At 40.5% G+C, this 72089-nt stretch overlaps 4 protein-coding genes across 6 annotated transcripts in view; all 4 read right to left on the bottom strand.

Moving 5' to 3' along the window:
* The window catches only part of LOC141653039 (protein SPIRRIG-like), an 18316-nt gene extending 10359 nt beyond the window's left edge, over positions 1–7957 (bottom strand). Inside the window, exons 1-11 of the mRNA XM_074460676.1 lie at positions 7442–7957; positions 6263–6332; positions 6071–6144; positions 5586–5721; positions 5408–5464; positions 4145–4321; positions 3722–3913; positions 3562–3627; positions 2164–2278; positions 880–2009; positions 1–562 (exon numbers count right to left, since the gene is read on the bottom strand). The exon at positions 1–562 is cut by the window's left edge and continues 129 nt beyond it. Coding sequence (XP_074316777.1) covers positions 1–562; positions 880–2009; positions 2164–2278; positions 3562–3627; positions 3722–3913; positions 4145–4321; positions 5408–5464; positions 5586–5721; positions 6071–6144; positions 6263–6332; positions 7442–7635 — 2773 coding nt within the window. The 5' untranslated portion in view covers positions 7636–7957. The remainder of the gene's footprint in view (positions 563–879; positions 2010–2163; positions 2279–3561; positions 3628–3721; positions 3914–4144; positions 4322–5407; positions 5465–5585; positions 5722–6070; positions 6145–6262; positions 6333–7441) is intronic.
* Positions 7958–14595: 6638 nt separating this feature from the next.
* On the bottom strand, positions 14596–19127 carry LOC141653038 (heat stress transcription factor A-7a-like). The gene is made up of 4 exons (XM_074460675.1): positions 18038–19127; positions 15287–16558; positions 15121–15193; positions 14596–15036 (listed from the first exon to the last, which is right to left on the bottom strand). The coding sequence occupies exons 1-2, from the start codon at positions 18338–18340 to the stop codon at positions 15761–15763; spliced, it is 1101 nt and encodes a 366-aa protein (XP_074316776.1). The 5' UTR covers positions 18341–19127; the 3' UTR covers positions 14596–15036; positions 15121–15193; positions 15287–15760.
* A 4255-nt stretch (positions 19128–23382) lies between these two features.
* Positions 23383–26780, bottom strand: LOC141653037 (F-box protein SKIP19-like). Of its 2 annotated transcripts, XR_012547323.1 has the most exons (3): positions 26255–26780; positions 23617–24464; positions 23383–23492 (listed from the first exon to the last, which is right to left on the bottom strand). XR_012547323.1 is itself a non-coding variant. In XM_074460674.1 (2 exons), the coding sequence occupies exons 1-2, from the start codon at positions 26707–26709 to the stop codon at positions 23816–23818; spliced, it is 1104 nt and encodes a 367-aa protein (XP_074316775.1). In that variant the 5' UTR covers positions 26710–26780; the 3' UTR covers positions 23383–23815. The 2 variants fall into 2 exon arrangements, 1 of the variants encoding a protein (XP_074316775.1); XM_074460674.1 differs by having other exon boundaries at positions 23383–24464.
* Positions 26781–37836: 11056 nt separating this feature from the next.
* LOC141653036 (serine/threonine-protein kinase Nek2-like) lies at positions 37837–44748 on the bottom strand. Of its 2 annotated transcripts, none has more exons than XM_074460672.1 (15): positions 44431–44748; positions 43121–43255; positions 42951–43017; positions 42534–42599; positions 42326–42372; positions 42149–42194; positions 41983–42063; positions 41491–41533; positions 41347–41396; positions 41119–41200; positions 40962–41011; positions 40391–40464; positions 40159–40210; positions 38922–39386; positions 37837–38776 (listed from the first exon to the last, which is right to left on the bottom strand). In XM_074460672.1, exons 2-15 carry the CDS (start codon positions 43204–43206, stop codon positions 38165–38167), a joined length of 1821 nt encoding a protein of 606 aa, XP_074316773.1. In that variant the 5' UTR covers positions 43207–43255; positions 44431–44748; the 3' UTR covers positions 37837–38164. The 2 variants fall into 2 exon arrangements, with proteins under 2 accessions (XP_074316773.1, XP_074316774.1); XM_074460673.1 differs by lacking the exon at positions 44431–44748 and adding an exon at positions 43353–43634.
* Positions 44749–72089: the final 27341 nt, after the last annotated feature.

Below are 72089 nucleotides of genomic sequence, written 5' to 3'. Positions count from 1 at the left end.
CATTGTATACCCTTTCTGTGTCAAGATTCACAACCCCAGAGGGAGTAGAAAGAAAAAAACTAGATGATTCAATTTTATCACATAGATCACTTTCAGAAGCCGAAAACGGGGGAATAACTATTTCAAGAGCAAGCTCCAGCAACAAATGTACAACTTGCCTCTCAGATTCTACACAAAGTAATCCTGACTCACATAAGAGATCATAAAATGTGTGTGATGCTATAGTTGACTGCAATTTGGTTCTATTAATGGGGTTCTCAAAAACGGCAGCTGTTACAACACGAAACAAGTATGTAAGAACCTTAATATAAACAATCAATTGAGATTTATCTATTTGTTCTCCTTGACTCTGAAAATTATGTAGCGTAGTCAATAGAAGAGAGAACCCAGTTGCTTCACCAAACACTTTCTGAGCAGAGCTATTTACCCCTAAAATGCGCCATAAGGCCCCAAACATGTCACATTTAGCATCATCGTGCAACTTATATTGAGACCCTGAAACACTAGTTACCATACTAGTCTTCATAACCTCAAGTAGTGCACCCAGTTCTTCAGCATGTACCTGATACAGCAGCATCTATTTTGTTACAAACTGCTAAATAACTTGATATAAGCAAACTGAAACTTCCTTTCGTGTATAAGATCTGAAATGAACGAAGCCCTTATAGAAAGAAAGTTTACCATAAACTCCCTATCCCCAGAGTACACATTCAGTTTTAATCTGTCATGGCCCATAGTTTACGTTTCTTTTTAAGGCATGTTTTACGTGGTGGGAAATGAATGTCCCACTTGCATGTGCTTACAAAAAAAACGACCCCAAAAGCAAGCGTAAGTATCTGGGGGGGATAGTGGGAGTATCATACCACGACTTTTACAAACCTGATTTACGTCCTCGATAATTAAGCATGACAATGCCCGAAGCACGCCAGCACGATGAACATCGGAAAGCAAAAGGGGAAGAACAGCAGCAACACCATTTACTGACCGGAAAGATGATTGATTGGCCTCTGCTTTCTTTAACAGTGAAACAATACAATCCCAAGCAATATTGATGGTACCCTCAACTTCGAATAGTGGGAACCTCCCTGAACCAGAATCCACGACTCTAGGAGAAGTTATAATGGCATCCATACTGTCCAAATGTTTCTGGAAGCTCCTTGAGCTATACTCCCTCTCCATATGGTTTCTTTTGCCATTTAGTCCCTGGGGTCCTGACTGAAAGTTATGGTGCTTCAGATCATCTAACAAAACCTCAAGCACACCAACTTCCCGCAAAACCCTTTTATACTGTTCATCAAAAGACAGCAACTTTACAAAGAAAGAAAGAATTGTATGCTTAAGATCAGATGAGATTGGCTGCTGTAGTAAACAGCAAAGTGATAGCAACTCCTGCTCGGGAATACAATTCACAACAGTGACAGCATACTCGAGAATCTTCAAAATATTTTCTTGCAAAGTTGAGGGAAAGCCCGACATATTTAGGATGAACAGTGGTATTGTTCGCAACTTCTGACAGTGTTCATAGTTTTCAATATGACTGGAGAATATTTTAAACATGCGATTCAAGACTTCTGCCTGCAATACCGTACTGTCTGCTTTAAGAAAAATGTCTTGCAACATTTGCACTGCTTCAAGATCTTTAACTTTAGCATTTTCCTTCTCCCAACTATCCACAGTGACCCGGTCAGAAGAAGCCTTATGATTCCGGGATGTGGGTGGTTCCAATGGACCGATCTGAGCTAAAGTCACTAGGACATCAAGTAACCTGGATAATGCAGGTGGAAGATTTGTTGTTCTTCCATTTCCACTGTAAATCACTTCCTGCTTCCCCAAGGTGATAGGTGCAAGAGAACTGTCTTCAGCTGAACCTTTGCCAGACAAAGAACTCGAACGTAGAGGCTGATCACTCTGATTTGAAGGAACAGAGGCCAGTGTTAAAGCAAACTGAACAAGAAAATGATAACCATGCGCATTACGAAGATCTTCCCGAAGCCTTACACCTTCAGCCTCTACAAGTCAAATGTGTACATCGTCAGGAAAAAGAAAAAAATGCATTAGAAATATTACAGAGGTCGGCAAACATAGACGAAAACAAATGAGATATTTGAAAGCCAGATAAAAATCTAATGAATAGTACAAAGTGAAAGACCAGAAAATATTTACCAGCTCTATGTGAAAGCTCAATACACTCCAGCAACAGATCCACAACTCCTATCGTGTAAGAAGGATCACCACAATCAGGATTGAAATCTTTCACTGCCAACAGAAGAGATTTTATCTACAGGAGAGGGCAGCATAAAACAAAACATAGTCAGCATCCATAAAAGAGTTGGTTAACAAACTATAACTCTTCTGAACAGGCTTCTCAGGGGAACAAACAAAGTCTCAATGTAATGCTCTTTTCGCCAGAGAGTTGAGTACTTGGCATTTAATATTACGAAATAAGATCTGACAGACAAATGCAGGGGTCGAAAGGGCGACAGGAGATAGAGACAGTTCACTCTGCTAGTAGCCAAGGACAACAGCTATTACTTAGCCTTATTGCACAAGCAAAGGTATTCTAGCAGCGACGGACGCAGGAATTTCGTACAAGGGAGGCACCCGAAAAAACTTCGATACATTATTTTCATTTTAAAAAACATTTTTATACTTTGGAATTTTTTCCCCCGAAACTAATGTTGTTTAAAGTAAAAAAAATGAAAAATAAATAATGTTCTGCTTCGCTTTTTTCTCCAAAATACTTTAAATTTCAAATAAATTTACTATATAGTTATTGACAAATAACATTTCTTATTATAAGATATATATTCAATGTTACTACTTATACGATCAATAAACACAAGTGGTTCAATGGTTGAGTCTGGTTTATTATCTTGAGGTCTAGTGTTCAAATCTTATTCAAACAAATTTTTACTAGATTAATACTCCCTCCAATTTTCTGTTTTCTTCCCGTTTGACTACACGGTCTTCATTGCGTTACTTTGACCACGTTTTCGGTGCATTTGTATGTTAATTTTATCGTTGAAAATATTTTTTTTGTGAGACTTTTAAATGGTAAATGAAAATATATTAGCAACATATGACAATTCATTATAGTTTTAAGATATTTAAGGTCAAAATATCAAAATCTTGACCAAAATGTCAATTGGGAAGAAAATTAAAAATGGGAGTAATTTACCTTGAGATAAGGGCTTGGGCTAAAGCCCAGATAATCAAAACATCCATTTAACAAAAAATTCATGGTACCAGGAATCGAACCTGGTACCTCTCACCTACAATTATAGGTCTCTACCAACTCAGCCATTATATCTTGTTGCGCATATTTGCTCCCCCCCCCCCCCAAAAAAAAAAAAAATTCCGCCCCAGCTCTAGAGCATCTATTTGTCTGAAATGCACTTGAAACTTTGCTAACATAAGAGGTACCATAAGATCTACTATTCTCCACTCAGCTTCTCTCTCTACTAAAAAAAAAAACATCACAAAGACCACAATTTTCAAGCACCAAGGTCATTAACCTCATGCTAATAAAGAATAATAATTAATGATTGTAATACAGCATACCAAATGATGTTTACGGATATACTTCGCTGTGCTTCCATTGTCATTGACCAAAAGAAGACCAAGAACCTACAAAAAGCAAGCTAAACATCAGAAACAAAATCTCCGAAGGCAAACTTCTAATACAATTGGTCGTCAAAAATAAGCCTGAACTAACACTTGCCTGCATTGCATGCCTGTAAAGCTGAATGAAATGAAGAGGAACAAGGCCATCTCTATATTGCACAAACACAGTCAATGATCCATTGACAACCATTTGAAAAAGCAGTTGCAGTGAATCATCTTCAATCAAACTTTGAGCTGCACAAGGGTGATTAGCTAATGCCTTCATGATGTGTACAACACTCCCTTCAACCTGCAAAAATATTGCTTTTCGTGTTACAGAATTGTTTCGCAAGTACTGCCCTTAGTTTCTAAAGTAACAAGCAGAACAAGAAATAACTGAAAACGCAAAAATTCAAGCACCAAGTCCACTCTAAGAAGTGATTACCAAGCAATTCTCAACAAGGCACCTCAAGTCAACTGACAGCATCCAACATAGAAAAGAGTTCAATAACAAAGCCAGGGCAAAAAAATATTCACTCACCTCAAGCTGCCGCACACGACTACTGCCAGCATCTACTTCATACTTTTCAGCTGACTTTTTTTCATTATTGGATCCCTTAATACCAAGCGTTCTTCCAGTGGAATCCAAAAGAGCATTCAGAATATGGATTAGACAACAGAGGATTCCAGAATCAAGGAGAGATTGCTTATCAATCGGCTGCAATTAGTAAAATAAAGCACGGAAGTCAACTTATGAGTCTTATGAAAAACAGTAGTGCAAACAAAAATTATCACTTCATCTAACAAACATTAGTTTAGCCCCTGAACTCTTGTGTTCATGTGAAATGAAGCAGCTACGCAGAAGTAAGAACTAAGCAGTGGAGTTGCGTAAAAAAAAAAAAAAAAATGAGGTCCAAATAAAATAATAGACATTATTTAAGCGCCTCGCCGGGTCAAATGCACTCAGTCTTGCTCCCTCGGCCCTCTGTTCAACACAAAAGGCTGTTTCCGGATAACTGATACTGAATATTGTGTCGCGAATTGCATCGACTTACTGCTGCTTAAAACCAGCACTTGCACAAAAAGTTCAGAGTTGTTTTGTTTTTATTCCCTCATATATTAAAGCCAAAGAATAGCTAGTCTCATTGGAAATAGAAAATACTAAGCAGTGTAGTTGTGTGGAGAAATTACAAAGACAAGCATTAAAAGATACTTAAAAGCAAGGAAAAAAGGCAAAAAGAAGTACACTAAGGCAACTTTATTACATCAGGGCACGAACACTTCAAGGGGTGTTAGGTTCAGTTAGCATTACAGCAAACTAATTCACTGTGTACTCACAAATAAGCAAACACCATTACAAAAGACCCATTATATCGAAGGATTCAGTTCAAACTGCATTAACATTACTGGCCTCACCTACAATCTTCTAATTATTATTATTTTTTTCGAGTTTTCTATCAGAAGAGTCTAATTTGTTGTTTAGGCTCTTACATATACATGCACCCGACATTTGTTTCACATGAAATAGGAAAATAAATAGTCGGTATTACAAAAGCCAGCAGTGAAAGATATCCGATGAGCTTGATAGAATCACATGTTTTTGTCATATGTTGCAGACAACCCTTCCTGTTTATAATCTAGCACACCCCTGTCAATAATACTTGATGTTCTTGCCTCTAGAGTCTAGCTACTGTGTAACCCATTACACTCGGGAAAAAAGTAAATAAATATATAAATGAATTTCTATGGATTTAGAAGTAAAGTAATTAGTTAAAACATTAATCGAGGCATACAAACCACTTACCCCAGATACTAGAACTTCAATTGCACTCAGTAGATTCGCACCAGGGCAAAATCCATCCTAGATAAAGATGTACAAGGAAAAATCATTTAGCATCCCCAGAAGAAAAAAGAGGTGCAAAGAGACACCTCTCTGGGCAAAAGGGGAAAAAAAAAAAAAAAAAAAAAAAAAAAAGACAAACCTTTGAGACCTCTGCGAAAAAATGCAAAACCCCATCTACATCCAATGTTCTTGTCTTGTTACTAATTTTTAATTTATCAATGTCTGAAACAAAAGCTCTCCCTACAACGAACGAGAAAATGTGTGTTTCAACTAACCTGTACATAAATATGCTTCCAGAATCAGAATGTAGTTTATTTCAATAAATTGACCTTAGCAAAACAAATAAACAAAATAGAACAGCACTTCTTGATGAACGCTAGCAAACATGTGGAGGAAGTTATCGCTATGTTTCCAAAATCCAAACAGTGTAAACCAGAAGTAAAAAACAAATTTTTTAATGAAAATAAAATCACATAATAGAATAAGAATAGTGACTATTTGATTCCATCGGATTTAAAAGGCAACACAGCAATAACCAAAAATTGTTTATAACAAAAACAATGAATGTCATAAACACGAAAACGGAAATCAACAAAGGCATAGGAGAGATAGAAAGTTGCTAACTGTGCTACAGGAGTGTGTTGCTTTGCTAATGTACAAAATGTAGCAACAGCCATGTTCAAGGCCGTTTCCTTTTCCTGCAAGAGGCACAACTTATAAGCATACATATCACATGACGGCAATATTGACCGCATAGCATAGACAGCGGTATTAAGCCCAAAATATATAGATAACATCATTCGAAAACATGATTACTTTTTCCACACTAGATGAGCGAAACACATCCCAGAACTTCTTGAAATCCAGCTCCAGCTCATGTTTGCTCCTGACAAAGTGGACAAATATTATTTCTCCATACGCAATCATCAAAAGTGTTAAAAATTGTCGTACAATTTTCTCTTCTTCTCAGTTAAGAGGTAAACATAAACATGATTTCTCTTCAAGCTAATCAACTACTAGGTCTACGACTAACAACGCATAACAAGATTTCACATATGAAACATTATGAATTTCCAACTCAAGAAGCCAATGGGATTGATTACATTGTAGTGATTGTGCTACAAAAGAAACAAGAGAACATCCAAATAACAAGTATCTCGCATGGTAGAGAACAATATGTGTATGTGCAAACAAGGTTGCAACTTGTAATCGTCGACACCTTGTGTCCTCACTATCCTTATCTTTGCTACACAAGTACACATTACAATTCTCCATTCCTTATAAGCGAGAGGATAATTCTTGATAATCGGAAATCTAAGAGTTCAACTGCCCTAAGCACGATCTCGAAGCTAGATTTATGCAGCTAAATCATTTTCCTAGTATAGTAACGAATTAACAATGAAGGGGAGCCTTGGCGCACAGGTTAAGGTGTTGCTTTGTGACCGTGAGGTCACGGGTTCAAGTTCTTGGAGCAGCCTCTTGCCAAAATGGCAAGGGAAGGCTTGCCCCAATTACACCCTTGTGGTGGGACCCTTCCCCGGACCCTCGCCTAGCTGGGACGCCATCGTACACCGGACTGCCCTTTTTTTAGTAACCAATTAACAATATTTGTCTTGTTTGCCAAGTCAGATCACTCCAACTGTACAACTTAAAGTCATCCATCAAGGTTCAAGAACTAGTAACAGTTGATCAATTACAAAACTACAACCAAAATAGATGAATAAGCCTGCCTCCTATAAAGGTGATACCTCAAGCTATAAAACCTTTGATCTCGGCTTCGAAAAAAGCTCAATATATCAATATATCAACTTCTACATCACAAACACCAAAATTCCAAGCCATAAACATAAATTACAGCTCAAAAATCGACAATCGACTTCAAAAGCTAAATTATTAATGCTATTATCATCTCTGAGCTAAAATCAACAATCAAAGCATTCATTAAGCACAACCAAAAATTAAACTAAAGTAGACTAAATCATAAATCAAATGTACCTAGCAGTAGAGTAAAGTAAGGGAGAATGAGGATCAACATTGCGATTATCTCGTAAAGACGAAATAGAAACCGAAAGCGAATCAAATAAACTCGACGACGAAGATGAAGAAGATGAAGATGGAGGAAATTCTTGCTGTTGCTGACTTAATCCAACTTTCTCTTTCAAGTCCTTAAGCAATGACTTCCATTTCATCGTTCTTTAACTTTTATTCCCCAAATTATCCGACGACGCCGTCAATCATCCGCCGTCGTCGTTGCCGGAGTTCCGATTTTCCGATTAGAAGATTGATTTTTAGGTTTTTATCAAATCAAATTTGTCTAGTTTTCAATCCAGAATTTTAAAAGCATGAATTTGACATTAATGTGATTGTAATAACGCGAATTCAGGTTGATCGAGATTGATAATCTTCGAGAATTAGGGTTAAGAAATTTGAATATTGTTTTGATCGTGAAGAATTTTCCCTCTTTTTTCACTTATTAGAAAGTTTTCTACTTTTCTTCGGCTGCTGTTAATTGTGGAAATTTTATTATTTTATTGTTTTTAAGAAAAATGTCGTGCTCATTTCTTAGATTTTCCCCATTATACAACCAGTTGTATACGGTTGTATGGCGTAGAATCCGAGTTGTATACTAAAGTTTTCGAGTTTTGTTAAAAAGAATCTGAGCTATGATTTAAAGTTTTTGAACTCACGCACTTAAACATAAAAAAAATAAACTCTTAGAAAACTCAATAAAATTGCACATAACCTCGAATTAATGTATAAGATTGTACAATGCTTATTATATAACTGGTTGTATAGTAATATTTGTGGATTTTCCCTCTCCTCAAATACCTCAATTATTCATTTTTTCTATAAAATGTTTTATAATTATTCACAAATTCTTGTTTGTGACAACACATATCCGTCACTCTTGAGTGACGGATACCATTTTACCTCACAAAGTACCCACTTTTTCTCTCTCTGCAACACTATTCATGTGGTCCCCTTTCTCCACTAACCCATTTTGTTACCATTTTATCTCACAAAATATCCGCCACAAATGGTAACCCGTCACAAGGGAGACCAATTGATAATTATTTAGTGTAAGGATATTCTGATGTATAAAAAATATATTCTTATTTGTTTTACGTAGTTTATTTTCGATGTACGAATTTTACTCATTACTGTACTTTTTGCGCATTTCTTTCCACTAGTTGGTTGCATGGCGCGCGTTCCCCCAAGTTATTTTAATCGTTTACGTTTCAAATGCATAGTAGCGTATCTTGATTTAGTTTGGTTTTGTAGACATTTTGAGTGGCGATCACAATGAAATTCTTGTCGTTCTAATTTTATAGATGTTCGAATCGATTGCAAACAAGATCACATTCATAAATATTTCGTATCTAACTTTGTTGGGAACATGAATATACGATCTTGTCGGTTGTTTGTACACGTACATTTACATGTTGAGTATCGATCACAATGAAACTCTTTTTGTTATATTATTGTGATGGTTGAATCGATTGGAAACAAAATTCTAACCATTTGTTAATAATTTGTATTTAACTTTGCTGAGAGCATGAATATCCGAATATAACTACACTTTTTGTTTAAAGGTTAATGTGACACCCCCATATACTCAGGAGCCTTAACAAGACATTCCTTAGCATATAAGGGCGTCACCATCTCGGTTGCCCGAGGAAAGTAATAATCAAATGTCGATAAAAAAACAATTAAGTTACATTATAGTGATCAACAAAACTAAGATTCATATATATAAAGGTACAACTCAAACTACTGTCAACTACATCGACTACTTCTGTCGTGACCCGTGATAGACTCATCCCGTCAAGCACCCAGCTAACATCCAGATCACAACCTGCTAAGATTGACTGCTCACCATAAGGGATCACGACAGACACAACAGAAACAAACAACAAGACAAAACCACACAAGGTCAGTAACTGAAGAAACACACCAACAACCCCAGATAAAACGCAGGCACAACAGAACATACACACATCACATCTCCTCCAACCAATTACCGTCACCGACTGTCCACTGGACCAGTTCTACCAGTGGGGGACCGTAGCCGTACTCACCAAATCCCCGCTCATCATACCGAGCGATAAACCCATGTCCATTAATGTGCACATCCCCTCCCGTGGCGGGTTCCACGGAGGGCGAACTACGGGCGTGAAGCCACTCCCGCAAGTGACTTCACTCAGCCGAGAACGCACCTCGAGAACCATAGACAAACAATCACAACCAGCTGTACCACAACAACAAAAATCAAAACAAGGCAACGCCAACCAATTACCACAAACAATCAACCATATCGACACTACATCAACCAAACCAAATCAAAGGACACTCTAGACAACCAACAGAACTGAGTAGGCGAACCTACCTGGAAAAGCAATCACCACAGACCGTCACAGCAGCCAATCAATATCGTTCCTCTATGAATCCTCCTCCTATAACACATATACATACAATTACCATCTAATCACATAATATTCCCAAAACCCCCAATCTACCCAATTAGGGTTTTAAAGAAAATAAAGGAAACAATATAAAAACTATATAAGGATCTTATCCTCGACACGACGAACTCAACGGTATAACGAATGAGACGATCCGACGAACCTAACCTTGGGATTTGCCAATAACGTGAAGAATGAGAACGACGTAACTCTTTTTCTCTCTTGAAAGGTTTTTAGAAAAGTAGAAACTGATTAAGAAAGATGACGGAATCCTTTTATACTATTTACGCGTTATTAACAAAACCTGGCTAAAATAACCCGTAAGACTCACTTACTCGATCGAGTAAGTGACATACTCGATCGAGTGCCCCTTGCTCGATCGAGTGCCACACGTACTCGATCGAGTACCCATCGGGCAGACTACTGTTTTGCGTAAAAACATACTTACTCGACAGAGTAAGCCCACTCGATAGAGTACTCATAGACATAGAAAACCGTAGTATTACAAAGATTCCCCTCCTTAAAAGGAACTTCGTCCTCGAAGTTCAACCTATACATAAAAACAAACATACTAACTCGATTAAGACACAACAACGCAACTACGAACTCAAAACAAAACCCCAACCTATAAAACATGAACTCTTAACACCAACTGCACCAACTATGCCTACCTCCACAACACGGCTCACGATATCGTATCAACTGCATCATAGTCTCTCTCAACACCAACTCCAAACACTACCAACTACTATCCACAAACGCTGCTAGCTCCGAAACATATTATCCACTAGAAAATGCGATATCAAGACACTCATAACATCAAACGGATTGTTACATTCTACCACCCTTAAAAGGAACTTCGTCCTCGAAGTTATCCACACTCATGAACATCATCATCCAACTGCCAAAACTATCGAACTCATAAACATCATCATCCAACTATCAACACTATCAAAATAACGCGAATTCAGGTTGATCGAGATCGATAATTTTCGAAAATTAGGGTTAAGAAATTTGAATATTGTTTTGATCGTGAAGAATTTTCCCTCTTTTTTCACTTATTAGAAAGTTTTCTACTTTTCTTCGGCTGCTGTTAATTGTGGAAATTTTATTATTTTATTGTTTTTAAGAAAAATGTCGTGCTCATTTCTTAGATTTTTCCTCTCCTCAATTATTCGTTTTAAATATTTTTGTATAAAATCGTTTTATAATTATTTAGTGTAAGGATATTTTGATGTATAAAAAATATATTCTCATTTTTTTTTATCTTTATACATTATTTGATATTTGTGATTTTCTTAACTGGTATCATTTTTTAAAATGTACGAAGTAATAATATATTTTATCGTATTTTGATACATTTAATATTTATGGCTACGTTTTGTATTTATTTGGACATAATTTATGACTTTTAATTACTCGGCTTGGTCTCATACAGAACTTGATCCGTTTTTAAAAATATGATTTGTGTTGGCTATTTTAAAGACTTCCATTTCTATTTAAAATCTATTACAGCGTACAATAATGTCACGCTTTCTATGTGAAGTGTAATGCATTTTTAGTTTTGCAAACGGAGGAAGATACCTAAAGCATTTTCACCCACAAAGTTCCTAACCGATGATGTTTTAGATCTTGCAATTATGTAAGTTTATTTTATTGTCGGAGTATTAACAAGTGAGATCCTCCTAACCATATTCTTTTTTAGAAATATATTTGTCTTGTTGAAAATAAATATATTATATACAATATTATGATCATAAAAAACTGTAGAATAAAAAACTGTTTGAAACTATGATATTATTTATTCATTAAGTATGTCTCAATCATCTCATGACCGATATGTATCCCTCATTGGTAAAAGCAAATGCAAGCTTTCATTGTTTTTTAGTTAATTTGTAATTTTAAGAGGCTTATAGATCTGATGTACTACCTCCAATTCTATAGTTTTTGAGCATTATAATAAAGATTTTGAGTTTTGTTTTAAAGTTTCTGAGTTTCACTATAAAGTTTCTGAGTTTATTCACTTAAATATTAAGCTCTACAAAATTACAATAAAACTCAAAAATATTACATATATATAAGTTTAGTTAAATTTGAGTTTTGATGGAAAAAATATTAAAATCTAACTTATAAACTTTATTATGCTCAAAAAATTACATATATGCTCAAAAACAAATAAAGTTTGAGGTAATAAGCTCAAAAAAAATACATATATGCTCGAAAAACAAAAAAGTTGGAGGTAGTACATCCGATGTATGTTCTTTTTTCTCTCGTATAATACTCACCAAATCTATTGTAATATGGTATAATAATAAATAAATAGATATGGTATTAAGTGACGTGTTATATTATAAACACTATATAAGATTTACATCGTTATAACTTATTTTTAATATATTTATTTAAAATTCCTTTCGTGTTATTTGAATCCGCCATGAAAATGACTTTAAATAAAGAGGCAATTGTATCCCCCAAAATTGGTGGAAGCTTGTTTTCTAAACATGTGTTTATTGGTCACTGTTTTCTTGTTTTTCATCAGTCGTTATATTATGCCCATAGTTTTCAGTTTTTTGTGGATGGATTTTTTTTTTTTTTTTGCAACATGTTATTTACTTAGTTTTTATAAATTTTGCGGACTTATTTGGCGTCAATATCTTGCGTGACTTTTTGAAACCGGACAATGAACCAATAAAAGTGATGAGCCTATGAGAAATCTCACAGCTTATTAGGTGATTTCGTAAATTTCATTCTCTTATTAATATGTCTTTGAGTGTTATCATAATAGAACAAATAAATAGAACGGAAACATCATCTAATTCACAAAGAAAACGAGAGTAAGTTGGTAATTTAAAGAACCACTTTCGCAATTGACTAACGAATTTTATGATGCGATTATAATGTACGTGACAAACAATAAAAACTCATTTGTCATTCCATTAAAAACTCTTTTTTCATCACAATTTTGTTTTAAGATAATAGTATTTCTCCATATTATTTGTTCTTTTCACACAATAAAAGCGTACTCGTATAATTTAGTCCATTTCCAAATTTAATTGGAGAGAGCTAGCCATAACAACATTTTGTTGATAGAAAAATGCGTACGAACGAAGAGGGTGTCCAATTGTCCATGGCTTTATTTGAGATAACATTTTGGTTTTAAGGATCCAGCCCCAAATTTGACGAACCTTCGATTTGATCCATAATGGTAAACTAGATACTAGGTAGTCTACTACTAACCATGTTACACACTTACGGTCTTATGCTGTATTAATACACTCTTCGTCCTCCTATTTACCTGTTTATTTCTTTTATTTTGTGAGAGATATTTTAATAAAGGCAAATATATGAATAAAGGCAAACAAATGCAAGTTTACGTTCTACACTCTACAAAAGCTATTTGTAAGCAGTGAGATATTGGACTGCATAATAAAGAGGGTCAATTTAAACTACTGATTTCGTGGGTGAATATTTAAGACTCAATCATTAAGTCAAGAGGGGAGCCCTTTAATAATTCGATATTGTATTATGAAAAATCAGCAGAGGTCAAACCCCTTAAGATATAACTAAGGTCCTCCACCGTTAAGCTATTTTTGCATATAAGATCAATTCAAATGATTTGATCATTTCTCATTTCTATATCGTCACCATTTGGTAAAGAGGTATTATGGCAATCACTACCTTGAGCGCGAAAATAACATCTCCTTGTTCTCCAAGCAGGGGTGTCTAAGGCCCTGTTCAGTCCATGAGCGCGGAAACCGAGCCTCTGATTTTGATGGTCAAATTTACAAGTTTTAATGATGGTATTCAATTTAAACATACATTGGTGCATTCATATTTAAGGCCTCATTTTTTTCATTTAAAGACAGGTCACCATTTGTTTTAAGACGCCCTTGTCTACAAGTCCCATGATCAAATATTCATATCTTACCATATACTCAGTCAGTACAAGATATATAAACATATACCCCTGATTCTCTTTTATCAATCATATTTACACATCGTACCCCTGATTCTCGTCTCGTTTATCAGGCCTAACACATCCTACAACCACGGCTCCTTGTTCTCTAAGTCTCTATGACAATATCCTACATTCCTACCATATACTCGTACCAGATATAAACATATACGGCTCCTTGTTTTCGAGTCCTATGACCATATCCTACCATATACCCGTACAAGATATAAACATATACAGAGTACTGTAATCACATATCTACATTATCTATTAACACTCACACAGAAGATAAGTTTCTGTACAAGATATAAACATATACGGAGTACTGTAATCACATATCTACATTATCTATTAACTCACACAGAAGATAAGATTCTGTGTATTACTAAGCGAACTAAAATCTGGAAAAACAAAAATCCCTGATACTTCAAAAAGAAACACACTACTCAGAACACAACGCTTAAATGGCTTCTACCATGACGGAGGAAAGTTGTTCAACTATGTAAGCTGATACAATTCTTTCAGCATAAAGATAATGCTTTTGGGTATCTTATTCTGAAACTTTCTGTAGTATCTGCATAACTGTTTGCTAAACGATTTTGATTTACTATATAGTATTTCAACATTTCAGACCGCGCGTTTCTGGATTCATTGGGGGAAAAAAGACCTATAACAGACACACTCTAATATACTCTGTAGCGCGACTGTGTCTAGCCCAAAACCGCATATGATCAGCCAGAAACTCCTTGCATTCACCTCTAACCTTCACTTATCATTCCACTACGTAATACTGTATTTACATTCAAAGTTCGATAGCTACTTCAATGCTTTCAACTATGTATTGAAAGGCCGATGCACAATTACACCAAGTAAATCGAATACTGATATTCTAACCAGTTGGCCTACTGATGTAGAGTACTCCAAATATATCCCTTACTAAAACACGGGAAAGTAGCCATGGGAGAATGTTTAGGTAACTGTAGGACGATTTTACACTAAGTTAGTGTGAAACCGTCTTATACACAAAATTGTGTTTTCTAACTATTGACTGTCAAATCCCGGGAAATATCCAAATTTTGACCTGAAATTCTAAAATAATCTTAAATTACCATGTTAGTCTTCATATCAACAGTTTTTGAAGGTGACCAACTTTCAGGTATTCAGCTTCCTAGCTATATTCACAAACAAGAAGCACACAGAAAATCAACAAGATATGCAGCATTATTATCTGATAACTTCAACAAAGAAACTACTACCATTAGGTCTCAATCTTGTAGGTTTTTGTAGCAGCTTTTAACTCTTTCAACTTGAACGATCATCGGAACACATCTACATTTTCCATAAACCAACATCATATTATTGCAAATTTCGAGTACAAAGCAAACTTAGAAGACAAATAGAATTGTCAAACAAAGAAGCAACCTTAGCTTCAATAGTTCAATGTAGAGCTTCTACATTCAAAGTTTCAACAATTCCTGCATTCCTACAATACAAACAGTAGTACAAATGAGAGAGGAAGTTGTACAATCAACATTTTAATCTGCAGCAAACATAGCAAGTTAGTTTGGCTTAGGCTAGTCTCGCCGATTATAGAAGTAGACTGTCTGGCTTCGAATTCTTCCCCTCTCCTGAAAAGGGCAACAAACAAATTAAGCAACAACATAATCTAAGAGTTAATCAGTATGGGATGCGATCTCAAACAACGTAATTAACCGCCTACTTAGGGCTTCAACCCAAGTAACCCCAATCGATCAGCTCACGATATTAGACCTGGATCACGACACCTCATCTTAACCACTTTGTAAAAGCCTTGAAGGTTACTGAACCATACTGAGGTGGTATTGGTCAGATATAGGGGGTAATGTCGAGGTCAGAGCATGAGAATCTATTCTGCAATCACGGCTGGAACCGATATTTAATATCATCAAGAGCTACATCATGAGCTAGACCATTAGCTTGTGTTCCTTGGTTTTCACTTCCTTGTTCACCCAAACCCTTGAACCTTTCATTCAACAAATCATCCCAAAACTCATCATCGAGTACATCATTTTTGCCATCAAACTGATCTAACCCATCAAGCTCTTCCTCCCTTGGATCACATTCTACCCTACCATGACCTAGCATTTCTCGAGCAAGCGCATCGAGCTCAGAAACTCCACCATGGTCATATCCATATGAACCACCATTACCAAACTCCAAAGGCTCAACTTTCACACGACAACTTGACGACTCCCCTATTACAAAATGACCATTTTCTCCTTGCTCGATTGGCCGTCTCCTTTTCTTGCTTAAAACCTCCTCAAGTTCTTTCCTTTTCTCCTTTTGTTGGACTAACTGGTGAATGAATGAAGGATTCTTCATTGCTCTTGCAAGAAAGTTCATCATATGTTGTTGTTTCGCCTCCGTAGCTTGTAACCTTTGCTCCATTGCTTGTAAGTAAGCCCTAGTGTTTTGTTGTTGTTGCCTTAACTTCACTAATTCCATCATTAACACATTCTTATCCCTTTTTAATCTATCTACCTCTCCGTCAACTCCAAATCTCCCTAGTTCAACACAAGGGTCTATGCCTTGTTGTGTAGGCAAAGGTTGAGCTGTGTTTTTCCTTCTCCTGATGTTCTTTAAAAGCTGTTTTTGCCCTTTTAAAAACCCTTCATTTGCAAATTCCCATTTGTCTGGATCAATCTTTCTAAACCCCTGCAAAATTTGTTGAAGATATTTTCTAAGTGAAGTATCTACTTATGCTTAAAGTAGTATTCACTGAAAACATGTCCAATGTAACAAAGTTAATTACTTTCTAAGCAAAAGTCACATTGCAAACACTCAAAACTATTGCAAAATTTGCAATCCAACCTCTGTGTTTCCATTAACCTTATCAAGCTACAAGCTTTCTGAAAATCATCAAAAGTTAATATTCCCTCCATTTGTTTGTCATTCTAATTTCTAATTGTTCAAAATTCCCTTACATATTTTAGAAAACGGAAAAATATGGTGAGACTGAAGTTAATAGTGCCTTATATATCCTATATACTACTAGAAACACCTGTTTTCATGACCAGCTAATTATTTTTTTTCATATAATTCAATAATCTTATCGAACTTTCACAAAATTATTGAAAATTATTATTCCCTCCATTTGCTTGACATTTTCATTATTCAAAATTTTACTTACATATTTCAAAAATGGGAATATTACGATGAATTTAAGACTAGCAACGCGTTATTTATCTAGGTATTATCAGAAATGCGTTTTTGCATGACCAACTTATCTTTTTCAACACAAATTCTTGTTTGTGACGGCACATATCCGTCATTCTTGAGTGACGGATACCATTTTACCTCACAAAGTACCCACTTTTTCTCTCTCTGCAACACTATTCATGTGGTCCCCTTTCTCCACTAACCCATTTTGTTACCATTTTAACTCACAAAATATCCGCCACAAATGGTAACCCGTCACAAGGGAGACCAATTGCTTTTTCAAATATATGACCTTTGATCTTGGTAACAATTTATGATGCCTATCTTTTGCCTCATTTAGCAAGGCATTTAGCAAGGCAATCAATAGTGACATACATTAAACTAGATCATCATGGAAACATCACATTAAAGGCATAATTCAAAATTAAGGTCCCACTTGTGCAAATTGTCATTTAAAACTAAATCAAGATTAATAGGACAACCAAAATGGAATCAGTCGGCAAAGTCTCACATGCTCAAGATAGAAACTTTATATTAAAAAAATCATTGGCATAGTAAAGCATTTGACAAGTTGCAATCTTTTCTGATTAGACAAACATTAAACAAATATTAATCCACATTAGTGATCCAAATATCAACCAACCATCACATAAACAAATCAAAAACTAAAAAAGGAATCAAGACATGTGTCGAGCTATGATAGGTAACTTTAATCAATCAAGCATAATAATATAAAAATATTCCCTTAATTTTTATTTATGAATTCTATTCTTTTGAAATAATTTGGAGGGCATATAGTATATTCTTTGAGCACAAATGGGTTACTAAAGATTTTAAAATTACCCACTCGTAAACTATTATTACTCTAACCGGGAAAATAAAATAAAGGTAAACTATTAAATGGGATGGAGGAAAATAAAGATTAAAAAAAAGACTAAATCAAAGTAAAAAGGAGGAGGAGAAGAAAGAACTTACATAAGTATTGAGTTGCCTTACAAAGCTAGAAAAATTATTGTGCTTGAAATGTTTAGGCAACAAATTAGTGGAAAAAGCATGAGGATCCCACACCACAAAACTATGACCACCTCTACACCAAGAAACTATGTGATTAGTAGTTGAATCATCCACCATTTCATATGTTTTTGTTAAAAATGGTGGAGGTCCAACTTCATTTAATCCCTCCATTGGCTGAGGAGCTGGGATTGCTATCGTTCCGTCGCCGGAATAAGATGAGGTTGGATCAATATACTCTTGTTTAACTGGGTACAATGGATTCATTTTTCAATCAATTGATCAAAGATATCAAATTTTGATTGAATTGAAATGTTTTAGCAATAATGTGATAATTTGAGCTAAATTTGCAATAAACCCATATGGGTTTTGATCAAAAGTAGTCAACTTTGTAATTTATTGATGGATTTTGTTTTAGAATAAGATAAGGTGTTGGTTTGTGTGTGAAAAAAAATCCAAACTTTGGATGAAGAAAAGGATAAAAATGAAAGTGAAAGTTGGGAATATTAATACAAGAAACTAGAAAATGTTGAGAGAAAAAAGAGTAAAAAAAAAAAAGTGAAATTATCCAAAATAATTTTCACAAAAATGGAAGAAAAAGAGAGGATTTTATTTATAGGAAGGTGTGGGAAGCTAGGTTTCTATTTTGGGAAGGTAGTTTTAAGTAGTTATAGTTCATTAGTTGAGACTAATCAACAATGAGTGCCATTAGTGAGGCCATTAGAGGGTTAAATAGAGTTTAAGTAAGGAATTAAATAATATTGTGAGAAGAAAGTTCTAGAGATTAGAGAAGGGTAGAAGGAACCATCTACTTGGAATTTTATATTATATTATATATTTGTGTAGGTGTGGCTCTATGATTAGTTGATAAGGTATGGGGCTAATGGAACTATGGAAGTTTGGAAGAAAGGAGTGAGGCTTAAGAAAGTTCTGGAAATTGTTTGGGAAATTGAGGAAAAAATAATTAAATTTATTTAACATAGTACAATAGTGACTTTGATTTTATAAACATAAGTGTTTTTTGTGCAATTTGATTGGTGGATAGATATGTCCTACTTATTATTGGCGTGATTTTATTGGAGACCACTACATGTGATTTGAGTATGGAGGAGCATACTAATACTCACGCTTTTTCTGGTAGATAGTTATTTCAAGATAAGATGTATGGAGCTTTGGAATACAATTCTCTCTATTTCTAAAAGTGTGTTTCTAAAATGTACTTTAAGAGCATATATTAATAACCTTAATTTGGTAAGAATAACAATATATTCTCACTAATTATAGTAACAATGAGTTTATACTTGAATATCTCATGAGAATATGTTGTCAATCTTACCATAATATGTTATTAACGTGTGCCCTTAGGGCACATTTTAGAAAAACCCTTCCTAAAAATAAATGAACAATTCATTTTCTGGTCAGTATTTCAGTACAATTTAACAGTTCTATATTTATACATAAAAATAAAGGAATAATAAAATATTTCCTAAAAAGAAATGAACGATTCATTTTCTGATCGGTATTTCAATACAATTTAACAGTTCTATATTTATGCATAAAAATAAAAAACGAATGAAATATAAAGGATATTACATTATTATATGATTATTATATAGGAAATAAACCCTCAATTTTTTAAAGAATTGAAGGATCTTGTCTCATTTTGGGATTAAACTATTTGATAAATAAACTAGAGACGAGTCAGAATTTAAAATACAAATATTTTTAACAAAGAGTGATTTATGAAGCTTTACGGGATAAGGTCTAGGTTTGAGTATTACAATAAAGGAAAACGGTCAAATTCCTACGTCTTACAACGACTAGTTATTACCTTCAACCGAAAATGTTACATTCTAGAAGGTATGTATTAAAGACACGATGAATGAAGATTAGAGTGCTCCATTGGAGGGCTAGAGAATCATCCTATTTATAATCAATCATGTTGACTTTGATGATCGATTAATACTCTCTTCAATTCAATTTATTGCTGACATATTAACATCTACTTTTTACTGATTTTAGGGATGATACTTTGACTGAATTTTTCTTCATTTACACAATTTTTTTTTGTAAAATTAAAAATATAATTTTACGACAAAAAATTCATAACAAATTTAAATATATTATTTCATATTTTGAAAATTTATTTTTAAAAGGTGTATGTTATTCCGTACCAATTACTATAATTAGGTTTTGTGAATATATAATGCAGACGTTTTCATTTTGCATATGGGGTATAATCATATCCAAAAGATCATTAATAACACATGCTAAATGATTATATTTTCTTTATGAAATGGTACTCCGACCAACTAATCTATTGATTATTGATGATTTAGCATACTGAATAAACTCAAATTCTCATTTAATACGGCATTATCCGTCTTAAGCTTAAAACAGGTTAAGTATCATACCACTTGTGTATAACTGTATATAAGACAAATATATTGTTTTTTCCTATGCATCTTTATATACACAAGTGGTATATATTTGACTCGTCTTAAAATGCCGTCTTAAGGGATACACAAATTCTCATTATAGACGGAACTATCCGTCTATACGTATAGACGGATACCATTTTCCCTCACAAAATATCCATTTGCCATAAAAGTGGGAAGCACATGGGGGTGCCCCACCTTGTCCCCCCTACCCATTTTATTAGAGGTCTTTACCCGTCTATTCGCCCCACCCGTCTATACCAAGACCTATTGTAAGGGATATTTACTGCCAAATAAACACAAATGTAATGGACACATGTCGGTCACATAGACAAATAGTCGTGCAAATGAGAAATGACATTTGGAAAGACTAAAATAATTGGTCATATCCAACATAGAAGTTTACAATACTAGAGTATAGCAGTAAAATATTACTCGTACTTCCAAATAGTCTAGTAGACTATCACTCAGCATTCTAACAATCAACGCAGACAAGGAGGGAAATAATGTCACTACTCACTAGTCACTAGTCCAGTCCACTTCCAGATATCTAGATTGTTACGAATTACGTGAACTCGTATGCAGCGGTAGAATACTCGTTTGAAAGATAATACGGTTACACTTGGTGTATTGAAACTTCCATATACCACATAGAATTTGAAACATGTGGCAGAATCCAATTTTATAAACACGGAACTAATATTGTCTTATATTGCTTTTTCATATACGGACTTTATTCTTTCACATACATTTTTTCATAAAGTTTCCAAACTCTACCCTTTTCCTAAATCTAAACAAAACATTTTCCCTAAAATTAAAACCTAATTCTTCTAAAACTTGAACAATGGATTACAATTTTCAAATTCTTCAATTAGTGAAGTAATTATTTTATTTAGCAATTATTAAAAACTTGATTATTATTTATTAATTATTTTCTCCTAAAATTAGGATTTATAATACTTAAAAGTTCTTCAATTATGTTTGATGGCGGAAGGCATGGTGATTTGATTGTTGGACGGTGGACGGTGGTGTTTGGAGCAGAGGTATGGTGGTCGGAGCAAGGGGAATGTGTGGTGCTCGGAGGAGGGAAGGGGAGTGTGGGGTTGTCGGGTGGGATGAGGAAGGAAGGTTGTCGGGTCAGTGGGAGGGCGGTAGAAGGGTCGTCAGATCAGTGGAGTGGTGGTCGGAGTAGCAGGGGGAGGGGGGTTGCGGGGGAGGGGGAGGGTGCCGGCAGTTGCAGGGGGAGGGGAGCGCATGGCAGAAGGAGGCTGACGGAGATCGGCAGGCGTGGGGTCAGCCGGAGTAAGGGTTTCCGGCGAGTGGAGTGACCGGTGGTGGTGAATGGAGGTGGGTGGTAGTGATTTAGGGGTGAAGGGGGATTAGGGAAGGCAGAAAAAAAAATTGATTTGGTTAAGGATGAAGAAATGACAAGGGTAACATTGTAAATGACGTATGTAAAAAGGTAAAATTCGTATGTTAAAAAAGCAATACCGATTATTTAGTATTACCGTTCATAAATTCACGCTGAAAAACAGCCTCACCCAAAATATTGCTAAATTACTACGTACTCCCTCCGTACCGGTCATTTGTTGTCCTTTGATTTTGGCACAAAGACCAAGGAAAGAAAAAGTGATCACTTACTAAATGACAAGTGGAACAAATTGAGTGTGAATGATCAAATTGCTCATCAAGTTCATTCTTAAAATAGAAAGGATAACAACTCACTGGGATACCCCAAGAAAAAAAAAATAACAAATGACCAGAGGGAGTACAAACTTAACACAGGTCCACCACTTAAAATCAACTTTAGTAAGTAAACCAATTGGCTCTCCCACTGATTTGCAACAGAAAAATCACTGCACTATAAACGAATTTGAATCCTCTCCATTACTTTCTCTCCATTATCTCTCTAATACACTCTTATTCTAATATATTTTCTCTCTCCATTCATTTAAACATTATTTTTATGAAATAATTACAACCACTAGATCGTCCCGAGAGTTGATCTACACCGTTTAAAAGCAATGGACATCCATTTCTTTTCGAGTAATGGAGAGAATCCGGACCGACTAGAAACAGTTGGCTTTTTTTTAGGCAGACAAGGAGGGCGGAGGGGGTGTGTTCTATAGCAAATCAATAGCCGCTAGCTCCAAAATTGCTAACAGGAAATTCAAAGTACAAATAAGTTCATCCCTAAACGAGCTACATAATCTCGCTACACTGTGCTACCGAGTTACATAAACTCCTCCTTTGACATGATTTTGACTCTGTTTCAGGAATTTCACTTACTGTATCTGACTTACTTAAAAGCTGTGGCTATTTTTTTACTACTCTGCATCTTGATTTACCTTATTACTGCAGGAATGCGCAGTCGGTACCTATAATTGCACACTAGCTAAGACAATCTAAAAGACACGATGTAGACCGATTTATTTTATGAAGCAGGAACAGCAGTCGGTACCTGATTAAGTGCACACTAGCTAAACCCCGGACAATTGAAGTTTGGACAATCTAAAAGACACGATGTACATTAATCTACTTTAGAACTGCAGGAGCATGCAGTCGGGACCTTTAAATGCAAACTAGCTAAACCCCGGACACTTGCCAGTTGGCCTTTGTGTTCCGACAATTGGACAATCTAAAAAGAGACAATGACTGCAGGAACACGTGGTGGAGCACACTAGCTAAACCCCAGACACTTGCCATTTGGCTTATGTGTTCGGACAATTGGACAATCTAATAGACACAAAGTAGAATTGTTCTTAACAGGTAAGTTCTGACCTTGGCAACTGAGCTGATCAGCCAAAACTCAGAAATGGGTGTTTCGGCTAAAGCATGGATCAAAAGACTTCTGTGATGGACTGATGGCCATGGAGACGTCGCAGATAACAAAAGAGCGACCAGTTTCTCAGAACAGTTTGAAGTGCAGTGCTGATATCCAAGGGCACTATCAAGTTAAACCTTTGGAATATTCAAGCAAACTGCATTTAACACAAGGTTCTTTTAGAATTAGAACAGATGACATGCACAAAATATTCTGTTATAGTAATTCCTAAAAACTAAAAACCACCATGTTTCAGAAAGAAAAATACACACTGTCTGGACCTTGGATACGCACAGGAGGCTAAGAAGCACGAACAAAAGCTCCAAATCAGTTGTAATTGCAGAACCGTCATATCAAAATGATGTGAGGAATCAGTCTGAGTCGGAGGAATCAAAGCCAAGAAAGTCACCGCCAAAATATCAAAGAGAGAGACGTCGCCAAAACGGTTGCAGTTGTATCAGACCAGAAAGACCTGGAGAATCAGTCTGAGTCGGAGGAACCAAAGCCAAGAAAGCCACCACCAAAGTAATCAAAGACAGAAAAGTCATCAAAATCCTCGAAATAATCATCGTAATCTTCAAAATCCATGTAATCGAGATATTCCGGTAAGAAATCACTCATTCCACTGTCATCAGAATCATATTCACTTTCCTCTTGGTCATCATAAGCACAAGCTTGGTGAACATAATCAGCAGTCGAATCATTCGGGCGTCGTAGGTGCTTAATCTTGTCACACTTTTTACCTAAATCCCCGGATAAATCAATGTTGAAACAAGTTCGTAAATCCAGAGATTCTAAAAGACAGCATTTATCTAAAATAGCTTTTAAGCCTTCATTTGTCATAGAGTTCCCAATTAGTTGAAGACGGCGTAGATTAGGCATGCTTCTAGCAATTTCAAAGGCTTTACCATCGTTGCGAAAACGGCGGCGCCTAGAACCAACATCGTTCAGGCTGAATGATTTCAGTGAGGGGCAGGCCTCTCCAAGAGCAGCAAAAGTGTCCTCGGGGAATTTACAAATAATAATCTCTACCTCCTCAAGCATAGGGAGCTTCTGTACGGCTTGGATTAATCCATCTTTGGAAATATGCAGATAATGTCCAAGTCTCAGATGCTTTAAATTCTTAGACCTGTTACATCAGTCGGAGGGAAAAAATGGATATATAATTAGATATTTAATAATCGGCACCTCAAAAATACAATGTAATGCAATTGTGTGATTAGCAGATGTTCAAATCAATAGAAGAAGAAAAAAATGATACATAATTTGTGAGCATTGACTTGATAAAAACTTATATGAACTGATAAGAGTATAAGACCAAATCGACTTTGAGAATACGGCCAGAGCTTCACATTAAAGGAAAACAACATCAAGGTTTTGATTGTGAACAATCGAAAACAAGAACTTGATTACTTGAATGATGTGGAGCATAAATGCCGTTGTAGATGCCTTAGTGACTAGTGAGTATTAGGAACAGCTCCACAGCATTGTTAGAGCCTTATATACACAATTAAGCATGTAGGCCTAAATCCGTTTGTTCATTTCATCTGTTCATTTCACTCCAAACCAACCCAACTTAACACACAATTCTCTATTTATTTTGATTATTTGCCTATAATAATGATGTAGGAATGTTTATCCATCTGAGAATCTAAACTAAAGTGAGGTGAAAACACAAAAAACTTCTTACTAAACACATTGAATAATAATGGAAGTCATTAAAAAAAACATTGCGCTAGTGCCCCAAGGTCCCCCCGTCTCAAACAAGGTGAGAAAGGACAGATGAAACAGAAAGACTGGTCAAGTAATATACGAGTATGATTATAATTTATTCATTCGTTGGAGAAAATTGCATGCTACATTCATGAAAAGTGACGGCGTCATACTATAATTGCATGACAGAAAGCCAAAGAGTAAAAAACTCGTCCACGGGAAAATGAAGCTAGCTGGTAGCATAGACAAATAAAGAACAAATGACATGGAAATCGGGTCTGTTGAGAGCCAAGGGCCTCGAGGCCCCTATTATCTGACAATAAGGGTTTCCTTGGGATGAGAGTAATTATTAAGGGAGTAATGAGAGCTAAAATAAGAAGAAATTGGAGGAGATTGGTGCTTTGTGGTGGTTGAAGAGGGTGGAAAGAGGAGGTGAGGGAGGAATTATTACCTCTATATGGAGGTAAGTATTACTTGGAGGGGGAGGTGGGTAACAATTACTCCCTTAATGGAGGGACTTTTACACTATATTTCCCCATTTCTATCCATTTCTATCTTCAACCCTCATCCCTTCCCTCCATTTTTTAGTTCATTTTAGCTCTATTACTCCCTTAATAATTACTCTCATTCCAAGCAAGCCCTAAATTGACATGCTCTTTGACATAACTACTATGATATATCAACAATCAATAATACTCCCTTTGTCCCGGTCATTTGTTATCCTTTTCCATTTTTGTTGTCTCAGTCAATTGTTGTCCCTTCTATTTTAAAAATGAACTTGATTAATAATTTGATCATTCTCATTCAATTTGTTCCACTTGTCATTTAATTATTGGTCCCTCTCCTATTTCCTTGTTCTTTGTGCCAAAACCAAAGGACAATAATTGACCGGGAGGGAGGAGTATTCAACTGTTAACGGAACCACTCTACTCCTCTAGATTGATATATCAACAATCAACAATATCAACAATCAATAATATCAGAGAAACACAAGCAGTCAAAATCAAGAGCACATTGACCTATATACACATCAACACAAACATTATCACACGGCAAATTATCAAATTAACAGCTCGAAACTCGAAAATCAAACAATTAAATCATTATACCTAACCAATATAGTAACATTTTCAATGCTTATTCTAAATTCTTGCGCAAAATGCTAAAACGACTTATAAAACGAAACATTGAGGTTAAATTATATACCTCTCGGCGATATACAACAAGGTATCATCATCGCAACACGATTCAACGTAAATATCAACCAATTCACCGGCGCTTCGATCGACAGCGAACCGAGTCATGACATTAGCATCAAAATCCAAATCCATGAAAGCATCAGGAAGAGTCATATCAATAACTCGAAACATAGAAGGTTGAACACAGATTTTTCGGAACATTCTACAAACTTTCTGAACATACTCGATTATATCACTTGTATACAATTTGGAGAAAATAAAGGACCAAACATCTTCAGGTAATTCAAGCCAATTAGGTTTAATTTTGTTCTTGTTTTTGGATTTCCGATTTTTGTTTCGCCGTTTGTTCTTGTTATTGCGATTGATTTTGGGAGGATTTGAGGATGAAGATTGAGCAATTGGGGGAAATTTAGGGTTAGGGTTAGGGTTTAGTTGAGATTTGGGGACCCAAATGTAAGGCATGATGATCGAGAAATGTTTGAAGAAGGGGGAAGGAAATGGAGGGAAAATATACGGAATATATAGATTAGAATAACCGCTTCATTTTCAAGTGGTTATATTGCATTGGGCTGATGGGCAGGGCTCCCAAGTGTCGGATATAACAATGTGGCAATTTATTTTGACCTGTAAGGGCTGTAACCACACCACTCTATGTAGGGCTGAGCAAAAAATCTGATTATTTGAAATAATCTAAGATCTGATCCATATTCGATCTGAAAGTTATATGTTTGGATCGGATATCGTATGCGTAATCTTTAGTATTTAGATCGGATATGGATATTAGAACTAAAACATTTGGATTTCCGATCCGATCCGAAATTATATTTTTCTATTATATAAACTATTTTTTCTTATCGTTTATTACCAATTTTTTATTCAAAGAGTGTGTTTAGATTGTAATCGTTATATTGAGGTTGTAAGAAATTTTCAATGTTGCGGTGTTGGGACTATTATTTTTTAAATAGTTCCATTTTTTGGCCATTTTTTTCGCGTTCTTTTAAATTTAATCTTGAGAAAAATACGTTTTTATCTGATACAACAACTTAAAAAAAAAGGTTTAAAATTTAAGAAAAATAAGAAAAATATGTATGTAGTTGGAATTTATGTCGGATTATTGGGGTAAGAATGCATGCCTATTAAGGATCGAACCCCTGACCTCATGGTTAAAGGATGAAGTGAGCAACCACCACACCAAACTCATTTGGTTACCTATTTAAGTATTTTGATATCTATAATTTGTTTAGACTATAAAAAAAATTATGGTCATTTTTGCTGTTTTCTATTTTGCCACAAATAGAATATTATTTTTATTTTCAAATAAATTGTTTTTTATTTGCTTTTGTTATTTGAACCAATTTTATATAAATAAATTACCTACATAAACCTGTTTCGTTTAAAATCAAACACCCCAATTTTTTTTACACTATTTGTCAAAGAATGGAATATTCGAAATTATGAGCGAAATATAAGAAAAAATACAATTATGTAGAATCTTGTTTAATTCACCTTTATAATTACAATAAGAATATCAGACATTTTTTATTTTTTATAATGTAAAATTTAAGATATTTACACAATTACACTACAATTTGTGCATTGGCAAACATGCAAAAGAGAAATGGTATGTTTAAAATTGAATAGAGAGAGTATAGATTACGATTTTATCACTTCTCAATTTTGGGGCATCCTCTCAGAATAATCTAAAGGTAAAAATGGCTTTAAATATTTTCATTTTTTAAAAACTTCAATTTAATGTTTTGCGGTTTTCGCGAAAGTGGTAAACAACCCCCTTAAGTTTACTTCTACGTGAGATTAAGCCCCTTAAGTTTGACTTGGAGTAAATAACCCCCTTAACTTTGCTATAAAGTGAAATCAAGCCCCTTTTATTTTTCCGGCCAAAATATCACCGGATTTTTCAATTTCTCACCAATTTCTCATATCGGTGTACATATTAGGTATAAATTTCACTCCTTAGTACTTTATACATGTAGATGTACCGCAATATTTATAGCGTCTTAAAAAACACATGATCATACTCTTAATATTAATGTTCCGGGTATGAATTCCGAAGTAGGTTTGTTTACCACGCTAGCTTTGTCGAATAATGCCTCTTCTAGCCTTGACTGCTCTCCTCGGCCTCTCCTGCAACAATGAGCAAACTGAGGGCTTGGCTTTGTGCCAAGCGTACTCACTCCGACGCTCAAGTCAGTGAACTTATTGTGATTAAGTAGAATGTTGCTTGATGACGTGTATTGTAGAGAGATGAGAGAGATAATACCAATTTAAGTGGTTCTTAGGTTCGATCCTGGATCACCTCCTCAATGAGGATTGAGGAGTATTTATAGACTTTCACCTTTTGTCACGTAGTGGCCAAGTGGGCCAAGTGGCGTAGCAGGTGGAAAGACTGATCTACCCTCGGCCGAGGGACCTCAACCAGGCCGGCGAGCCTGGTTGACTCCATGCCGAGGGTTCTTGGATATGAGTACGCGGGTATGTGCCCCGGCTGGTAGGTTGCCATGCCGAGACCCAGGCTGGCAGGCCGAAAAGCTGCATCGGCTGGTAGGTTGTCATTGGCTTGCTGTGGATATCTTTGACCTCGTTCAATATGTTGATTTGGTCAGCGGGCACAGAATATGCCCCATCAATTTGCCCCCAGCGTAGTCTATGCCGTGGTATGGGCTCCGATGTATCTTTGAGTGTATATTCTGCAAGTGAAAATTTTCTGCCCGCTTTTTCTCGTACAAAGCCGTACCGTATCCCCCTCCACATGGATGTGTAAAGGACATCAAAATGTGGAAGAGAAGGTTCTTCTTGCGGCGGACCCAAGGTTGAGAGTGCTTGTGTATTTTTGAGTGCCCCCGCCGTCTTTGCCTAGCTTGGTTAGTCGTGTTGCTTGGAGAATAGATACTTTAGGAGTTTTGCTGAGGAAGATGAATAGGCAAAGGGATATGAAGGGGCGTGTTGAAGACGCTTGGTTACTGTTGCTTTGATTGACATTCAACTGTTGCGTCGATTGACATTCCGTGTACGCATGCCTGACATGTGTCTCTTCGTTGATTGGCTGACGCTTTATGGGCTGCGTTTTGATTGGTCCTCCTTTATGGGCCTTTGCCTATAAATACCAGATCAATGAATGAAATTGGTTAATAATTTCATTCATTCTAAAAAATTTTCTTCTTTCCAAAATTCCAAGTCTTTCCCTCTTTTCCGATCTTCAGAATTTTTACGTCGGCGTAGCACTTTTCTTCAAGGTAAACCGAAAAACCTTTTCAACTTTTTGTTTTGTTTAAGTAATTGTTGTGAACCATGTCTTCTCGATGCCGGTCCCAAGATGCCGTGCGCCGGGGGGTTTCCCGTCGCGTTTTGATGAGGAGGAGGTGGTAGCCGCAATTCCGTTAAGGTCGAGGGGCCCTAGGTCTCCTTCCCCGAAGTTGACCGCAGAGTTCGGAGCAGTGTGGGAAGATGATGTCGATGATGAGGGAAGGAATCCTTCCGGTGCGGAGAGGGCGGCAGCCTTGCATCATTACGATAACCGCACCATCGCCCCAATCGTGCTTGGACCGATGGGCTCGCCCGCTGTTCCGGTTCTGAATTTTTCGAAGAGCACTTCTTTTTTGGCAAGGGGTACAACATTGTCATCCCTGGAGAGGGCCAGGCCATCTGTTGCCCTCCCCCGGGTCACATCGGCGTATATATGAGGCACTTGGAGTATGGTCTCCGGTTTCCTCTCAATATGTACGTCTCTTCCATCATTCAGGCGATGAACGTTGCAGCGGCGCAGCTTCACCCTTTGGCCGTTAGGACTATAGTCGGCTTCGTGTGGCGTCGTGTCGTCAGGGGGGGTGATCCCAACGGTAAACTTATTCCGCCGAATTCATTTTCTTCGAATGAATGTTCAAGGTGGCCGGGGTGGTATAGCGTGCGGCATCGAGCCAGGCTATCTCACCGTGCCTAAGCTCACCTCTTGCAAGGGCTGGAAGGAACGGTGGGTGTATGTCGAGGTCCCAGATGATTATCCGTTGCCTCGGTCTTTTGAGCACCACGTTAACTTGCGGTGCGAGAGCAAAGGGGAGCGTGAGAAGATGATCCCCAAGGGCAAGAATAAGATGGACGCCGGGAATGTCTATCTTAATGAGGACGAGAAGCAGGCACTGAAGCCTTATCCTCGGCAGCCTTTTGCTTTTTCTTTTCCTTGTATTTTGTAAGACCTTGGTAGGTAGAGTCTTGGCTTATCCCAAAGGGGACGGCCGTCGTCTGTGTTTCTCCTTCTTGTAACTCGTTATCTTTTCCTTAATGAGATTTTGCTTGCTTTGCCTCTGGCTTGGCCGAGGCCTTTTGATTTATTCCTTCACTTGTCTTCTTGCGTTAATTAATTGAGCGCTTTTCGTTTTTACCTTTGGCTTTAGCCGAGGCAGTTAGAATGCGTATCTCAACTGTGTTTAACGTCTTTAAGCTCGGTCTTAATTTGCCGAGGGCAGTTGCGTTAATTAATTGAGCGCTTTTTCGTTTTTACCTTCGGCTTGGCCGAGCGGTTAGAATGCGTATCTCAACGGTGTTTAACGTCTTTAAGCTCGGTCTTAATTTGCCGAGGCGATCGCGTTTCACTCGTCTCTTCCCGCCAGATTCTGGGCAACGGAGTTTACGTTTTGACCGCGTTTGAACATGTGTTAGCATATCGGCTCGTCCCCCCGTCACTCCCGTTAAAGGCCGGGATGATCGAGGTTTTGGCTCTGTCTGCTGTGTACATATGTTAGTATGCCTTTTGATTGGGGTGGGTTAACACTTTGATGAAAAACTTGGATGACTCCTCATTAGATATGAATATGCATTGGGGTGCCAACAATTGTTTTGGGCAACTCCGCTGTTATACAAAGTACTTTCTGAGATTGTCGGTGTTCCAATGGCTCATCAAAGGTACATCTCCCATGTCCGTCAGCCGGTATGTACCCGGCCTCATTTCTTCAACTACCTTGTAGGGACCCTCCCAGTTGGCCGTCAACTTGCCATGGATGTTTCCTTTGTTGGTGGCAAACTTCCTTAGGACCGGATCTCCTACTTTTAAGTCCCTTTTGTGGACTCTTCGGTTGTAGGCCCTTTTCATTCGGCTCGATATACTTTGCTAAGTTGAGGCGTGCCGTATCTCGGCTTTCTTCGACCAGGTCCAGGGAGGTTCTTAGGCCTTCCTCGTTTTCATCCGGTTAAAAGTGGCCGTTCGAATGTTGGCACCGTTGCTTCAATCCAGGATCGCCGGACCCGTAGACTAGGTGAAAAGGACCGCACCCGTGCTTCTTTCTCCGTGGTCCGGAGGGACCATAGAACGCCGGTAGCTCATCGCCCATCTTCCCTTGAGGTCTTCAACCGTCTTCTTCAAGCCGTTGAGGATCGTTTTATTGGTCGCCCGCCCTTTGTCCGTTGCTCTGGGGGGGTGGCGACGGAGGAGTATGCAAATTTGATGCCGAGTTCTTCCAACCAGCTCATTATTGTGTCACTCCAAAATTCTCGGCCATGGTCGAACACCCGACTTGGGGTAACCCAAAACGAGTTATGACATTTTCCCGGATCACCTTTCTTACGCCGCCGCAGCTTTCAGCACCTGCCACGGCCTCAACCCATTTGGTGAAGTAGTCGACGGCGACGATTAGGAACTTTCTTCCTCCGGATGCCGTTGGAAATGGCCCTAGTAGATCCATTCCCCACTGTGCAAAGGGAAGGGGATTAAGCACTTGCGTTGCAGTCTCGGGAAGGTGCGTGTATCACCGGAGCGTGCATCTGACAGTTGTTGCATTTTCTGGTTTTGTTTCTGGAATCTTCAAGCATGGTGGGCCAGAAGTAGCCGGCTCGGAGAGCTTTGTGGGCTAGTGTTCTTGCCCCCATGTGATGACCACAGATGCCTTCGTGTATTTCACAAGATTAGCTCCGCATCTACTGGACCGACACATTTTAGGAGTGGCCTTGTCGCGGACCTCCTATATAACTCTCCTTCAAACACCAAGTACCTTGCTGCGATCCTCTTTATCTTTTGTGAGAGGTTGCGGTCCTCCGTAATTCATTTGACAGTTTATACCCCTTTATCGGAGTCATCCATGTCGTCTCGGTTTCCACGTCGCACACCATGCCGATGGTTTCGTCAATGCTTTTAGCGTTCTCGATGTCCACCAAAGACGGTTCGGTGATATTCTTTATGGTTGAACCGCCAGCTTTGAGAGAGCGTCGGCCCGGTTGTTCTCGGACACGGGATGTGTCGCATTTTGAATGACTTCAATTTTGAGGTCTCAGCTTTTACCTTTTCCAGGTATCTTACCATCCCATCGTCCGGAGCTTCGTACTCTCCTTCGTATTGGTTAGTCACCAAGAGAGAGTCCGTTTCAAAATGATGTGTTCTGCCTCACGGCCTCGGCTAACTCAACTCCGGTTATCACTGCCTCATATTCGGATTCGTTGTTTGAGGTCGAGAAGGTAAATTTCAAAGCGTACTCGAACTCGTCCCCGTTTGGGCTGATGATAAGGATGCCGGCTCCCGAGCCGTTCGTTGTGGAGGATCCATCGGTATATACCTCCCACATGCCGGGACACGATTCTTCCCGATACGTGCACTCGGCCAAGAAGTCTCGCCAAATACCGCCTTTTATCGAAGGCCTTGGTTTGTATTGAATGCCGAAGCCGATAGCTCCACCGCCCATTTGATAAGTCCGCTGATTGTTCGAATTTTTCCAGTGCTTTTTCCAACGGCTGGTCGGTTAAGACCGTCATGGGATGTGCGTCGAAGTAGGGTTTCAACTTCCTTGCGGCAACAACCACGGCAAAGGCGCTTTTTCAATCGGGGGGTTCCTCTCGGCGGCAACAGTGTATGGTGATAAAGTATATTGGGTCTTCTTTGCTTGTTTTCTTCTCGACGATCACGCACCGACCGTGGCCGAGGTTACTTGCTAAGTATAGGTATAGCGTTTCCCAGGCGTCGGTGGGACGGGTCGGGAGAGTTTGCGAGATGGGCTTTCGGTTGTTTGAAAGCCGTGCTTTGTTCCTCCCCCAAAAAAAGTCTTTATTCCCCTTCAACACTTTGAAGAAAGGGGTGCTCTTGTCGGTGGCCGAGAGATAAAACGGGCAAGGGCCGCCATCCTTCCTGGTCAAGATTCATAACCTCTTTGCGGTTCCTAGGCTCCGGCAGTCGAGAATTGCTTGGACTTTCTCTGGATGGCATCAATTCCCCGGCGCTAACAAGCACGCCGAGGAATTTGCTGGCCCGACACCGGTTGCACTTTGTCGGGTTAAGCTTCATCTTGTATTTCCTTAGTGAACAAAATGTCTCGTGTAAATCGGCTAGGTGCTCGCCGTCGGACTTGCTCTTGACAATAGCATCGTCGACGTAGGCCTCAATGTTTCGCCCTTTTTGATTTTGGAATATTTTGTCCACCAGTCTTGTGTAAGTCGCGCCGGCATTTTTCAAACCAAACGGCATCATTTTGTACATGTAGGTGCCGTGTATGGTGATAAATGCGCATTTAGGCATGTCTTCCTCTGCCATGAATACCGATGGTATCCTGAAAAGGCGTCGAGCAGTGCTCGGATTGTGTAGCCTGCCGTTGCGTCTATTAGGCTATCTATCCGAGGCAAGGGGTAGCAATCTTTCGGGCACGCTTTATTAAGTTGCGTAAAATCAACACACATCCTCCACCCCCCTGATGACTTTTTAACCATTACAACATTAGCTAGCCATTCAGGGTATGTACAAGGGATGATAAAGCCTGCATCTAACAACTTATCAACCTCGGCCTTGACGGCATCTTCCTTTTCGGCCGAGGAGTTTCTCATCCTCTGCTTCACAGGGCGGGCGGGCGCCGGGAGTACGTTCACTTGTGAACGATGACCTCCCGGCTTACACCTGGCATCTCGGCGGCCGAGTATGCAAAGACATCTTTGTTCCTTCTCAGCAGGTCTAGGAGATCGGCCCTGAATTTTGGTTCCAGGCCGACACCGACAGTCACGGTGCGTCCTGGATCAATCTCTATCTGTTCGGTCTCAGCCCCTTCGACCATGGCGACGTGGTTGGTGCTCATCGGTTCGTCCTCCTGTCTTAAGGATGGGTTCTTCCCTTTTTCCTCTTTCTTTGCCACTTTGAAGGATTGCATGTTGCATCCTCTGGCCGATATTTGGACGTTGACCACCTCGTCTTTTTCGTTCTTTGAGACGAGTTTATGAACCTCCCCGCGGTCCGAGACATACATCAGTGTCAGGGCCCGGATGGACATTACAGCATCGACCTCACTCAGGGTGACACGACCGATGAGAACGTTGTATGCGGATGAGCCGTCGATGACCACGAACTCGGACATCACATTCTTGGCCGCGTCGGACTGGCCGAACATCACTGGTAACTTGATAGTCCCCAGGGGGACCAAGCCTGCCCCGGAGAAGCTGTACAATGGGTTGGTGCATGGGCTAAGGTCCGCAATTTTCAGGCCGAGCCCCAGAAAGCACTCCCTGAACATGATGTTCGTGTAAGCACCCGTGTCAATCAGGCATCTCATGACCAGGTGGTTAGCTATGTCTAAGTGGACTACGAGTGGGTCGCTATGTGGGGCGATGACTCCTTCGTAGTCCTTCTTCCCAATAGTTATGTTCGGGATGTTGGAAGCGCGGGCCGCTGCAGTGGGCACGAAGTTGACGGCCTGATACAGTTCGTTCAGGTGCCGCTTGTGCCCGTGAGCGGATCCGCCGTTCTCGTTTCCCCCGATGACAACATGAATTGTTCCTATTCGTTGAAAGACGGATTTTTTGTCTGAGCCACCGGTGTTAGTCTTTTGGCCTCCGGCAATATACTTGCCGAGGCTCCCTTTTCGGATCAGCTCTTCAATGGCATTCTTCAAATGCCGGCAGTCGTTGGTTAAGTGACCGGTGTGGCCGTGGTACTCACAGTACAGGCTCGTGTCACCGTCCCCCCTAGGTTTGGGGGGCCTTTCCCACTTCTGCCCCTCGTTTCTGCTCAGGGAGAAGACCTCGGCGGCGATACGACCGGGGGGTGTGATCTTTGTACTTCTTATGGTAGTACGGACTGAACTCCCCGTCCTGCTGGTTCTCGCTTCCTGGTGGGCCTGTCGGTCCGCGACCTATTATTGTCACGGCGCGCTTCATCCGGCTTGTCCTCCCGGTGGCTTTTTCTTTCTGAGTGCCCGGCCTCGCCGTGGCCTATCCATATTTTGTGATAGTCTTCGACCTTGATGGCCTGGTCGGCCAATTTCCTGGCGGACTCAAGGCTCGTGCCACCGCACTTGATGAGCTCGTTTTCAAGTCCCCTCCGGGAGGCCTTTCATCGCTGAAGGCCGCTAGTTCGCTGTTCAGCTCCCTAATCTGCTGAACCCTGGCATCGAACCTCTTCACATAGCTTCGGAGTGACTCGCCTCCCTCCTGCCTGATGGTCAGGAGATCCGATGTCTCAACGGCTCTCCTTTTATTGGTAGAGTACTGGGCCAAAAACGCGTCTCTTAGGTCGGAATAGGAGTATACCGACCCATCGGGTAGCCCCTTGTACCAGCTTTGCGCCATTCCAACCAAGGTCGTTGGGAAAATTCGGCACTGCACCTCGTCGGGTTGCTCCCACACCGACATGTGAGACTCGAAAGCCTCGGCATGATCGGTTGGGTCGCCCTCTCCTTTGTATGATATAGACGGTAGCTTTAGCTTTGGCGGCACTGGTCTCTAGGACGTGAGGCACCGAGGGGTCGTCGACCACGTGTCTAATGACACGCGGCGATCGGCTCCTCGCATCCCTAGTCCGGCCCCTCTCCCCGTGGCGGGAAGGGCTTCTTCTCCGACTCGGTGAGTCGGACTCCTTCTTCGACTCGGTGAGTCGGACTCCTTCTCCGACTCGGTGAGTCGGACTCCTTCTCCGACTCGGTGAGTCGGACTCCTTCTCCGACTCGGTGAGTCGGACTCCTTTCGCTCGTCCTGGGCATGCCTCGTGGGCGTCGCGGCGACATCGTCCTTCCGCGAGTGCGGGAAGGGCTTAGTTCTACCACCGACACTCTCGGGCTCCCCCGTCTTGGTAGGCTCGGCCTCTCCTAGTGCTTCGTTCGGGTTTCTGAGTCACCTTTTGGGCCCTAGCTTCCTGGACGGGTCCCGCCGCTCTTGTCGGTGTGACAGTGTGAGCCGCCACGCCGACAATCAGTCCAGAGTCGTCACTTTCTTTCGCATCAACCACACGCCCCATGACGGTGACCTGGTCGGCGGGCAGTGGCGTATCTGGCATTATTGGCATCCCGAACTCCGGTTGAATTATCCGGCCGGTGGAGGGCCGCACAACCTCACTGTGGACGGTATCCTCCGGGTGGAGGGGCTCTTGATTCTGCGAAACACCTCTTGTTCTTTTGACATCTTCTTAGCTTTTTGGGTGGGTTTCTTTTTTTTTTTTTTTTTTTTGGGAATGACTAGCTTCTAGTATCTCGTATCCCCACAGACGGCGCCAATTGTTCCGGTATGAATTCGAAGTAGGTTTGTTTACCACGCTAGCTTTGTCGAATAATGCCTCTTCTAGCCTTGATCGCTCTCCTCGGCCTCTCCGCAACAATGAGCAACCGAGGGCTTGGCTTTGTGCCAAGCGTACTCACTCCGACGCTCAAGTCGGAACTTATTGTGATTAAGTAGAATGTTGCTTGATGACGTGTATTGTAGAGAGATGAGAGAGATAATACCAATTTAAGTGGTTCTTAGGTTCGATCCTGGATCACCTCCTCAATGAGGATTGAGGAGTATTTATAGACTTTCACCTTTTGTCACGTAGTGGCCAAGTGGGCCAAGTGGCGTAGCAGGTGGAAAGACTGATCTACCCTCGGCCGAGGGACCTCAACCAGGCCGGCGAGCCTGGTTGACTCCATGCCGAGGGTTCTTGGATATGAGTACGCGGTATGTGCCCGGTAGGGGTTGCCATGCCGAGACCTGTGGCCGGTCAAAAGTCATCGGCTGGTAGGTTGTCATTGGCTTGCTGTGGATATCTTTGACCTCGTTCAATATGTTGATTTGGTCAGCGGGCACAGAATATGCCCCATCAATTAACAATCAAAATGCCGACTAAAATGCGTGAATGAAGAATAATTATGAATTCGAGTAATTGCGCACACTCAATAGTCGTACAACATATTTTTCCCTACAAACACCCTTGAATGATGCTAAGAATAAAAGCTGCATCTTGAACAATTTAATTTGTAATTTTGGAGGGGAAGACCAATTTGGCAAACCATGGATTTGATCTTAGATTACCGGGCAAACAACTCGACAGTTTTTGAGGATCATCATCACCGGCCTTACTTGATGAAAGGAGCACACAAATGAAAAAGTAAAGGTATCCGAGAGAAATTTATACCTAATATGTACACCGATATGAGAAATTGGTGAGAAATTGAAAAATCCGGTGAGATTTTGACCAGAAAAATAAAAAGGGCTTGATTTCACTTTATAGCAAAGTTAAGGGGGTTATTTACTCCAAATCAAACTTAAGGGGCTTAATCTCACATAAAAGTAAACTTAAGGGGGTTGTTTACCATTTTGCCGTTCTTCAATATCTAAAACACAAAATAGTACGAATTCAAAACCATCCCATGACACCAACTCACTTGCTTTCACAATCCACTCAGCAATCTACAAAGATTTTACAATGTCTTAACAACAGGTCCACAAAATACAAAATCATAGAAAAAACTCAGTGAACAAACAACCTTGTACAGAAGACACTGATGTCCCTCTTTAAGGACTTCAATCCTAGTACCTAAGTTCACTACTTCTCCCTGCCTTTCGGCACAAGGAAAGACCTACCTACGGAAACACAGCTACAGACGGCCAATATACAGTACTTCTTGTGGAATAGAGACAATCGGGTCAAGTCAGATCAGGTCAGTTAGTCAGGTCAGTCGATCAGTCAGTCGCCTGGCTACACTCCAGTCTGCTTGAAACTTTTGGCGAGCCAAATAGCCGTTTCTCTAGGAGACACCTTCTCAGGGCCGAATGGCTTCAACAACACACCAAGCTCGTCATATCTCTCTTGTTGTAGTAGTCGGGCACTGAACTCGAGCAATCCTTCCAATGCTTCAGCACGTTGTTGATATGACGAAGTATCAAAACGTCTGTGGGAATCTGACGATGATTTGCTTGAGACATTGCAATTGACTTGATTTTGACTTTGCTCAGAAGTTTCATGGACTTTGTTTGTTTCTCTCTTCTGCACCATGCACTTGTCTTTTGTCTTTGGTCGGTTAACGGCCTGGTTTGGTGGTGAGGTGGAAGAGCATTGAGCAGAAGTTGATGAAGTTTTGTGTATAGGGTATAAAGGGTCCTCTGAAGATGCTAACGGAAACTCTGTCATTTTGTCGATATGTGGCGCGTTGACAGATACATCAGGAGACTCAACATTGTGAAGAAAACCCACATTGGAATTATACCGAGGGTCTTGGTTTATACGCTTGTTGCTTGCAGTTGACAGAGGAAGGGAAGCTCTACGAGTTGGCCTTGAAACTTGGGTAGGGGGGGTTTGTGACACGGGAAGCTGCGTAGAATTCAGACAAGCAATCGAAAAACACCACTTCAGAGTTTGAAATACACAAGGTTAACTTCAACCAGTCAAGGGCCAGTAATTTCGAGGGGAATAAGACCAGGGGTGAAATAAAGATCATGGATATGAGTAAACTTACCGCAATACGTTTGGAAGGATTAGTGGGGAGCTTAGAGGGCGTTGAAAGTCTTCTGAAAGCAGCAGAACCTTTTGCAGGAGTTGACAACCTCGGTGTTTTAGTTACAGCAGAAACCTTTGCAACCACAGACTTGTCAAAGTCAATCTCCTTATGTACACTACCAACAGACATTTCATGAAACTTTGGGTTAAAATAACCAGAAGAGTCTTGCTGATGTTTGAGAGAATATGGGGAGTCAAAGCCAGCTTCAGAGATGCTGGGATTCTGAAACCTGTCATTACTGTATGATGAACGTCGTCTCTCTCTATCAACAAGCTTTTGAATTTCGTCAGCCTCAAGGAATCGAGTGTTCCTTGGATGATCATAATGAGATATTGGCATAGTGTTTCTTCTGGGGTTACCAAACTTGAGATTTATTTTAAGAACATGTTGCTGAAGACAAGGATGCTTGAGAAGCTCAGCAGCCTAAACAGAAACACTGGAATCAGAACCATTCATGCATGAAATTTCCGTTTCTAATATAGCCAAAAATTCACTACTAGTCATCCATAAATAGTACTCCCTCCGTCCCGGTCAATTGTTGTCCTTTGGTTTTGGCACAAAGACCAAGAAAAGAGGAGGGAGCCAATTATGATGACAAGTGGACCAAATTGAGTGTGAATGATCAAATTGTTTATCAAATACATTCCTAAAATAGAAAGGACACCAATTGACTGAGACACACCAAAATGGAATAGTACAACAAATGACCGGGACGGAGGGAGTACAGTTGTAAACAAAAGATTATTCCAGTTTGAGTGGTGCCAATAACTTGCTATTTGGCAATGAAATGTATAGTGCTTGCACTTCTCAAGGAAAATAAAGAAGCAGACCTAGCAGTCGGTCAGCAATTTTTTTACGGATCTTGCATTACGAATCACACAGTAATAGTCTCTCTCTAGTCTACAACTTTTCATGTAGGATTAAAGCTGCGTACATTTCCTCATCGGTTCATTGTGTGATAAGCAAAAGCCTATGAGGTAATGTAGTAGTAGTAGTGATACTGAAGTAATTCAATGCAAGAATTAGGTTTTCGAGGTCAGGACAGAGTTTCTACTAGGAGCTAGTAAACCAAACCCTCCTAAACAACAAAAGAGGAACTACTCTACAACTATTCTCATTTTAGCTAGCTGTGTGGGGTTAAAAGTGGGTTATTATGAGTTATGACTGAAATCTGCAATGAAGTGAGAATTCATACACTGGGTCTCGAATCAGGATTTTTCCTCAGCATGCTCTTGACAAGGCCTCGACTGTAAAATGAAAGGAAAACAAATCGATAATTTACCCACTGCAAACACAGGTAAAAGCAAAAAGAATCTTAAGTACTGTCATGATCGTCTACAAATTCATAGGTTGTTGTCCGATAATGGAAACTGTAGTTACACAAAGAAAGGAAGAGTGAAACTGTTCTCAAAAGAAACAGCACTTACAATCCAGCAGAATACATGGTAGGAAGTGGAGAAACAATTGATTTGTTTATTTTGTTGATTAATGCCTGCATGTCCTGCATAACCGTGAAGGATAAGCTAAATGACAGCATTATCAAGGAAGAAATTATATCACAAGAAATAAGAAAATGGCAATGTGACCGAAAGCATATTCTAAACTTAAGATCGTCCTTGATCTTTGCATCGCTAAACATGTTACAACCTTGTATGATTTCTTCCCATAACAATAACAAAATTCCCAAGTGCCAACGACGAGGTATGAGGGTTTGGATGTACGCGGTCTTATGCGTGTGTTGACAACAAAGAGAGGCTGTTTTTCCAATGACCAATAATAAAAACTGCATCGAAGATTACAATGACTGACTTTGACTTTTTTCATTAACAGAAGTGCAGTTAGTTTAGTGAATGTGAATCATTTTGCTTTATTCATCATAATCCAGAGCCAAAGAATAGTGAATCTTTAGCTCCGCTGAAAATGGAAATCTCTCTTACCGTAACAGTACAGAAAGAATAAAACACAGATTAATTTCTGAACAGAAAATAGGGAACTTACAAAAGCTTTAAATGCAGGTCTCAGCGCAGCCATTTCATATATGCAGCAACCTGGAGAACACAAATGTCAAGTTAGACTTACCCATGAAACAGAAAGACGATCGAAACCCAAATACGGAGTAGTCAACAAGGGTATATGCATAGCAACTTCAACATACCTAATGACCAAATATCAGACTTTGAGCCATAAGGTATATCAGCAAGAAGTTCAGGACACATGTAACATGGAGTTCCAACCACCTGGAATCGAACAAGGTAAGATCAAGACACTATATTTGCAATAACAAAATATCAAAAAAAAATATTGTAAACTTGGAGTGCATCAATGACCCATATCAGGCTATCAGCAAGAAGCTCATGACACATGTAAGTAGCAAACTACTTACAGAAGAAGCAAGGTCAACTGATGTCAATAGTTTGGCTAGACCAAAGTCACCTGCATCCAACAGCTACCATTAGCCAACCAATGAACTCGAAAAACAATTTCAAAAGCATTTTCAATCCATCAGCTGAAAGCATGAGGTGCTTACCTAGACGAATGTCCTGATCTTTCGTCAAAAATATATTTGAACACTGATGAAACCAACAAACAAAATTAGTACATGATAGAATTGCAGCCTATGTTACACTGACTCTTCACTTCTAGCGTTGTAGCTGTGTCTAGTCCCCGTACCCAACCCTTACCAATCTGTCACTTCAGTTTGTAGGAATAATTTTGCATGATACGTAAGGATTCCAAGACTTAGTTCACAAATATCTCCCCATTTGACTACAAGAACGCTCATTTCGCTGTAGAAACACAACACGCATTTCAATTGTGTATATATATTGATGCAAGAACGTGTCCTCGCACCCGTATCCTCATTTTAGGACCAAGGCCCATGTGTCTACAGAATTGAGTCATTCCAATTTTCAAGTACGACACTTGTATATGTCCCGTGTTTGATTGACGCTCTTCTCCGAGTTCGGGTAGTATAGGTTACAACAATGAAAAATGTCCAGATATAGTAAAGAAGACTGACCTTAACATCTCGATGAATAACATGATTGAGATGCAGGTAATCAAGTGCCATCAGAAGCTGAACTAGCCACTTGCAAAGTTTCTACACAAAGGTCAAAAGATGATTAGATCTACATGTTGAAGCAGTAACATTCCAGCAAGAGAAAGACGGGCAGCTGACCACCAACCTCTTCAGAAAAGTGAATACAGTTAACTCGTTTAATGGCTTCTGCCCTACACGCACATAAACAAGAAAAAAAATTAAGAAACGTAAAAAAAAAAAAAAAAAAAAAAAAAAAAAGGTTATGTGGGGTCAAATACTTTATTAGTTAAGACAAGTATATAACATAAGGAGGATTTCTTACATGTCCCCTCCCTCACAATAACCAATAATAATGCAGACATAGCAACCCTGCGATCCAATACAGCAAAAATCAACAGAAGAACATTAATTAGTGCATGTTGTTTTGAATTCGGAACAGGTGATGTTTATCAAACATTAGATAACATGAAACCAAATGATTAGTCAAGTTACAATCTTTCGGAAAGATATATAAAGGAGCATCCACTAACCTTATCAACCCAGGAGTCCTTGTAGTCCACAATGAAAGGATTCCTTATTTTTGAAATCAGCTCTTTCTGTTCTCGGATATGAAGAATAAATCATGGTTATTAACCACACACACAAAAAAAGTCAAAAAAATTCATATAGACTAGAGTCACTAGACCATCGCTTCATAGGAGAAATTTGAACAATATCGGAGAAAGGACAAGAGAAAACAGCATCCTTATAGTAAACCGTAAGTCTAATGTGACACCTCTAATGTGGCACAACTGAAGCTAAATCCATTCAGTGTTAAGTATGAAACTAATACTAATAACAGTTTAGTTAAGAGCTTGATAATTTAAGAGATTACTTCATTATAACCAACTTTCAAATATTCAAAGGTCCTCTATATTCTCATGCCAAATAAAAGGTGAAACACTGACCTCCTGGTGAGCAGACCTCCGAGACCTGTCAGTTTGGCGAGCAAGTCGGATTTTTTTCATAACATACCTAGAAAGAAAAAAAGGACATCAACATTGCAGAAAATTCGCCAGAACACCAGATGAACCCCAAAAATGAAAATGATGAAGTCTATTGTTGAAGATGCACTGACCTTTTCTTTTCAAGACGGTGCCTCACAAGATAGGCCGAACCAAAGGCACCTTTCCCAATTTGCTCTAGTATCTCATACTGGTCCATTTTAGCTATGTGTACCTCTTTTCTTAGTGTCTTCAAAAATACTCAAATTCTAATTATAACAAGAAACCACAAAATTAGCATACACCATAAAGAAAGATTAACCTACATAATCTAAAGATACAAAACATAGTTTGAAAACTATTCACCTTGACGACAACAACAACAAAGATTACCCCAGTGCCTCAATGGCTCCCGCAAATTGCAGGGTAAGGGGGTCGGATACTCGGATGTACGCAGCCTTACCCTTGTGTTATAGGCAGTTGAACAAACAATAAAAAAATCATCCCATCAATATAGTCAAAAAAAATCCTGGCAAAATGTTCCTAAAAACACCATATCTTAACTGGGTTTCTTGTGAAAGTAGGAGTAACCCATGCAAGACAAGCATTATTAGGCATGTCTATCCCCACAAAAAAAGTGAATACATCACTCAAATACAATTTTCCCTTTTTTAAACAACCAAATAAACCCCATTACAAAATCAAGCCAAAATGAATTATTATCCAGTACTTCCTTTTGTTCCACATTTTAGGATTCCCTTACCAGAAATGTACAAAAGTGGAAAAAGTTTTGAAATAACCCTAACATATAAGGACATCAATCAAAATCAAAACCCTTGAATATTCACTAAAATTACTCAATTTTTACCTTAAATTCCATACTTTCACCTCAAAATTCTCAAATAAAAACACAGCATTAAGCACAAATTGGAAAAATATAGAAATTTACAACAATAAAAAAAAATGGAAAACCCAGATTATCTAGCCTAAATTCAGTGGAAATCACTGAATATTTCACAATCTTAAACATCAAAGCTCCAAACTTTCACTAAAAAAATCCCTAATAAACACAATTTAGTGCTTAATTACAGCTCAAGAGTTCGATTTCATGGAGAATCCATCAATTTTTTTGAGCTCTCAAAGTTTACAAAACACTGCACAGGCTAAGACTTCAAAGATACAAACTTTCACCCCAAAACCACACAAAAATAAACAGCATTAATGCATTATGTCAATCAAAATCGGGTGTGAGTGTCGTCTTAACTTATGACGGTCTTAACCAAGAATTTGTGATTAAATATACATAAAAATCTCAGAGCTACAAATTCCATTTAACACCCACAAAACCCAATACCTCAAATTCCAAACTTTCACCCAAAAAACAACAATGTGCTCAAATTTAACAATAAATTGTAAAATTTGAGCAAAATTTGGAGAAATATACCTGAAAATTGAACAATATGAGGTGAAAGCAGATCTCTTTATGCTCCAAAATGAAGTAAATTAAAGTGAATTGGACCAGAAACAAAAGCAAATAATTCAAAGTTTGAAACTTTGAAAGAAATTTAGAAGTGAAAAAAGTGAATTGAACAATTGGAAAAAGGGTAATTTTATTACAAGTTTACAAGAGTACTACAGTCTACAGAAGTAGTGTAGTATTCAACTATTCCGTACTAGTGCAGAAAGATCCCCGTGTTTGAAGGTTTGAGCAAATGAAGGTATGCCACGTGATTGTGATTAATGGGGTTTATCACACATTTATGATTTGCTATACTTTCTTGTTTTAGGTAGGTTTATATGACTATAAAGCGTCTTGTTTGTGACGAATTAATCCCGTTAGTCCGTCACAAGCTAAAGACCTCTCATAAAGAGGGAAAGGGGATAAGGTGGACCACCCTCATGTGCTTCCTCACTCACCTCTTATGGGCATTTTGTGAGAGGAAATGGTGTCCGTTACAAGCTTGTCACGGATATCGTCGTCTTCAATAAGATTTTGTGATAGGACTATAGGAGTATATATTAGCCGACCAATTCTTTACGTTTAGGATTTGCTTGCATTGGGAGTAATAATTAAGGGAGTAATAGAGTTAAAATGAACTAAAAAATAGAGGGAATGGATGGGGGTTGGAGATAGAAATGGATTGAAATGGAGAAATATAGTGTAATAGTCCTTCCACTAAGGAAGTAATTGTTCCCTACCTCTCCCCTCAAGTAAATAAGAAATGCATTACCTCCATATGAAAGTAATAATTCCTCTCCCACCTTCTCTTTCCACCCTTCACAACCACCACAAAGAACCAATCTCCTCCTATTTCTTCTTATTTTAGCTCTCATTATTTTCTTAATAATTACTCTCATTCCAAGCAAGCCCTTATTTTTACACAAATCCTTATTTCAGACAGATTATTTTTGTGTTTTCAAAAAGACGAATTTCTATTATGCAAAATCCACCCCGCCTCACTACCCAACACGAGTGGATATTTTGTATCTATAACTGCCCCCACCACTTGCAAAAACTCTACCATACGCAGTGGCGGATTTAGGGGGGCTAGCAGGGGCGCTCACCCCGTTAGCCAAGAAAAAATCTGATTTCTGCTAACTACTTTCTGTCCTTTTGTTGTTTGTCGGCTCTTCGAGAAATAGATTATATTATTTACGATAATAGCTGATCAACTCGAGGAATGGGCAACGACGGGGGCTAGATCAAGCCCTTATCCAGATCCGCCCTGATGTGTCCCACCAGCCCAGAGGGCCGAGACCCTTACCAGGCTTCGATCCAACTGTAAAACCTACCTGGAGGTTGTGAACAAACTAGCTGCCGACATCCTGCTCTCGAGAGGGTGGAGGAAGGAGTTGAAGCTCGACTTAAAGAAGATCCCCTCCTAAATATGAATCTTGGCTCCGCTACTGACCATACTCGTTTCAATTGGGGCAGATGCAGTATGGTACCCATTTGTATAAGCCCCATTAACATCGTTAAACGAGACGTTAAATAAAGATTTTGTCGGTCTCATAAGTGTGTTCTATTTTTTACAATTTGGTTATTATAAAAATACATACATTTTTTGTTTTCTCTTTTCACCTTTTCGAAGTACAATTTCATATTGTCATAATTTTTTGTGTATTAGTACATAATACTCCTCGCTCGTTATATTAAATCATAATTACCTTAAAACATGGATTAGGTTTAGTTATATTACAAATTTATATATCTCATATTTTAGAAGATATTTCTAATCTAAAAGAAAAAAAGGACAACGTAAAGAAATGATCGAGGCGGTGCGGTAGATAAAGTTTGAGTTTGGCACAATTTTACTATTTTCTCTTTGTCTAAAAAGATTAAAATGGCAGGAAAACTATGGAGAGATAATTGACCTAATTTCATTTTGTCGGCAGGTGGTTGCTACTTGGAAAATGTAGGAAGCATTTTTGAAGTCAAAAGAAACTTTTGTCTCACCAAGTTAGGAAGGAGTTAGGAAAGAAAGTTAATTAAATTTTGGTATTAGTAGATGAGATTGTTTATGAAAGATGTAGGGATAAAGCATAAAGCTATTTGATGATGATGCATTTATGAAAAAATTGGATTTATCGAATACTTTCTTCCAAGGGTGGACGAACAATGAAGATCCTAATCAAAGTGATTATGATATAATGAATTAATGATACGAAGTACATTATGTTATGAGTCGTAGATATGTATGTTGACCATTCTTTATATACCATTCTTTATATGTGCAGTTGGTCTTTCTTAAAACTAAAACGGACATTAGATATATATGTGTTAAAATTAAAATGAGTTAGATAACATTTTATATGGATAGACAGACAATTTTTTCCTTGCTAACCTTCAACAATATGCTTTTATTCCATCTGTTTTATTTAACATGTTTTAAGTTTAAGACGAATAAACTCGTCTTAAACCAGAATTGGTGTTAGATGAAATTATAGTATATTTTTATTGAATTTAGTATTAGATTGATTGATTATGTTTATTGTTGTTCTTCAATTAACTATTCTTCAATTTATAAGTTAAAACAGTTTATTTGTGTTTATAACTATTTATTAAGTCAAATAAATAACGTTTAAGTTTAAATTAAGTTTATCTTTTAATATTATTAATTCAAAGAAGAGGATCCAAAGCAACACTGATCCTTGTTTAAGATTAGGACCGTCTTAACTTGAGTGAATTCTCATATCAGTTAGTCTTGCTGAAGACGGGTCGGAGCAAGTGACGGGTAATACCACTCACAAAATGGATAGGGGGGACAAGGTGGGGGCACCCCATGTACTTCCCTATCTCCTCTATTTGGATCATTTGTGAGAGGAAATGATATCCGTCACTCCAGAGTGACAGATATGTGTCGTCTTCCATGAGATTTTGTGTTCTCATATTGGTAAGATGATCGCAATAATTGACTCGATCATTTACATTGTGTACCAACAAGAACTTGTGTTCCATTGCTCACAAATCAATTTTTTAGTGGCAAAAAAAAAACATGAGGCAACTGCTAGGAATGTAATTAGTCTCCAATAAACACGACAATTAGAGCCCACATTAAATCAAAATAAAACAAAAATAATATAGTATGTAGTAGTATTTGTACTATCCTACCAAAAACGACCCCTTTACAAATTGTGGTTGGTGACACACGATTGCTAATTTATTGTACTTTAATATGATCATGTAATTGAGATGGTTGGTCACTTTGTGAAAGGAATTTCACAACCTTTATTGTCTTTGCTAAATTGGATAAAGAACTCAAGGATAATCAAACAAATCGTCATTCATTAGTCACTTAACACACTATTACAATTTCATAATCATATTTGGTGGGTACAAAGATTGGCATTTTTATTTGATTGTTGGTTTGGTGTTTGCTAAGTTATCTAGTGTAACAGGACAAGTTGTAAATTAAAGTCTACAATGTTATGAGGTAGCCAAACAACTAAGGTCGTCGGCTGAAAAGAGTTGAGCTGAACTGAATTTAGAGGATGTTTGACTGACTACTTTGAAATGAAATGGAATGAATTAAGTCTATTTAAGTGTTTGATTGAGTGATTTTGGAATGAAGGTACTCTATTTCATTCCTTCATCTCAAATCAAACGACCCCTAATGGAGTTGAATTGAATGACGCTGAACTGAAGTAAGAGTTAATTTATAAAGAGATGAGATAAGCTGAATCGAAACTGAACTGAAATTAAGTCCAAAAGAACAGGTCCTAAATTGGTAAAAAAAAAAAAAGTGAATGATATTTGTCAAATTGAAAAAAACAACAACATATAACTTGTGACAAATTGGCAAAAAAATAAAACAATGAAATGGGACCAATTGGCAAAAAAATATACTACCACCTTATTTAATTTGGGCCTTGGGCGTCTCATCAGCCTAAGACTCATGCACGAAGACCGTTGGCCAACTGATCATATAATTGGGTCGGAATTGGGTCAATATTAAGGCCCAAAATTAAGCTCGACCTCGCCTAAAAATGAATGTCATATTACTATTTTTATTGAATGTTTAATTAATTAAGTTATGTATCTATACATCTCAGGTGAAATACTATAAATCAATATTTACGAGTACTTTTTTTTCTAAATCCGTATGCATATGGTCATTATACATCAAGCAAATTATTGCGACCGTGTGCTGAGCCTCTGGTCAAGAGTACCTTGGTTATCCATTTAGCGCGGAAGGATTATAGGGCTTGGTTGCGGTCAGTTTCCGGACACAACGAGGATGTTGTGTGTTTTAAGTGCGATGTTTATAACATGCCAAGAGATTAGGAGAAATTCTCCCACATTGGGATATTGAAGAGCTCATAACTTCCACCTACCACATTAGTAACAATGCCTTATACTTTTTGGCTTAAGTGTAAACAAAACGGGATCAAAGGTGGACATCTCATCTTTAAGAGGGGTGCGTTACGACGGTGGCAGGTCTGGTTGTTATAGTGGGTAACTTAATATATGTTATATGGTATGTACAAGGCTTGATCTAGTGCATTCGGTTAGTGTTATTAGCAGGTTTATGGTTGATCCTGGTAATAAACATTGTGAGGTTGTGAAGAGAATTTGCCGGTACCTTAAAGGAACATCTGATGTTGGTCTCATTTATAGAGGTGATAAAGAATGTCTCGTGTTAGGATACATCATATTTTGATTAGGCAATTACTTTGCCTACAACTGAAGTTGACTGAAGCAACTAAAGAGGGTATCTAGTTAAAATGGTTGGTCAGTGATATGGGTGTAACACCCCCTCATACCAAGGTGCCTTACCAAGACCACCCTACCATGAAAGTGTGTTACCATCTCGGTTGCCCGAGGTTAGTACATATCAAAAGCGTCTGAATGAGCACATTTATTAAAGTACCATAAAGTATAAAGTTTACATCAACCAAATCCCAAACTGTTTCAATAAAACAAAACAAATGTCTGACAACTAAGAAATCAAACTAAGACTCGGACGGTGATGCTACGACCGGTGATGACAACTCTCCCATGATCGCCCAAGCTCACCAATAGCAATACTGTCAAGTCCGCTCACCATCCCCGATGGATCACAACAGATTCCACAAACAACAACGGGGTCAGAATTACTCAATCACTATAAGACAAACAAACACAGTAACCAACTGATCATCCTCCAACCCCAGTCTCCCGATCTCACACAGTAACCGACTACGCACCGAAGTGTGTAGCCCTGCCAAATTACTCATCGCAACAGGTAATCCTCGTCGCCAGTGGGTGACCGCAGCCGATCCCACTTAGTCCAACTCATCAACGGGCGACTAACAATCCCTGTCCCTTAATGTGCACATCCCCTCCCGTGGCGGGTTCCACGGAGGGCGAACTAGGGTGTGAAGCCACTCCCGCAAGTGACTCCACCACAATCACAAACACACAGCATCCCAGCTGTCACAAGATTTCAACACCAACACCGTCACAACAATGCCCACACTCCGATGATCAGCAGATAACAATAGTTACAAAACAATCATGTCTTAAACTGTAATACTCCGTATTTATGAGTCTCTGGGTACTCTATCGAGTAGGCCTTACTCTGTCGAGTAAGGGTGAGTTGCGTTTTAAAATAGTTTCTGACCTGTTGGGTACTCGATCGAGTAACTAAGATACTCGATCGAGTAAGGGGTCACTCGATCGAGTATCTTAGTTACTCGATCGAGTAGCCGGTTTACGGGGAGTTATTTCTCGGGTTTTGTTAATTATGCGATTAAGGTATATAATCTTTTCCGTCATTGTTCTTGTTAGGCCCAGTTTAGCCTGGTCTGACTCCAACCTGGCCCGACTTTATTAGTCTGATTGAAGTAACCTGAGACCGGACAAGTCTAACTACTGTTCAGCTATTAAAAGAATATTATAGTAAGAAGGCTACCAAATCCTGGAAGAGAAGCCTGATGGTAAGTACAGAATAACCTGGCAGATCATTAAAACAGGCTGGATTGAGAAAGATAAACAAGGAATGCAATTGTTGGATATAAATAATCGTGTCCTATACTTAAGGAAGACCAAGTCCAACCAAAAGATCCTATCATCTATGAATCAAGACGGAAAGAAGAGAAAGGGCTGAAGATTCGTTAAAAGAAGAAGAAGTCAAGCGGATTGATAGGGAACATGCCCTATTAATCCGGTAACAACTCCTACATTTGGGGAGGTGGTTGATCATTGTAACGTTGATCATAGCAATGAGAACTATATATAGCTTTTGTAAATAGACAATGAAGGGAATTGGAGGACTCTTTAATTTTTCTACACTTTTTCTATCTGTTATTACTCTAAAAATATCCGATCATATATACTAATTTGTACTCAGTTCTTCCATATAATATAAACAATATTCTCTATACTTAAGTCTTTTTCTTATCCCTTAATCTCTACCAAATATATAGAACTAGATACCCGAATTACTTCCTAATCAGGCCGGATCCGTTCAGGAAAATCCTGCTAAAACAATTGGCGCCCACCGTGGGGCATCTAGTTCTTTAATCAAAAAAAAAAATATTCCTTTTACCATATTTTCATTTAATATTCACACACAAAAATGGTGGAACTCACCGCAGAACAACAATTAGCGGCTGCCCTGGCCAAGATCAAAGAATTGGAAACAATCCAAGAGAAGGCAAACCCAAGGACGTAAATCAATAGTCAAGGAGTCCGAGTCTAACTCGAGAAAAAATTGGAAAATCAGGCTTCGGGCTCCAAGACCAGATTTGAACCAAGAACCCCATTCTCATCCATTATCAAAAACATTGACTTCTCCAGTTTGGGACCCCGAGAAGGATACATCATCCGATACTCCAACCATTCCCAATGACGAAAACAAACAAGATCAAAGCAAAGAATAATGATGGCCATGCTTCAGAAATTCAAAAACTCCACCATAAAATAGAAAACATACCGGAGTGCCGGACCACTGTGGGTCTGAAGTAGAAGTTGACACTTTGCGATTCACCTTTGCGATGAAATTGCAAAGATTGATCTTCCCAAGAAATTTATTGTTCCATCCATGAGAACTTATGATGGAACCTCTGATTCACAAAATCATGTTGCCATATTCAAACAGAAAATGTTTCGCCTCAATACCCGTGAACTCGGCAGTCCGCATGTGTAAGGGCTTTGGTACAACCCGACCGAGCAAAGATTACGTGGTTCATTAATCTCCCAAATGGAGGTATCAAGAATTTTGCAAATTAATCAATGCCTTCAATCAACAATTCGCGAGCGCAGAGAGATATGGCTAAGAGACCCAAGAACCTGCGTTCGGGGTAAAGCGCTTTCCCCGAAGAATCTCTCAAAGAATTCCCGGCCGATTTGTCAAAGAAAAAGTGGCCATTCCCGTGTGTGATGAAGAAACAATGCGTAGAAGCCTTCAGCAAGGGGTCCCGCTGACAAAGACATCTATGCAGACGACCAAGAAAGCATGCCCAACCTTTGCTACGTTCAATCCATCGCCTTAGAGCATGTCGATTGGAAGAAGATCTCAACTTCGAACGAACTCATCCGGGAAAGCAAGGCTATGGACACACTAACAGAAAAGCTCCTACCGTAAAGGAGGCAACCCCGGATCGCACCCTATTCCAGCCCGAAAGATCCTCAAGTCAACATGGCACAAGAACACAGAGGTAACCTTTCTAGCCTACCAACTATTCCTGAATATAACTTCTCTATTAATACTGCAGGATTAATTAAACGCTGAAAGCCTGGGAGATACGAACGATGGCCCAAGAAATCGACAACCCCAGAAAGACCCAACAAGATGGTGTGACTTCCATCGTGATATCGGGCACACCACGAGAAGGATGCATCCAAATTTCGAAACAAGTGGCATATCTCTTAAAGAAAGGTTTCTTGAAGGATTTAATCCAAAGACCAAAAAACAAAGATGAAGGGCAAAACAAGAGGGATTCAGGAACAAATAGAGATCCTCCTCCTCCCCCCATCTATGAAGTCAAGTTCATAAATGGAGGATCGAAATTTGTGGTCCGACCAAATCACCACAAAAGAATATCCAGGGAATCCAGACTTCAACCTCCTTCCAGGCCCAAGTCATTGCCCGCTATTACCTTTGATGACTCGGACTGCGGGAATATCAAATCTACACCACGACAACTTGGTAATCACCATGCAAATTGGCACAAAGAAAGGTATCAAGAATCCTAATAGACGGAGGCGCTTCAATCAACCCTGATGCTTGACGTCCTCAAAGCTATGAAGATAGATGAAGGAAAGATCATCAAGAAATCCAGCGTCCTGGTTGGATTCAGCGGAGAAACAAAGAACACCTTGGGAGAAATCAGCCTGCCAACCTATGTGGAAGGCGTGGCTTCATATGAAAGATTTGGAGTCATGGATTGCCTATCCTCATATAATGTAATCCTGGGCAGACCATGGATCCACAATGTCAAAGCAATCCCATCAACATACCACCAATGTGTGAAAATCCCAACAGAATGGGGGGATAACCACCATCGGGGAGAACAGAGGACACTCGAATGTTACATCGAGGCTTTGAAACCCTCAAAGTCGTAAGTCCTCTTGCATAGAATTAAAGTCACCTGTCGGGAAGAATATGTAGCACAATCACAGATGGAAACAGAGAGGTCATATTAGACCCAGAATTCCCCGACAGAAAGTACTCGTAGGGTCGATGCACTGACTCAATCGGACCAAATCTGTCGCCTTTCTCAAAACTAAAATGTCTTGTTTTGCTTGGTCACATTTTGATATGACTGGTATAGATGCTAATGTTATTACTCATAAGTTGAATATTGACAAATCCTTTAAGCCTGTACAGCAAAAGAGAAGAAAATTCGCTGCAGAGAGGCATGAAATCATCAACCAAGAAGTTGACAAGCTACTAGACATGGGAATGATCAGGGAAGTAATGTACCCTGACTGGCTTGCAAACGTAGTAGTAGTCCAAAAGAAAAATGGCAAATGGAGAGTCTGTGTAGATTACACCGACTTAAACACATCGATGCAATGGTAGATGCCACTGCAGGCCACGAAATGCTAACATTCATGGATGCCTCCAGCGGATTCAATCAGATAAAAATGCACCCTGCAGATCGGGAAAGCACACTTTCATCACCGAAAGAGGTATATATTGCTATCTTTTTATGCCCTTTGGATTAAAAAATGCAGGTGCAACCTACCAAAGGCTAGTCAACATGATGTTCAAAGACCAGATAGGAGACACCATGGAAGTCTATATAGATGACATGGTAGTCAAGTCAAAAAAGGCAGAAGACTACGTCAAAGACCTGGAAGTAGCTATAGCCTTTCAAATACTGGAGAAATTCAATATGAAGCTCAACCCACAAAAATGCCACTTCGGAGTCTCAGCAGGCAAGTTCCTGGGCTATATGGTGACAAAAAGAGAAATAGAAGCCACCAATGATCAAAGCTATTCTAGAGCTAGAACCACCAAAGACGGTCAAAGACATACAAAAGTCGATCGGAAGAATAGCGGCCCAACATTCATTTCAAGATCATCGAGAGGTGCAAATCATTCTACAACCTCGCTAAGAAAGAACAAGGACTTTTTATGGACCCCCATCATCGTGCCGCCTTTGAAGACCTAAAGATATATCTATCCTCTCCTCCCTTGCTGGCAAAACCAGTCAAAGATGAACCCCCGACAAGATACCCGTCGATCCACAAAAACTTTGTCGTGCGGTCTTGGTCAAAGAAGCAGACGGACAACAACACCCAATCTATTATGTAAGTAAGAGCCTACTAGACGCAGAGATCGGTATGGCCTCGCTTGAAAAATATGTTTTAGCTTTAATTATGAGTTGCACAAAATTAAGACCATACTTTGAAAGCCACCCTATAATAGTCGAACCAATCTTCCTATCAAGTCTGTACTTAGAAAGCCGAATTGTCCTAAGGCGAATGTGCAAATGGTCACCCAAATGAGCACATACAATATAACATTTGAACCAAGGACAAGAATTAAGTCACAAGCATTAGCTGAGACTTTGTGGCTGATTTTAGTCCGACCCTAGAACCCGACCTTATAAAAGAAGTGAATAAATTGACCAAATGACCAAACAGGACCTAGAATGGACCCTATTCGTCGACGGTGCAGCCAACATGAGGGGCACATGCCTGGGGTAGTACTAAAATCGCCACGGGGGATAAGATAGTACATGCTATAAGTCAGTGCATTTGAGGCTACCAACAATGAGGCAGAGTATGAAGCCCTAATAGCTGGATTAAAGGTATGTATTGACCTTGGTGTACAAAACCTAAAGGTACGTACTGATTCCCTTCTCATCTCCAACCAAGTAAATGAGATATATACTGCAAAAGACCCCAAAATGATGCTTTATCTAGATGTTGTTCAAATTTTAAAAGGAAAATTTCGAAGTTTCAATATTGACCAAATTCCCAGGGACTTGAATACCCAGGCCGATGCTCTAGCCGGCCTAGGATCTAACTTCAGTCCCCTAGACTTCGACAAAATACCCATCGTACATTTACTAGAACCTGCAATAGATAAACAAGATGAAAGTTTCCCAATTTATATTGCCAATTCTTGGACAAAACCCTACTATGACTGGCTACAACAAGGAATCCTTCCCCTAAATAAGCAAGATGCCAGAGCACTAAAAATAAAAGCTGCTTCGTACACTATTATTGACAACGTGCTTTCTAAGAAATCGCAGGCTGGGCCGTATCTCAGATGCCTGGAACCACAAGAAGCTGAACAGATATTATCAGAAATCCATGAAGGATACTGTGGAAATGTGGACAGCGGGCCGCCCACGGGGGCGCTTGGTGAAGGTCGAAAAACAAGCGTTTGCATTTTGTAAGGAGTCGCCACCAATTTTTATGGGAAATTGGAACCGTTCGAATACCTCGTGTCATGTCAAGACACAAAGTAGTGACATGAACCGTTGTTTGTCACCTCGAAGTCGAGTTTGACAGCAATTGGTGTATGCTCACCTTCAGGAGAAATGAGCAACACTCCTATCCCAAATCCTCTTAGGTTTGATGCTCCATCAAAGTATAGATCCCAAGAGTCTACATCAGTTTGAAGTATATCCTCGTCGGGAAATGACCAAGTATCTATGGTTTGTGCGTCGTTGATGGGATTTTCTGCGAAGAATTCGGCGACGGCGCGACCCTTTATAACTTTCAGTGGCACATATTTGAGGTCGAATTCTGAGAGCATCATGGTCCATCTTGCCAGACGTCCGTTGAGAACGGGTTTCTCGAAGAGGTATTTGACTGGATCCATTTTGGAGAATATCTTGACAGAGTAGCTAAGCATGTAGTGACGTAGCTTCTTTGTTGCCCACACAAGAGCGAGGCATGTCTTTTCGAGTTGTGAGTATTTGCACTCGTATTCCAAGAACTTCTTACTTAGATAGTAAATAGCTCTTTCTTCACTTCCTACGGTTTGAGCTAGCATGGCTCCCATGGCAGTTTCAGTTACTGTGAGATATAAACCAAGAGGTTGATCTCGTTGTGGTGGCATGAGCACTGGTGGTTTAGCCAATATCTCCTTGATTACGTCGAACGCCTTTTGACAATCGTCGTCCCCACATGGTGTGGTCTGTTTTCTTGAGTTTCTTGAAGATAGGCTCGCAAATCATCGTAAGTTTCGATATGAATCGACTTATGTATTGCACTTTTCCCAGGAATCCTCTGACTTCCTTTTCTGTTTGGGGTTGTGGCATTTCGATCAGAGCTTTGATTTTGGAAGGATCTATTTCTATGCCTCGTTGGCTAACGACGTATCCTAGAGTTTGCCGGATGTTACCCCAAATGTGCATTTTTGGGGGTTGAGTCTCATGTTGTACTTTAGTAGCCTTGCGAAGAACTTGCGAAGGTTCGCAATATGTCCCTCTCTTTCCTTGGATTTGACGATCATGTCATCCACATATACCTCGACTTCTTTATGCATCATGTCATGTAGGAGTGTAGTCGCGGTGCGTTGGTATGTAGCTCGGCGTTGATCAATCCGAACGGCATTCTCAGATAGCAATAGGTTCCCCATTGGGTGACGAACGCGGTCTTATGCATGTCTTCCATGGCCATTTTGATTTGGTTGTAACCCGCATATCCATCCATGAAGGATAGTAATGCGTGGTCTGGTGATTGTCTACCAATATGTCAATGTGAGGTAGAGGGAAGTCGTCTTTTGGGCTTGCTTTGTTCAAATCCCTAAAGTCAACACAAACTCGGATTCTCCCATCCTTTTTGGGTACGGGTACTATGTTAGCTACCCAAATCGAAATACTCGGAAACTTTGATGAACCCGGCTTTGAATTGCTTGTCAACTTCTTCCTTAATCTTTAGAGCCCACTCTGTTCTCATTCGTCGAAGCTTCTGTTTCACGGGTTTGAAACCTGGCTTAATCGGAATCCTATGTTCGGCGATATCCCTGTCGATCCCTGGCATGTCTTTGTAGGACCAAGCGAAAACGTCTTTGAATTCATTTAGGAGGTCTATGAAATCGGCCCTTTCGGCGGAGTTCAAGGTAGTCCATATCCTAAGTTCTTTGGGTTCTAGTTCAGTTCCTACATTGATGGGTTCGGTGTCCTCAATTACAGTCCCCTTCCCCTTCCCCTTCCTGTAGTATTTCTTTGGCTACGTAGGGAGGTATTTCGGTCAAGTCCGGGTTTTGGTCATCCTCGCATCATCATAAACAGAATGCACTCAAAATAACGCAAAGAGTAAGCAGAACCCGATTTATTCATATTAAGATTTGAGTAAAGTTGAAACAAATGAGCCAACCGATCGATGGATAGTGGCGGCAAAGGGACAAGAATTGGGGCATTTCCCGAACTGCTGTGACTACTTGAAAATAAGCTAGGAGAAACGAGGGGAGTGGGGATGACGACGGGAGTAGACTCTCTAATGACTCCTCCGGACTCGACTCGACTCGACTCCGACTCGATTCGAACTCGCGTCGTCTTCGGTTCTTCTTTGAACATCTCTCCTTCTCCAGTGGTGAGCTTGAAGAGTCTTCCTTGATTGTTGGTCCATTTGATTGATTTCCTCCACCCTTTCTCGCTTTGCTTTGTGTCGATTTCCGTGATCAAGGCGGTGGGGTTGAAGCGATCGTCTTGAAGTATCGTAGTAATGATCTCATCCTGCGCGGCCCTAACAAATCGGTCCTCTCCAAATAGGAGGCTAACAGCTTGTTCGTCTAAGCAAGGTGCTTGACGGGTTTTGACGGTAGGAACCGTTTCTGGAGGGATGAAGTAGCAATCGTGAAAGATCTCGATTCCGGCTAACTTCTTCTCGAGGTAATGCCAAGGTTCGGGAAATCCATGAAAGAGTTCCGAACTTCCTTCTTGAACGAAGTATCCATTCAAGGTGGGGAGATATGGCCTCATTTGGACTCCTACATACTTGCGATTTTGGACTTGGGCAAGCATTTCGAGAACTTCTTCTGTTGTGGGTTTGTACCCTAGTCCAAGTGGTATTCTTGATGAGTTGCCTTTCTTGTATGGCGCGAAGGTGTTCTTCCGAACTGGGTTTAAAGGCATTCCAGGAAAGTATCCCTGGTTCTTGAGTATGTGGTTGACCACCAAGTTAGAGTAGGGATTATAGTATAAGGGTGCCAACTCACTTTCTATGACATTTACACTTTGGAAGCCCCCAAGTTCGTATATGGGATCCGCAAGGACTTGATTGTTTGATTGCTTCTCGATTATGGCCTTGATGGGTGACGAAGTGATCGTCACAACCTTGCCATTTAGTGGGATCTTGATCTTTTGATGAAGGGTGGATGTTACCGCTTTGGAAGCATGAATCCAAGGCCTTCCCAGAAGCATGTTGAATGAAGCTTCGATGTCCACTATTTGGAAGTTGACCTTTCGCTCGATTGGTCCCGTTGCTATGGTTAGGTTAGCAAGTCCTACCACTTTTCGTCGTGTACCGTCATATGCACGTACACCTTGATTTGTAGGAGTCCAGCCCGACTCTTTCATGCCTAGTTTGTATGCCGTTTTGAGGGGTATGACATTGACCGCGAGCCATCATCTACCAAGGTCATTGGCACATTCTTCTTTAGACAGATGACGGTGATGTATAGAGCAAGGTTGTGGCTGGCGCCAAAAGGTGGCAAGTCTTCGTCTGAGAAAGTAACGGGATTACTTAGCTTCGGTGATTCTTGGAAGACCAAGTTGACTACATCTTCGGGAGTAGAGTTATGTGCCACATTCAATTTGGCCAAAGCTTGCGATAAAGCTTGGCGGTGTGGAAATGAGCTTGCCACTAGTTGCCAGACTGAAAGATCAGCCTTGGTTCTTTGTAATTGCTTGAGCAAATGATCAGTGGGGTCATCTTCGTTGTCGTTTGGTGTGATGACGTTGGTTGGACCGTTTTGAGTAGTGCTTTGGTATGGACGACCCGAGCGAGTTAGGTGATCCACATCTTGGTCTTCGCCATTTTGGACTATTTCCTTGACTAAGGAGTTTTCAATGAGATATTCGTCTTCATCGTCATCGGCCCAAACTCCATTGATTGCGGCTAGTTCCCTCATCCTCATGATGTCACTTTCTAGTTGTATGATTTGATCGACTAGCTTGTCGACCACGGTGACTACTTCTTGCATAGTGGCATTTTGAGGGAATGTCAATGGTACGCGCTCTTTAGGTGTTGCATTGGGATTGCGCAAGGTTGTTACCATGTTTTCTAGTTCCCACACTTGTCTATCTACACTCCTTGCCCATGCGATGAAGTCGGAAATGGTAGGGGAGATGGTAGAGTAGAGTCTTTCTTTCTCAATTGCATGAATTTCGTTTTCGGTGGGAGAAATGAGATGTGAGCAATCTAAGGTAGATTCATCACTTGTAATCACTAGAACTCCAAGAGGATTATGAGTGTTGTTGGGCTTACCTCCTGGTGGAATTGGAAGTCGACCGTCTTCAATCATATCCTGAAGCACGTGTTTCAACTTGTAGCATTTTTCCGTGTCGTGCCCCTTGCCCCTATGGTATTCACAGGTAGGAATTTTCGTCCCCAATTTGGATTTCCTTTCGGGTTCGGGAGTAGGTCCAATGGGTTGGAGTTTGCCTTGCTTCACTAGCCTTTTTAGAGCATTGGAGTATGTATCCCCAAGGTTTGTGAACTTCCTTGGTGGGCTAGTTTTCTTGGATGGCTCGAGAAGGTTAACTTCGTCGGTCTTGCTAGTAGAGCCGTATGAACGACTTGTGGACCCTTGGTATCCTCGACCTACCGTTTTGGACAAGAGTCCTTTGCGGATGTCATCTTCAATTCGTGTCCCTAAGACGGTTAAGTCTTTGAAAGTCTTTATGTTTTGATATCTCAAATGGTTGGCATATATGGGCTTGAGATTATCCACGAACTTTTCCACAAGAGTGGCCTCATCCGGGCGTTCTACTAGTTGAGTACTAGTCTTCCTCCACCTACTTAGAAAGTCGGTGAATCCTTCCTTGTCATTCTGGGTAAGAACCTCTAGAGTGCGCATATTGACTTGGATCTCGGCGTTATCCGCGTATTGTTTTGAGAACTCGATGGCGGCGTCTTCCCAAGTAGCGACCTTTTTGTGATCTAAAGTGTAGAACCATTGCTTTGGGATGGTGTCGAGAGATGAAGGAAAGATCCTTAAGAACATCTCGGGTTTGATGTCTTTGATAGACATGTAATCCTTGAAGGCACGGATGTGGTTCAAAGGGTTCTCGTGTCCTTTAAACTTAGGGATATCCGTCATGCTAAAGTTAGTGGGCAATTTGGAATTGACGGCTTCATACTTACGATTGTTCTCCCTGTAAATGTCATCCCCCTTAAGGTACATCAATTGCTCCTCTAGGTATTGGAGTCTTTTCTCAGCTGCGGTTGTCCCCATGATTGGATTCTCATCCTTAGACTCGTCGTCGGAAAATTGTAGTACTTCACCTTTAATGGGAGGCAACCTTCCCTCTACGTCGAAGATACGGCCTTCGATGAGCTCGAGGCGGTCATAGGTTTGGTTTTGGGTGACTTGCATTTGGGCTAGCGCGGCTAGGATTCGATCATTACTTTCTTGAATTTGCTGGAGGTTCGTATCATCACTTGATCCGGGCATCTTGGAAACTGGATAAGAGATCGGCGACGAATCAAAACACGATCGAACTTTCCATCACACTTGCTAAAAGAAGAAAAATTTTGACTCGTGAAGTGGGTGTGTGCCACTTGTGTTGAGTGAGTTTTGAAGAAAGACAAGGTCTTTGAAAATGTGTGTCCTAGTCAACTGTAGTGTAGTTGTAGGAGTGGACTCGAAGTGAGGTTTGAAATGGGCTTGTGGCCCGAATTTTGACACGACGAACGGACAGAGTTTTGACCGGATTTTGTACTAATTAAAGGCCCTATTTCGAAATTTCTGATTGAAATTGGGTTTTGATTTTTGAAAATTCGTCATAGTTTGTTTTGAAATGGTGATCACGTAAGGTTTACATATTTATACAAGCATTATAACGGGATCTTTGAGTGCTTTTAGAAGGGTTTTGGTTTAAAGGGTGGGTTGCCATACCGAACCATCAAACCCGAAGTCTGTGGAGAGGCTCGTGCCAAACAAGAGTAAGGCTGATTCCTAGTCCATTTCCTCAAGTAGTGAAGGCCCTTGATACAAACAAGAGTAAGCATCATGGTATGGATGACGTCAATCGCAATCCATCCTTAGGCCCAAATAGGAATTAGGACCGTTTAGACGGGACGATTGGTCGAATGGGTTGGGTTGGGCCTAGGAAGGCCGAATAAAACGGTCTAGGAAGACCGAGTTATGAAAACCGACAATTGTCTTGTACAAACTTATTCCCTAACCTTGTTCAAGTTTCACCCTTGGCTACACGTAAGTGTATTATCCCCAGCGGAGTCGCCAAACTGTGGACAGCGGGCCGCCCACGGGGGCGCTTGGTGAAGGTCGAAAAACAAGCGTTTGCATTTTGTAAGGAGTCGCCACCAATTTTTATGGGAAATTGGAACCGTTCGAATACCTCGTGTCATGTCAAGACACAAAGTAGTGACATGAACACTAAGCAATCGTTACCCTTAGCATTCTATGTCTAGAATGACTCTCGTGGATGCCAATGAACACGGGTGCTCACGGAGATCTGGAGTAAGGGGTGAGGGTACGTATTAGGAAGCTCTTTTGATCGAACACCTAATCCCGCCCGCCTCGATAGCGGCCTCTACTAATGATTAGGGAAGTTATTTATACTCGATATATCGTCGGCTATATGCATGCAATGCAACATCCATTAGATTAATCCTAGCATGTGAGAATTAATACTAAGTCGGTGAAACACGTAATTAGCATACAATTAACGTCGAAGTAGGGATTTAATGCTCATTTACATGTGAAAACATACAAGCAAAGAGAGAAATACAATAACTATGAATTACAATAAATATAAATTACAATAATTACATTGGGATAGGCGATTTATGTCGAAAATACCTTTAAAACGGATAATTTGAGAAAAAGAATAAAAGAATAATTAACGAACGAAACGGAAAGTGATATACGGATATTAATTAATTAATACGTAGTCTAAACAAAGTAGGTCAAGGCAGAAACGGAGTTCAGGGACAGAACTCATCCTGGAACAGCGCAAAGCAGATCGCGCCCCTGCGGAAGAGGCGCGTGACGCCGCGTCTGCTCCAAGGGTGAATTCTCGGCGTGAAGCCTCGAATCTAAAGTGTTGTTAATATTCATTAGTGATTTTAATGATGGATTAAAATTATTCACTCGGATGGAAGTGTTTAACAGATTAATTACATGTGAATGAACAAATGAAAACTATATCAATGACGAATTCCAGAAACTCAATATGAACAAATTGAATCTCTGAAATCCGGGTTTGAATTTAATGACGAAAACCCGTAAATATGGATTATTTAGGATTTAAGTCGGATTTAAAGACGGATTAAATATGTTAATGAATGATGAATTATATACATGAATTAATTATGCTATCATGTGAACGAATTAAAGAACAAACAAACGAAATCAAATAAGAACAACGAATTACAGAGGACGAAGAAGAAGAAAAGAAGCAGGAACTGCGGCAGCCTCACGAAGAGGCGCAGCAGGAACTGCGCTCCTTCGAAGAGGCGCAGCAGTTGCTGCGTCTTTTCTCGACTGTCAGTCTTCTGGAAAATCCGTAAAAGAGGTTTGAAAGACGGTTTTAGAAATCGGTTTTAATGGTACTTTCGACGTAAATCTTACAATGGTGATACGATAAACAAAATACAATAAATAAAGAGAATTATACACCCTCAGACTTACATGTTGACGGAACGAGATGAACTAAGATAACGATTAGTGAATGCTCGACGCGAATGCAAAGAGAGTGCCCTCGTGAGAGGAAAACGATTGATTAATTTAAATTGATTGAGTGTAGTTGGTCAAATTGGTCGGTCATGCAACGGAGAGGCTGGTACCCGGAAAGATCCGAGCTTACGTGGTCGGAAGTCCAAGCACGTAGGCGCCAATTAGTAAGAACAAAGTCTAGAATGCAAAGGGAGAAGAGAAGGGCGGACACTCGCGTGAGAAATATGAGGAACGAAAGCTCCTATTTATACTAATCACGTGAAGGAATAGGGTTTCGGAGACTCTTTGGAAGTGAATCTCGGAAAGATATAAAAAAGATACGTAAATCATGCAAAGAAGGGCCTGGGAAGAGGCGCAGCAGCCCACTGCGTCTCTTGGAAGAGGCGCAAAGACTGGTCGTCTGTTCCCAGGAGGTTTCCTCCTTCTTAAGAAAGATTTCCGTGTTTAAGTTATGGTAGGACGGATTTAATTCGATTATCTTTTGAATATTACGGGATATTGTTTGCCAAAAGATAAAATTTGATAAATATGGAATAGAAATATCCGGAACATTCCAGAACATTCTGACTCGGGATTTAACAGCTATCAGAAAATGGAGACGGTTTTTGACCCGGACTCCGAATGTACTCTAATTACTGCCAAAACGACCGTATCGGCACGTAGATGACAACTAAGAGGTTGACATTTAATATTTGAGCAATCACTTGACGATAATCTTACGAACTGTCACTAATCGTTCCGCGAATCAAACATGCGGCCCAATCATCACCGGGTGGTTTGCGAGGGGTGCAGAAACGAGGTGTCTACAGAGCCCCCACTTTGACTGAGGCTTGGACAAGGCGAAAGTCAAAGTATAGCCATCAGGTCAATCGAAGATTACAACCTGACGACTATGGCGACGCGAGGCGGCTCAAGGGGTCTGAGCCAAGGACCTGTCGTCGGGAACATTTTAGAGTCTGTCGACTATCGGGGAGGGTCGTTTAAAGTCCATTAGACTACGTAAGGAGGCTCGCCAGCCATAAGAAGAAACCATACCTGAGACTTAATCGAACTTCGCGGGGAATAAGAGATATTGAAAACAGCAGGACGTCGGTAGAAACTGCTGGGGGAATCCGCTTGCGTCGGTCTCAAGCGAACTCTGGCGAAATTTGGAAGTTGAATCTGCTTGCGTCGGTCTCAAGCGAACTCTTGTTGGGGGAACATATCGACGACTAGGAACATCTTGATCGTCGTAGGGGAACCCTCGAATGAGCAGTACTGCAAAATACTACTGCGCTGGGTAAAATGATTGAGCAATACTGCGAAATACTGCTGCGCGGGATAAAATGAACTTGGACAATACTGCAAAATACTGTCGCACTGGATAAAATGCGGGCCGGAACGAAAGGAAATCGTCGAAACGGACCAAAGTGATAAAATGTCATCGAGGAAGAGGCGCACCAAAGATGGGCCCACGAATAACGAACTCATAACGGATTTTTGAAAATCCATATGGAGGGAAACAAAGGAAGAGGCGCAGCAAGAGCTGCGTCTCTTGGAAGAGGCGCAGCACCTGCTGCGTCTGTTCCCCAATTCTGCGTAAAAAACGCGAAAATCAGAAGGTTTATGTTCATTTCATTCGAAACATAAATCACTCCATTCTCTCTCAAATCTTCACCAATTTCGTCGAGGTTGGATTCAAAAGCTTGCTTAAAATATGACTAATCGAGGTATGTGCTTTAATCTTGCATTACTCTTCCATATTTGTCGAATTTTGAGCCGCGAACATTAGGGTTTTCGACCCTTTTGATCGAAAATTTGGGGCTTTTCCCCCAAATGGATTTGTCATGCCAAATTGATACTAGAAATGAGTAGTAGGCAATGTTAGGAACATAACCATGTACTTACTTCGAATTTTTATCAAGTTTTGAGCCCTTGAGCGAATTTTGAGACGGTTTCTCAGCTAGATCATAAATTGCTTCAAAAATGGCCTTAGGATTGCCCATTTGTGATGAAATTTGATATTAGGGACCCTTGTATGATGGGTAAACTTCCTACCATCTCGGAAGTTTGGTTTGTGACAACTTTTGCAGGACACCTTTTAGGGCATAATTGCCGTTATAGCGAAATGCTGCCGAATTTTCGACTCGAACTCGGAACTACGTCTTGACTTGGACTTGACTTGACCCTATTCATCACATGAGTGATTGATTTGGTGGGACTATGACCAAGGATGGCCGGAAAGGGGCGATTTTCGGGCCTTGAAGGCTCGAAATACTACTTAACAAAGGCTTGTCATCATGTGATGCGGCCTGGATTTGCTTTAATCGTTGCAGGTGACGATGCTTCTACTTCCGGAGAGATCCCATGGATGTAGATGCTGCTGTTGTTGAGAGGCTTTGGAGCGGGCCTTCACCGCCGCGGTGATGGTGGCTGCAGAGGAGGAGGTTCCCGAGGAGGAGGCCGGCGATGAGGAAGAGATTCCGAGACGGGCCCATCTCGGACGAGGAGGTCGCCACCGAGAGGTGCTCTGCGTGGCCGAGACCTGGGAGAGTAGGCACCTTGTGTGGGCTGCAGAGGGTCACTTGTCCTATAGGACGGTGAAGAGCTTGTAAATAGAATTCCCTAACTCATTACCTATCCTTTTCTATTTTTGTTCAAATCTCTTTTAAATTTATTCAAAACTAAAGATAGCTTTGTTTCAAATCATGATAGGAGGCCGGAACATCCTATCGTTCTCGGGGTATACGACAAATGATGGAGCATTACGAGCGGCATCGGAGGAGGAGAGGGCCATGATTGAGCGTGGAGCGTTTGGTCCTCCTGTTCGTGTCCGGAGGGATATCGTGAAGAGGAAGTTGCGGGCCAACCTTAGCCTGGTCCGCGCTTTCTTGGATCGATTCTGGGACACGACTTCCACGTTTCACCTGCCTTTTGGTGAGGTGGGAGTCACTTTGGAGGATTACGGCATGATTTCTGGTCTGCCGTGTGGGACCGAGGAGATGACGTGGCCGGAGATTGGCATGAGGGCGGATTCGGCCGAGGCGGGGAGGTTGATCGGCTGGAACCTGTCGCCGAAGGCTGTTGCGGTGCCGGGTTTGGTACCCAGTACCTATGTTCGAGATTACTTTGCGGGGAAGACCCCGGCATCGGTGGTGATCGATGGGAGGGAGACGGCTCCTCCTCCTTGTACAAATTGAGCGCAGGGCCTGTCTGTGGCTTTGGTGGTTCTTGTCTTCGATCTACCTTGGAGACAAGGGTGAGAGGTCACGACGAAGCTTCTTCCCTTTCTTTCGACTGAGTTCCCTAGGGCGCCGGGACTGGTCATCACTGGTTTTGCGGTCCTCATCCGCTTCATGAGGTCCATGGTTCGTCCGGAGTTGATGGAGAAGGGGACTTCTCCTGGCGCTGTCGGACCTGGGCTACTGTTGGAGGTATGAACCTTCCTTTAGATCGACGTAAATTCCTTTCTTTTATCAAAGATCGGAAGATCGTCATTGACTATTTGTTTTATAGGCGTGGGTGTACTCTTACTTTCCGGGCCTCGCGCCCAAGAGGACGGAGCCGTTGGAGAGGGCCTATCCCGTGGTGAGGGATTGGGTCATGTGCCGGACGAAGAGCAAGCGTTCTTCTCACAATGTCTACCGGCGGGATGTGAACGCCCTTCACCGAGCGTGAGTATCCCATTTGTATTCGTTCATATTTTTGTCCTTTGCTTTAAATTGATCATAGGAATGACCTTTGCCTTCATATTGTCGCAATGGGTGCCTGCACCTTGGGCGGAGTATCTTGGAGCGCCTCCTTTTGTTGCTGAGGTCCTTCGTCCTAGGAGCTCGAGTCGGCTGCTGTTGTGGACGTCGATGGGTCCTGTATGGTATCTGGGCGAGCGGTTGGCTCGTCAGTGCTTTCGGGGCGCGTTGACGGTTCCCGTCGATCCTCCTAGGACGATGTTCAGGGAGCCTTCCGAGGCTGAGAGGGAGGCGGACTTGGCCGGTGTCGGTGGTGACGACCTTCTTCTCCCTGAGGAGGATTACTCGGCGTTCCTTTACGGGAGGTTGGCCTATTGGCCGGTAGTGGTAAGTATCCTTTGTTTTCTTGTTGATTTGATTTCGAAAATTACGACGAAGGATCATCGATTAATGAGAGTCATTTTGCCTTTGCAGGAGGTTGAGGCGGCGGGCATCGAGCCCCCAGAGTACCCCGAGACCCTCGAGTACACTGACGCTACTGGGAGGATGACGATCTCCGAGTTACGTGACTTTGACGTAGCCGTGACGGATCTTGCCGCCTAGATGACTCGCAAGATCATCGATTCGGAGGGTGAGTTCCTATTTTGCATAGTTTTCGTGTAAGAACACATTTGATTGAATTTGTTTACTGAGAATTCTTTTGAAATGCAGGTCGCGCCATCTCGGTTCGTAGCACTATGGAGGGTGGCCAACCGGCTACGAGCTACGGCCATTGAGGCACTCGTCGGCGGTCGAGGTCGTCAGGTATGAACCTTTATACCCATTTTTCGATCTCTTTTTTTTTTTTGATTTCCAGTTTTGATTGAGTTGATTGACAGGAGCCAATTCGTTGCTGTTTGCAGGGCGACCGCGAGTCGGGACGAGAGTTGGCCCAGGCTCGGGAGGAGACGGCTCGCCTGTCGAGGGAGCTCGAGTTTCGGGATGCCGAGATCGCCGCTCTTACGGCGAGGGTTGCCGAGCTGGAGGGCGCCCAGCAGTAGCTTGTGTAGTTTTGTACATCTGATTTTGAAACATTTTTGGACTTGGTTTGGGGCGCGAGCCCCCAGTTTACTTGGTCTTTTTGGCTTGTTTGGGGCGAAGCCCCCAGTTTGCTTGTACATTTGCTTTTTGTTGCATATACGACGGCCTGAGTGCCTTTGCTGCTGGGTTGTGTTGTTTGTGCCTGCAGGTTAGTTCTTGAACAGGTTTGGTAGACAACGGTTTATGCCGTCATGCTGCCGGAATTTACATAGAAAAATCACGCAACACATACATTTTATATACACGTAAGGCCTTTAATTAGTGCAAAATGAGACTCAAAAGGACCAAAATGCAAAAAATTTGTCGGAAATGACCGGACGGTAGGGAGGGCTACCCCCCTTAAAAAAAGAAAAAAGAGAAATCTATAAGTTAGAAAATGGAGAAATATAAATATTGAATTTATTAAAATGAAAATAAAATTATGTCAAAAGAAATGATTTAAAGTGTGCTGAAATGGCGGAAGTGTCGATGTCGCCTCGAAATGCGTGCCCGCGAATTTAGGAAACCTGAAGCATGGTAAATTTCTCGGATTTACCAAAATAAAATCCCGTAGGAATAGGAAATTATTCGTTATAGAATTAGGAAAGATCCAAATACGGAAATCACGAAGTGAGTCTGGGAAGAGGCGCGCATGAGCCGCGTCCCTTTGAAGAGGCGCAAAGCAGGCCGCGCCTGTTCCCAAGCAGTCGATTCGACGGATTTTTGGAAACAAAGAATCGGTATAAATAGAAGCGTCGACGAAGCTTTAAATTATATAATTCTTCCGTCTCTTCTTCGTCGCCTCACACAAAATTCTCAAAACAAATTCTCAAGAGAAAATTATCATCATGAATACTTTGGAGATCCGCTTGAAGGAATGGACCAATGAATTTTCGAACACGGAGAAGCATGATATGGGTGCTTATAACCTTGGGTCTTTGTTGAGCTTGAAACTCATTAAGGTTGTAAAACCGTTCTTGGATGCTTGCCTTGATTATTGGGATCCAAATTATCATGTTTTCGCGTTCCCAGGAGGTGATATTTGTCCTTTTCCGGAGGAAATTGTCGCTATTGGCGGGTGGGACCCTGAACAATTACCTCCGCCATCCCTTCTATTGCTCAAGGGTATAAGAGCAAGTTTAGAGATTTGCTTGGGCCGACCCGACTCGAGGTGGATCGTCTTGTTACTTCGAAAGGCGTGCGGATGTTGGATTTTATAGATCGATTCATCAACAGGGCCGACCCTACTGTCTCTTATGTTGCTAGAAGGAGAGCATTTGGCTTCTGTTTGCTTCATGTATATGTCTTTCAGGGACATGTTGACGAAGAACTGCGAGGTGATCCCCGTCTATTGGGTCTTATTGAGCAAATGGAGCTGCGCAGGAGCCCAGCTTGCCTATGCTTAGGGGAGATTATCTTGGGCTTGGATAATAGGAAATCCAACCGCGATCTTCCATTTTTGGGGAGTCCTGTCATCCTACAGGTAAAAGACACCTTCTTCTTTTTTTTTGGGTTTTTTTTTTTTTTTTTTTTTTTTTTTTTTTTTTTCGTTTTTTTTTTTTTTTTTTTCGTTTTTTTTTTTTTTTTTTTTTTTTTTTTTTGCGGGTGTCTAATACCTGTTTTGGTAGGTGTGGCTTATGGAACGGCTCCGATTGCTCGAGCCCCCTGTTCATGCACTTTCCTATCATGCCCGTATGATTTCGATGAGGACGAGGTTGTACATGGTGGATTTCACTCGGTGTCCGTGACTATTGGAAGAACAAGTCAAGACCGATGATGGCCCTTTGATCGTGTGGGTTGTACCGTGGTGGCACCTCAAGTCTCACACCGGAGTGTCTTCTTTGGATCCTACTAGGTCCGTGCGCATTCCTGGATTGGAGTTTATGGTATGCATCTTTCCTGAGAGGTTGATGAGGCAAGTCGGGTTGAAGCAGATGATCCCTAGGCTTGACACTGTCCCGCAGACTGCTATGGCGTTGACTACCGAGAGCCGAAGAGAGTGGGCTATGAAATGGGCCCAAAGAAACATGTGGTTCCTGAGTTTCTCCGCCAATGCTTTGTGGGTGTCGATTCCTATCCGAGGTGGAGAAAGGCCGCAACTTCGGAAGAGCGCGAGAGATCGAGGAAGCGCGAGCCCGTTGACTACAAAGTGCGCGAGGGAGAGAAAGAGAAAGAGAAGCATCCGATCGAAGGAGAAGAAGAAGCCGGCTTTCAAGTCATTCATCCTTCAAGAAATCGAAGACTACTCTGTCGCAGAGATGGTGGTTGGCAAGAACGGAAGAGTCAGGCCTCGAGAAAGACCGTTGGTGATTAGGTCTGAAGTGGTGCAAGAGCGCCCGGCTCGAGGTCGTGACAAGAACGACAAGGGCAAGGGAAAGATGGAGGAATAGCCCAAGTCTTATTATTATTATTTGATTATTATTATTATTGTTGTAATAAAAAGGAGGGATTTTTAGAATCCTAGCCTATCTATTTTCATTATTTGTCGTACTATTTTTATTAGAAAAATGGATGAATGAAAAGGTTAAATGGTTATGAAACCGTTGGTATTTTCTATTATTATCCTTGTCGAATTTCAAATGCAATGCAAATGTCCTTCTATTTACATTTTAAATATGACGGTGGGTTGAATCCTGTGAAGGATTGCCTACGTATTCACTTAAAAAAGCGAAATCAAACCCTTGCGCGTAGTTCGAGTAAATGTAAAAGAATAATTGTTCGAAGCAAGAGCTTGTAATGAACATAGAAAATAAGCATGAGCTTTTGCTTACTCTGGAGGTGCGAATTTAGTTTGTTTGATGATATGAGGATGACAAGTTTGCCAAGATGCAAGAGCATAGTGACATTCAAATAGGCCAGGGGCCGTTTATTTAGTGCCACAAGAGCGACACGTGAGTTTACGCGAGGCGCGTTTCTGTTTTATCCTAGGCATAGTATCGTTTCAGTTGGTCGAGATTTGTGGGGTTTGAGAACTCATTCCCATCTAGGTCTGTGATTCTAACCGCACTTTCGGGAGTATTGATTTGACTAGATATGGTCCGGCCCAGTTAGGTTTGAATTTTCCCCTTGGGTCGACAGGTAAAAGAGCTCTAACCGATTTGAGTACTAAGTCTCCTTCTTTGATGTTTCTTGGCCTAATTCTTTTGTTGAAAGCTCGTTTGATACGTGCTTGATATGTTTGGACATTATGTAAGGCACGTAGCCTACGTTCATCCAGGAGGATGAGTTCTTCGTATCTGTCTTTCTTCCAATCGGCTTCCGGGATTTGACTCTCGAGGAGGATGCGCAGAGATGGTATTTCTAGCTCAACTGGTTGTACGGCTTCCATGCCGTAGGTTAAATAGAAAGGAGTAGCCCCAGTGGGCGTCCTGACGGATGTTCGATACCCCCACAAAGCGAAGGGTATTTTGCTTGGCCAATCTCTATAATTGTCAGTCATTTTCTTGAGGATCGTGACGACATTTTTGTTAGCCGCTTCTACCGCGCCGTTAGTCTGTGGTCTATAGGGCGAGGAGTGATGATGCTTGATCTTGTACTTGGCTAGCAATTGTTCGGTTTCGGCTTGGAAGTGAGACCCATTATCGCTAATGATTTCATGTGGGCAACCATATCGACAGATGATGTTGTTTTGTATGAACTTTGCCACATTTTTAGCCGTAAGAGCGGTGTAGGAAGCCGCTTCTACCCACTTGGTGAAGTAGTCAATTGCTACTAGGATGAAACAGTGACCTCCTGTTCCGGCTGGGGTTATTTTCCCAATTATGTCAATTCCCCATGCGGAGAATGGCCAAGGAGATGTCATCGTATAGAGCAACGAAGGAGGGACGTGTTGTACGTTCCCAAGATTTGACATTGTGGCAATGCCTCACATATTTGATGCAATCGGATTCCATTGTGCTCCAATAGTACCCTAGACGTGTGATTTTCTTTGCCATCATAGGTCCGCTCATGTGAGGACCGCATTCTCCATCGTGGACTTCTTCCATCACCTTTCGTGCCTGTGAATGATCAAGGCAACGTAGGACTACACCAAGAGGTGTTCTTTTGTACAATTCTCCTTGCATTAGGATGTATTGGGAAGCTAGTAGGCGTATAGCTCGTTGTCCCCTTTTGTCCATATCTGGTGGATAGGTACCATTAAGCTTGAAATTCAGGATTGCTTGGAACCGTGGTTCTTGTGCGATTTCTTCTTCATCGGTAATTTGGTGGACATACGCTGGCTCCGACCGTCGTTCGATACACAAAGGCATTTCCATCATGTAATCCGGCATATTTATCAAAGATGCAAGCTTCGCAAGAGCGTCCGCAAATTGATTTTCTTCTCGAGGTAGGTGTAAGTAGGTTACATGATCAAAGAATTGAGCCACTTGGTCTATCCTAGCCTGATAGGGTGCTAGGCTTTCACTTCGGATTTTCCAGGATCCCGTAACTTGGTTGATGATCAGTGACGAATCCCCGTGCACTCGTAGGTTTTTAATGCCTAAGCTTACGCCGCTTGTAGTCCAATGAGACAAGCTTCATATCTGCGGCGTTGTTTGTCACCTCGAAGTCGAGTTTGA

This window comes from Silene latifolia, chromosome 4, assembly GCF_048544455.1.
Source record: "Silene latifolia isolate original U9 population chromosome 4, ASM4854445v1, whole genome shotgun sequence".
In the NCBI taxonomy this organism is placed as follows: Eukaryota; Viridiplantae; Streptophyta; class Magnoliopsida; order Caryophyllales; family Caryophyllaceae; genus Silene; species Silene latifolia.
The sequence above is the reverse complement of the archived record's forward strand: the minus strand, read 5'-3'. Positions and strand labels throughout refer to the sequence as shown.

Bases quoted from the DNA above. Each gene is read 5' to 3' on its own strand.
- LOC141653038 (XM_074460675.1), bottom strand. From the start codon at position 18,340: ATGAATCCATTGTACCCAGTTAAACAAGAGTATATTGATCCAACCTCA. The intron at 16,559-18,037 runs GTAAGTTCTTTC...CAAATTTTGCAG, and splicing joins TAAGGCAACTCAATACTTAT to GGGTTTAGAAAGATTGATCC.
- LOC141653037 (XM_074460674.1), bottom strand. From the start codon at position 26,709: ATGCCTTACATTTGGGTCCCCAAATCTCAACTAAACCCTAACCCTAAC. The intron at 24,465-26,254 runs GTATATAATTTA...CTGATGTAACAG, and splicing joins TTGTTGTATATCGCCGAGAG to GTCTAAGAATTTAAAGCATC.
- LOC141653036 (XM_074460672.1), bottom strand. From the start codon at position 43,206: ATGGACCAGTATGAGATACTAGAGCAAATTGGGAAAGGTGCCTTTGGT. The intron at 42,600-42,950 runs GTCAGTGTTTCA...ATCCGAGAACAG, and splicing joins GGAGGTCTGCTCACCAGGAG to AAAGAGCTGATTTCAAAAAT. The intron at 42,064-42,148 runs GTTGGTGGTCAG...ACCTTTGTGTAG, and splicing joins GTATTCACTTTTCTGAAGAG to AAACTTTGCAAGTGGCTAGT.